At 37.0% G+C, this 72089-nt stretch overlaps 1 protein-coding gene, 1 long non-coding RNA gene and 1 pseudogene across 11 annotated transcripts in view; 2 read left to right on the top strand and 1 right to left on the bottom strand.

Moving 5' to 3' along the window:
- Nucleotides 1-2218, bottom strand: part of LOC137825559 (protein GRAVITROPIC IN THE LIGHT 1) — a 2361-nt gene extending 143 nt beyond the window's left edge. Inside the window, exon 1 of the mRNA XM_068631254.1 lies at nucleotides 1-2218. This exon is cut by the window's left edge and continues 143 nt beyond it. Within this exon, the coding sequence (XP_068487355.1) occupies nucleotides 319-1860 (1542 nt within the window). The 5' untranslated portion in view covers nucleotides 1861-2218 and the 3' untranslated portion in view covers nucleotides 1-318.
- A 31606-nt stretch (nucleotides 2219-33824) lies between these two features.
- Nucleotides 33825-59340, top strand: LOC137824919 (uncharacterized; annotated as a pseudogene).
- Nucleotides 59341-67341: 8001 nt separating this feature from the next.
- Nucleotides 67342-70657, top strand: LOC137826423 (uncharacterized). Of its 10 annotated transcripts, none has more exons than XR_011083494.1 (7): nucleotides 67342-67619; nucleotides 67801-67862; nucleotides 68016-68059; nucleotides 68178-68248; nucleotides 68635-68664; nucleotides 69288-70306; nucleotides 70433-70657. It is a non-coding gene; the product is annotated as an uncharacterized lncRNA (long non-coding RNA). The 10 variants fall into 10 exon arrangements; XR_011083498.1 differs by lacking the exon at nucleotides 68016-68059 and having other exon boundaries at nucleotides 67794-67862; nucleotides 68219-68248; nucleotides 69288-69955; nucleotides 70080-70306; XR_011083491.1 differs by having other exon boundaries at nucleotides 67343-67619; nucleotides 67794-67862.
- Nucleotides 70658-72089: the final 1432 nt, after the last annotated feature.

Genomic DNA, 72089 nt, shown 5'->3' with positions numbered 1-72089 from the left:
AAGAAGCAAAACTGGGAGGAAAGCAGAAAGAGATAAATAAATACCAACAAAATACTACTGATCCTCATTGTGTTGGCACCAAATACTGAACAACTTGAAATCATTGTTACTGCTCCTGCTTCGGCATCAAACAAAGAAGCAGACATCATCAGGAATATAGAGCAACATTAGCATCGTCTTTCCAATCCAGGCGTCTTTAGATAAATTCTGGCAAAACACTGGTGGATTCCTCTTAAGGGGATAAACAAACCCCTGAACTATCAACAGGATTCATTTAACTCCTACACATAGTAGTCTCATAAAACACTGCCCGCAACTTCAAGACTTCTCTGTACATCTGAAACTACCTATATAAACCTGCGATTGAATAACTACCCTGCCAATTTTAAAACCAGGAAGCACAGTGAATCCCACCTTGGCCCTCCCCTTGTTTGGCCAGGTCAACCTCTTTGTCACATCTTCCATGTATATCATAGAAAACTCCACACCTCTTTCCACTTGAAAAATCTCAACTGCGGGTTCAAACGTGTAGGACAACTTATGCAGTGTCCAAATGGCACTCGCCATTCCAACAAACGCCTCATAAAACATACTCAAGGACCGCCACGAGTTCAACACAGCCTCCTTCTCCTCCAAATTGACAAAAATGGACGACTCCATCGATGGATGAATGAGCTTCTCATACTTGTGTTCGCAAAACCGCGAAAACTCACAACCAGGGTGAATACCCAACAAATCCATGGGATTGCTAGACACATGCTCAAGCAGATGCTTCAAACAACTATCTCTTTTGTCCACATCCGAACAAACTTGTTCGTTGGACACTGTTTCTTCCATTCCAAAATTTAAGGAGTCAAAACCATGAAACATCCCTAAACAAACGTAGGACAGAAGCGCGTACTGGTTGTGACCTTTCTTGGAATAATCAACATTGGGATGAACCGCGTTGGCCGCTAAGCCCAAATCCCACCCTGCTTTCCTCATCAAACCGATTAAAATCTTGGTAAACCTATGTGTCGCTCTAGAAGCATCGTGCAACAATAAATCGAACACCTTAACAGTTAACAAGACATCAGAAGAGGGGCTCAAAGCGCTAGTACAAAGCTTCTTAGACAAAGTCACGTTACCCCTGTGAATCTCGTCGAGTTTGACTCTCAGGGCTACCACCTCGTCATGCTTCTGCTCCAGCTCCCATTGCAAGCGGTTCGAGACGGTGCCGAGGGTTCTCAATTTGCTCTGATTCTCCTCCACTTCGGCTTCCAAACACGAACCGAATGGAAAACCACGATGTTCGGGAGCGAGGTAAAATTTCTTCAGTTCCGAGAGCCTCTGCAGATGCGAAACCAACACCTTGTCCGCACTCATCACGTGCTCCTCCACGAACGGCACGTGCGCGCTCTGGAGCTGGAAGTAGGAAGCTTCGAAGGCGGAGACGGCAGCAAAGACCGAAGAGGTCAGGGCGTGTGCCGTTTCTTTGATCTGAGCTTCGGTTAACGGCGGCGCCTTTTCGGGCTCGGGAGACTCGATGGCCGGAGGAGGGATCTGCGGCGGCGGATTTCGAGATTCTGGCGGGGATTGCGGAGGCGGGGATTGCGGTGGCGGGGATTGCGGAGGCGGAGAGTGCGGAGGCGGATCGAAATTGTGGGAGGGATCGGGGTCGGGTTTGATGACGACGACTTTTTGGTCGGGAATGATCTCTTCGGTGGAGTCGAGGAGAGAGAAACCGTCGATGTCGTCAAGGGGAGAAACGTTTTCGTCGGAGAAGAATTCGAAGGTTTTGGTCTTGAAAGCGAGGGCGAATTTCTGGAACATTTCTGAGATTTGGGGGGGTTTGGCGGAGGAACCATCCATTTCAGGCATCTTGGTTGGGAAGTAGAAAGGGAGAGGGATTTTGAGAGAAAGGCTTAATTAAATTCTGCTATGGTGTTTGTTGGTGCGTAATCTTAGTGCCAGCTACTGAATGATGGTGGTGGGAATGTGCTTTGGATGTCTTGGAAGGAAGGGCACATGGGGTTAGTTCGGTGCTTTCTTTTTCTTTCAGACATTTCTTTTTTTTATTTTCTTAACGTGCTCTTTTGGGCATCTTCTCTTCTGTTCTCTTCTGTGTGTACTGTTCTCTCTAGGTTATCACTTTTGAAAGGGGAATTCTATAATTCTCATTCTCGTTAACGGTAAAGTCAAATAAAAGAATGCCGTGGCGGAGGTGCCAATTCGTCTCATTCTCACCGTTAATCTTTACTTTTTGTGGAAACAAAATTACCACTGCTACTCATTTCACTCATTTTAAGCAAGAGGATGAATTGGTTTTGAATATATGCTAAAAAGATTAATTACTTCTTAAATTAAATCTAATTAAAATAAATAAATGCAAATGAATGTGTAATAAGAATGATAAAGATAATATATAAAAAAATCAATACACAAGAATAATATGTAAAAATTAGAAAAAGGATTAGAAAAATTAAACAAAATATATACCGATCTAGATCACAATGGATTCTACATTTAGTCTTAAATATTCAACCTTAAAACAACTAAAATCAAGTATATTTATGTGTCTATGACAAACACTCGACATATATAAGATAAGAAATTGTACTAGTCGGACGTGTTTGGGGTCCGACCCAAACACCTAAACTTGTTATCCTCATTAGTCAGGTCTATAAGGACAAAATACTTAACTCGACCCAAGATAATAATACGTCAAGAAGTGGGCCCAAACAACTGACAGTCTATATTAAAAAGATAATTAAAATAAAAACAACAGAAGGAATAACATATGAGCTAGGCACAAATATTACTTTGAGGTTCAATGAAAATAAACAGTTAGAAATAATGTTCTACTTGCACCCCTAAAATAAAGGGAACATATTGACAAAATATCTTTATGTTTATGAACTCCTGAAGTGAGATCTACGAAGGCTATAAAAGGGCCTCGAAACCCTAAACAAAGGTAAGTTTCAATCTAATGATACTACACCCATACAGATACTCTATATTTAGATACTCATAGTTATATGCTCTCACTAACTTGATCGTCAGAGTCTTGTCAACAAGTGGAGCTCTCCTCACTGTGAATTATTAGCATCCCAAAGCAACAACAACAAAAGAGAAAAGTCAACCCGAAGTCCACCATCAAGGTCCGATCCAGGTCAGCCGGCGAGAACATAAACAAAAGTAGATCAACTCCTCAATACACTCAGGGAGGATATGTCCAACTCTTGGACCACACCAATAGAAAATCAACAAACCACCCTCGAAAAACTTTCGAGATGACATAATCTCGAATTAATCCACTAACACAATAATAAAACTATATTACCATATGCACAAAAAAAAAAACAAATACTATAAGAATTTTAGTACCAATACGCAACCTTAAAAACTCTTTGACAAACTAAAAGAGAGTTTAAACATTTCTTTAAAATTCTTGGATACACTATTGAAGCAAATGAAAATAACTCAGATTAATCTCTCTAAATGTTCCTAATCATTCTTTGTAAAGTATAATATATGTTATCTCAGATTGAACCAAAGATTCAATTTATAGAAGTTTCGAAAAGTTGTTTAAAAATTGATTTAGATACATTTAATCAATTGTTTTATGTTGTTAATGGATTATTCTTATAAGAAAATGAGTTTCAGACAAACATGCTCTTTATTTAAATTGATTATGATCTCAATAATCAGTTATTTTTTTCTTCAATGTTTTTGGAAAAACTTAAGAACATATTGACTTATTATTAAACATGTTACTCAATTATTCTAAAAGACTAGTCAAAACTCATTTGTTGATTTTTTGTTTTAATTCATTATCAAAATTGATAATCAATTATCCTATTCTGGAAATATATCAAGAATAAATTAATTGAATACATAAAACCTTAATATATTAAAACAAACTTAAAACATTTTCTAATGGAAAAATATCTTCCATGCGCATGACATGTTCTCCTTCTTCAATGTTTTGGTTTGAATTTCTTCTATAAATGATGAATGACAATGAAGCATGTTGATGGCATTTTCATGAAGTTCTTCTTGAATCAATGTAGAGTATGGGGCGGAAGCAATGAATGAGAGTGAGCAAGATCCTCCTAAGAGTGGTGTTGATCTTGTAGGTGCATGATAGGTATGGGTATTGAGTGGTTCGGCCAGCTCAAGGGAAAAGATGAAGGAATTGAAGTTTAGAGCCTAGGATTCTAGGGAGAAGCAAAGTTGAGCACAAATGGGCAGCATAACTTTACTCACAATAAACTTGAAAATACAAGGTGTAGGCTCCTCCTTTTATAGGCTAAGGAGGACCATAATGCAACCCTAATGCTAGCCAAATGAAATGTAAATGTGAAGCACATGGGTGCACATGGCACATGGGTGCACAAATGAGCACATGGAAAGCTTCTAGAAAGTTTCACTCAAATATGCTTTCTACACTACTCTATTTACTAAGTACCCCTAATGGGCCTTTATGCAACAAAGCCTTCTCTTCACAAAACCGTAGCTTGGCCCATGTATATGTGAAGCTAGACGGTCTAGGACTCTTCATAGATGCTCCTTATGTAGCCGCTCCACTTCATGGCCTAGACGCTCCTCATCATGGCTAGACGCTCATTTTTTAGGCTAGACGCTCTCATCATGGCTAGACGGTCTTAGTCTTGGAAGCTTGGCTTTCATAGTGTGGTGAGCTTGGGCCTTCCTCCATCATCCCCTCCCTCTTGAAAAGGATTTGTCCTCAAATCCAAGGCTTTTGCTAAGGGAATGGTTGTGGTTGAATGGTGTCCATCATCTCCTCCGTCTTGAGAAGATCTATCCTCAGATTTGCTTTCTTGATCTCGGATAGCAGCCTCTTGCTTCGTCAAGATGTGTCCTCCAGGATCAAATATCAACCTATGTGAATCTTGAAACAAAGCAAAGGAGTTAGGGTGAGCCTTTGGAGAACAAAGAAGTGTGTGAAGTTGCCATTTTTGTTTTTCTCTTGTTTTGGCCAACTTCTCACAATACCTCTCTTTTGAGGGTTGTAGGTGCTCTCTAATCCTCTTATATTTTCTAAAATTTCCAAAAGTAGTTACTTTTCCTTTAGGCATAAGCCTTTTAAGAGATGGTAACAACTTTAAAATGGTAAGAGGACATTGGCCACATACAACTTCAAATGGAGAAATATGAGTAATCTTGTGGACTACTCCATTGTATGCATGTTTATAAGGAAAAGGATTCTTATCCCAAGATTTGTGAGTGTCTTTCATGATTTCGTGAAGCATAAAAAGAAGAGCTATGTTTGCAAATGTTGTAGCTCTTTCATTTGAGAATAAATCATGGAAGCTTGTCACGTTTCTTAGGATGAGTTTATCCACATCCATGAAAAATGAAATAAGATCTTTTGTCGTCCTAGGAAGATCTAATTTGAAATGTGTGTCTTCCCAAGGATTTTTTACAAAAGGTGAAGGAGGATAGAGTTCTTGGGACTTTGCTTTAGGTGTAGTTTGAAAACAAGAGGTATACCTAAAGTAATGTCTTTGAACTTCTTTTCTCATGGGTGACAAAAGTTTTCCTCTTAAAAGCTCTAGAGTTTTATCAACTCTCATTTGTCCCATGAGTTCTCCTTCTTGTAGACTTTTTCTCTTATGTGCAAAGAGAGTCTCGTTGGTACAACCATGGTTTATGAAAATTTGTACATTTTGCAATGGTTGTCTCAATAAGACATGGCAAGTTGTTCTAGGCACTACTTCATACAAAAATTGGTAGGTGCTTATAGATAACTTGTCATTCCCTTGGGGATATCTTAACACATTTGAGAAATAGTCTTGATCTATGCAAGCTTCTTTTAAAGACTTTTCTTTTGTGCTTATGCTTGCAAGTGTTCCTTTACAAAAGGAAAGGCTAGGTTGTTCAACAAGAAGCATGTTTGTAAAGGTATTTTCTATGTACTTGACTTGTTGAATGACATTGTGGGAAGGAACATTATTCTCCCACGCCTTTTGTTTCCCAAAATTTTTCTCTTTTTTCTATTTTTTCCTCATCCCTTTTGTGTTTCATTTGTATTTGGTCTTTTACCACTTGGGAATGTGGTAAAGGACTAAGTACAAACCTTTTGTGCTTGTGGATGAAAGAAATCTCGTTAGTTAGACCATTATGCGAGGTTTTCTTATCAAATTGCCATGGTCTACCTAATAAGATGTGGCAAGCTTCCATAGGTACTACATCACATAAAACATTGTCTTTGTAGTTACCTATAGAAAACTCGATTTCCACTTGTTTGTCTACACGTAGTTCTCCATCCTCATTGATCCATTGTAAATTGTACGGTTTTGGATGAGGAACTACTTGTAGTTTTAGTTTTTCAATCAATCTAGTGCTACAGCAATTGCAGCATGATCCACCATCCACAATAAGAGAGCATATATTTTCTAAAATATTGCATCTAGTATGAAAAATGTTCTCTCGTTGTGTCTTAATGGATGCACTAGGTTGATTGTGGAGGATTCTTTGAATCATCAATAAGTCCCCCTCCAAAGGATTTATCCTCTCTCCTTCCCCTTTTCCTTGTGTACTAGGTTCATCCTCACCACTTGTGTACTCATCTCTTCCCTTTAAAAACAAAACCCTTTGGTTTGGACATTGTGCTTGCACATGCCCTCTTCCAAAACATTTAAAACACTTGGTGTCCCTAGCACGGATGTATGGGGTGGAGGCATCTTTTACTAAGGGTTTGGTAGTTTCTTTGGATTCCTCTCTAGGTGTACTACCCTCCCTTTTAAAGTCTTTCTTGGGATAAGAATTGGAGTAAGAACCCACCCTTTGACTTGAAGTTTTGCGCAAATTTTGTTGTTCAACTTTAATGCAAAGTTGAACCAAATCATTCAAGTCTTGGTAGGGTAATAGTTCTACTCTATCCCTTATCTCAAGATTGAGCCCACTTAGAAACCTAGATATGGTGGTGGTTTCTTCCTCTCTAATGGATGCTCTCATCATGTAGAGCTCCATTTTCTGCCTATACTCTTCCACACTTAAGTTCTTTTGTTGGAGTCTTTGGAGCTTGTCCATCAACTCCCTATGGTAGTAGGAAGGTATGTGGCGACGTCTTAGGGCTCCCCTAAGGTCATTCCAATATTCTATGGAAGGCTCCCTATGAAGACGTCGGTCTCTCTCTAGAGAGGTCCACCAATACATGGCATTGCTTTGGAAACTAAGGGTTGCTAAGGGTACCTTCCTCTCTTCACTCACCCTATGGCAAGCAAAGAGTTGCTCTACTTTCATCTCCCAATCTAGGTAGGCCTCTACATCTTCCTTACCATAGAAATGGGGTAGGTCTACCCTTACTTCCTTTGGGCTCTCTTGCTCCCTTTGTCTAGTTCTTCTAGGGGGTGGTTGGTAATAGTCATTAATTCTAAGGCTTCCCTCCCCTAGAGTCTCATTACTTTTAGAATGGGATGCATGAGTTTTTTTTTATTTTTGTGAGTTTTGTGATTTCTCTTCTTGAGCTTTAGCCAACTCATTGATTTTATTCTCATTCTCCAATTGTCTAAAAGAAATTAATTGGACCGCTTGTGATACTTCTTTCAAAAGAGTTTTCAAAGATTTTACTTCACTTTCTATAGACTTCGGAGAGTGAGGAGAAGAAGACATGGCTAAAACTTTGTGTATATAGGTGTTTTACTTTGAGAAAGTTTAGGAAAGTTAAAGAAGGTAGTTTTCCAGGTAAGGGAGGTGAGTCACAAAGGACTACTTAAGTACCAAGCCTTTTCCTTGCCAAAAACTATCCCCCAATATCTTCACACAAGACTTTCTCTTAGTGAAACACTTAGAACACAAATAAGTTGAGAAATAAATGCAAGAAAACAATGCAAGCTAACTATGCAACAAAACTAGTCGGTTTAGCACAAAATTTAAACAAAATTAAACATGCAAGCGTAGCTATGAAAGCAAAAGAAAAGCAATTACAAACAAGTAACAATTACTAATCACGAAGGCTATACTATTCGGCCCTAGGTGAGGCTTCTTGGACACTTTGAGCCCTTGAAGACACACTCACCGTCTAAAACGTAATTAACAAGGTAATTAACAATAAACCAAGTTGCAAAGGAAAAAGAGAACTCCCTTTGTTGATCCTCTTTTTGGTTAGTGCACTTCCTTGTTGTCTTTGCTTGTTGATCTTCCAAGTGTTTGTAGTGTTTTCTCAAGAATGCTTGTTTCGGCTTTGGCCTTGTCTTCTCCTTAGAATGATGGCCTTTAATCCTCCAATTTCCAGCACCTAGCAAAGGGCTAAACCTTAACCAAATCAAGTTCCCATTCACATAGGCACCAAAGAAGAATTAAATTCCAGTACCCAAATTAGAGGTCAAAGAACAAAAGCAAGAAACAAATTTAATTGAATAAAACAGTACCACCAAAAGGATTTAGATTATGACAACTAGAAAGAGAGTCAAGTAATTAAAGCAAACAAATAAAGGTACTCAATTAAAGGTTGGCACACAAAAGAATTCCTAAAGAAAAGCACTAGATTAGATGACCAAATAAAAAAAACAGCACCACTGGAAAATGTTGTGGGCCAGAAACGTGTTTGTTCCCCGATTTATGCTGAGCTGTATTTTTAAAATTTGACTCTGAAATTTGTTATGCAAGATATTCAGGATCTTATCTAAAATCTGGCTTTGGAATCACTCAAAACGCATGCACCATTTTTTTTTAATAAATTTTTCAATTTTGGTGTTCGGTTAGGCCAGCTGGAGCGCTTCAGATTTGCACTCTGATTTTAAAAGATTTATCATTTTTTTTCTGTTGCTTCTTTTGACCTAATTCTTTTTTTTGTCCTTTCTATAACACTTTAAACTTGCATTTTCCAGAGAATCAAAATTTTCCTATGAGTGGAAATATTTTTCTGGGTTAAAACAGCCAAAACAGAGAAGGTGAAAACAGGGGAATCTGAAAACTGGAAACAAAAACAGCAAGATACCAAAGTTTAGACACAAAGGAAATTTGTGAAATAGAATTGTGTAGAATCTAAACACAATATGAACTCAAACTAAAAATTAAAAAGGCACCAAAGGAGCAAAGAACAGCATATTCAAGCAAAATAAAGAGACCCAAAATCAAGAAACAATCAAGCCAAATAAAAGGACTACTATGAATTGTTGACAATATGGATGAACATGACTTGACAAAACATGTATAGATTCAGAAAATTAAAGACTCAAAGCATAATATGAACCAAAATAATGAAAGCAATAAAGACTCAAAGCCTAAAAGAAAATAGCAACACAAAGGTGTATGGAATCCTATCACAAATTGCACAAGAACTTGTTCAAGATCAAATGAACAAGAGTGCTTCGGTTGTGATGGCATTTTCATGTGTTCTTCTTGAATCAAAGTAGTAAAAAGTGATGCGGAAGCAATGGGTGAGTGAAACAAAGCCCTCCTAGGAGTTGTGTTGGCTTTGAAGGTGCATGATGAGTGTGGTGTTTGAGTGGTTCGGCCAGCTCAAGGGAGAAAGGTGAAAGGATTGAAGTTTATAGTCTAGATTTCTAGGAGAAGTAAAGCTAGTGCACAAAAAATGGCAGCATAACATTACTCAATTAAACTTGTCAAATACAAGGAGATAGTCTTCCTATTTATAGGCTATGTGGACGTAAATGTTAAGCCCCATTTCTAAAGAAAATAAAACCAAAATTAAATCTAAATTCTAAGGTGCAATGACCGGCCATACACAACCCTAGATTCTAGAAGGTTTCCATCCAAAATGCTTCCTACACTATCCTTTCTACTAAGTACCCCTAATGGGCCTTTATGCAAACATATACAAAGCCTTCTCTCTTCCATCCGTGGCTTCATTGGCTTGTGTGTGAACATGTTTGGCCATGGATCTTGTAAGGGGGCCTAGACGGTCTAGCTCCATGGATAGCCTCCCTCCTTCACGTCCTAGACGCTCACCTTCACGTCCTAGACGCTCACCTTCACGTCCTAGACGCTCACTTTCACGTCCTAGACGCTCTCCTTGGTCGTGGTCTTGGTCTAGACGCTCTCCCTGGCTTGTGCCTTGGCTTCCTTGGGTAGGTGTGCTTGGCCCTCCTCCATCATCCCCTCCCCCTTGGAAAGGATTTGTCCTCAAATCCAGCTCGTCATCGTCATTGGTACCTACAAATGGAGAAAGATCAATTACATTAAAAGTGTCATGTACTCCATATTCAATAGGTAGGTCCAACTTATATGCATTGTTGTTGACTCGCTTGAGAACTTGGAAAGGTCCATCACCTCGGGGACTTAGTTTGGACTTCCTTTGATTTGGAAATCTATCTTTGCGAAGGTGAAGCCAAACTAAGTCTCCTTCCTCAAAAATTATTTCTCTCTTCCCTTTGTTGTTGTATTTTGTGTACTTCTCATTTTGTTGTTGTATTTGAATTTTAATCTTCTCATGCATTTTCTTGACAAAATCAGCTTTGAGTACTCCTTCCTTATGCACAAAATCTTGTGGATTAGGAAGGGGTATCAAATCCATGGGCGTGAGAGGATTAAAATCATATACTACCTCAAAAGGAGAAGCATTAGTAGTCTTGTGAACTACTCTATTGTAAGCAAATTCAATATGGGGAAGGTACTCATCCCAAGATTTGTGGCTGCCCTTCATGATAGCCCTAAGCATAGTTCCAAGAGATCTATTGACTACTTCGGTTTGTCCATCCGTTTGAGGATGACAAGAAGTTGAAAATTGTAGTCTTGTTCCAAGTTTACCCCAAAGAGTTTTCCAAAAGTGGCTTATAAACTTGGGATCTCTATCGGACACTATACTTCTAGGGAGACCATGGAGTCTCACCACTTCTCTAAAGAAGAGTTTAGAAATATTTTGAGCATCATCTACTTTGTGGCATGGAATAAAGTGGGACATTTTGCTAAAACGGTCCACTACCACAAAAATAGAGTCGTGGCCTCTTGCAGTCCTAGGAAGTCCTAAAATGAAATCCATGCTAATGTCTTCCCAAGGAGCATTTGCAATCGGCAAAGGGGTGTAGAGTCCATGCGGCATTGTTCTAGACTTTGCTTTTAAACATGAGATACATCTAGAACAATGTCGTTGGACATCTTTCCTCATGTGTGGCCAACAAAATTTTGCTTTTAAAAGATCTAGAGTCTTATCAACTCCAAAATGGCCCATGAGTCCCCCTTCATGTGATTCTTTGACAAGGAGTTTCCTATGTGTTCCTTGGGGAATGCAAAGTTTTCCTTCTTTAAAAAGATATCCCTCGGACACATAGTAACCTCCTTGTGCTCTATGTAGACATTGAGCATAGATGGATGAGAGTTCTTGGTCTTCTTGGTAAAGCTCTCTTATGTGGTCAAATCCAAGAATTTGGGCACCTAGTTTTGAAAAGAGTGTGTGCCGTCTTGAAAGAGCATCGGCCACTATATTGGTGCTCCCTTTCTTGTATTTGATTACATAAGGAAATTGTTCAAGAAATTCCATCCATTTAGCATGTCTCTTGTTGAGCTTGTGTTGGCCCTTTAAATATTTTAAAGACTCGTGATCACTATGGATAACAAATTCTTTGGACACAAGGTAGTGTTCCCAAGTCTTTAGGGCTCGCACAAGAGCATAGAGCTCTTTGTCATAGGTGGGGTAGTTGAGGGTGGCACCATGGAGTTTTTCACTAAAATAAGCAATGGGGTGTCCACCTTGCAACAAAACCGCACCTATGCCTACTCCCGATGCATCACACTCTATCTCAAAAGTTTTGGAAAAATTTGGAAGAGATAGAATGGGTGCATTGGTGAGTTGAGCTTTGAGCCTTTGAAAGGCTTGCTCATGCTTTTCATTCCAACAAAATGCAACATCTTTTTTCACAAGTTCATTCAAAGGAGAAGCTAGACTAGAAAAATTAGGTACAAACCTTCTATAGAAGCTAGCTAACCCATGAAAACTTCTTACATCACTTACATTTTGTGGAGTTGGCCACTCGCGGATGGCTTTGATTTTCTCGGGATCTACATGCACCCCCTTTTTGTTAACTATGAAACCTAAGAAAACTACACTATCTACACAAAAGGTACACTTATCCCTATTGGCAAAAAGACTATTTTTCCTAAGAACTAGAAGAACTTCCCTAAGGTGACTTAGATGGTCTTCTAGGCTTTTACTATAGACTAAGATATCATCAAAGTAAACTACTACATATTTACCTATACAATCTCTCAAGGTGTGATTCATAAGCCTCATGAATGTGCTTGGAGCATTAGTAAGCCCAAAGGGCATCACCAACCACTCGTATAATCCAAATTTGGTCTTAAAAGCGGTTTTCCACTCATCACCCTCCTTGATTCGAATTTGGTGATATCCACTTTTAAGGTCAATCTTGGAGAATAGAGTTGACCCATGCAATTCATCAAGCATATCATCAAGCCTCGGGATTGGATGCCTATACTTGATGGTGATGTTGTTGATTGCTCTACAATCACAACACATACGCCATTTTCCATCTTCTTTTGGCACCAACAAGACAGGTACAGCACAAGGGCTTAGGCTCTTTTGAACCCAACCCTTCTCCAACAAGTCTTGAACTTGTGATTCTATCTCCTTTGTTTCCTCGGGGTTGGTTCTATAAGCAGGCCTATTTGGTAGGCTTGCCCCCGGTATAAAGTCAATTTGATGTTCTATCCCCCTAAGAGGAGGAAGCCCAATGGGTCCTTCTTGGGAGAATAGATCTTCAAATTCACTCAAAAGGTTTTCTACTTGAGGAGGTAAAACCATGAGTTCACTACTTGTGGCAGTGCATGTAAGTGCTCCTTTACAAAAGATAAGGCTTGGTTGTTCAACAAGAAGCAAGTTTTCAAAAACATTTTCAAGAGGTTTTTCTTGTTGACCAACCTTGTGGGAAGGAACACTCTTCTCCCACGCCTTTCTATCCCTAAGGATTTTCTCTTTTTCTAGCTCTTTTTTTTTTGTTTTCCTCATCCCTCTTTTGTTTCATTTGTATTTGGTCTTTCACCACTTGAGAATGTGGTAAAGGACTAAGTACAAACTTCTTATATTTATGGGTGAAGGAAATCTCGTTAGTGAGACCATCATGCAAGGTTTTCTTATCAAATTGCCATGGCCTCCCTAATAAGATATGGCAAGCTTCCATAGGCACTACATCACATAAAACTTTGTCTTTGTAGTTCCCTATGGAAAACTTGATTTCCACTTGCTTGTCTACATGTAGTTCCCCATTTTCATTAAGCCATTGAAGTTTGTAAGGTTTTGGGTGAGGAACTACTTGTAGCTTAAGCTTTTCAACCATCCTAGCACTACAACAATTACAACTAGATCCACTATCCACAATGAGGGAACATATATTTTCTAAAACATTGCATCTTGTATGAAAGATGTTCTCCCTTTGTGTTTCCATGGATGTGCTAGGGTGATTGTTAAGGGTTCTCCTAATCATAAGCAATTCTCCCTCTAGTGGAGCTACCCTCTCATCCTCTCCCCCTTCCTCTTTCTCACTAGGCTCATCCTCGCCACTAGTGTACTCGTCTATACCTTTTAAAAACAAAGTCCTTTGGTTTGGACATTGTGCTTGCACATGCCCCCTACCATAGCACTTAAAACACTTGACATCTCTAGCTCGGATGGGTGGGGTTGAGGTTTCTTTGGTGAAGGGCTTGGTAGGCTCTTTTGGTTTTTCCTTGGATGTACTACCCTCCCTTCTAAACTCTTTCTTGGGATAAAAGCTAGAATAGGGGCTCACCTTTTGACTTGAGGTTTTGCGCAAGTTTTGTTGCTCAACTTTAATGCAAAGTTGAACCAAATCATTCAAGTCTTGATAAGGTAAGAGCTCTACTCTATCTCTTATCTCAAGTGATAGGCCACTAAGGAACCTAGCTATGGTGGTTTCCTCTTCCTCTCTAATAGAGGCTCTCATCATATAGAGCTCCATCTTTTGTCTATACTCCTCTACGCTCATATTTCTTTGTTGGAGTCTTTGGAGCTTGTCCATCAACTCCCTATGGTAGTAAGAGGGTATATGTCGACGTCTTAGGGCTCCCCTAAGGTCATTCCAATATATAATGGAAGGTTCCCTATGAAGATGTCTATCTCTTTCGAGAGAGGTCCACCAATACATGGCATTCCCTTGGAAACTAAGGGTGGCTAAGGGTACTTTTCGTTCCTCACTTACCCTATGGCAAGCAAAAAGTTGCTCTACCTTCATCTCCCAATCTAGATATACTTCTACATTTTCCTTTCCATGAAAATGAGGTAGGTCTACTCTTGTTTCCCTTGGCACCTCTTGTTCCCTTTGCCTAGTTCTTCTAGGGGGGGGTTGGTAATAATCATTGATTCTACGGCTTCCCTCCCCTAGAGACTCAATACTTTGAGAATGGGATGCATGAGTTTTTTTTTATTTTTGTGATTTTTGTGATTTCTCATCTTGAGCTTTAGCCAACTCATTGATTTTGTTCTCATTCTCCAATTGTCTAAAAGATATCAATTGTACCGCTTGGGATACTTCTTTTAAAAGAGTTTTCAAAGATTTTACTTCACTTTCTATAGACTTTGGAGAGTGAGAAGAAGAAGACATGGCTAAAACTTTGTGTATATAGGTGTTTTACTTTGAGAAAGTTTAGGAAAGTTAGAGAAGGTAGTTTTCCAGGTAAGGGAGGTGAGTCACAAAGGACTACTTAAGTACCAAGCCTTTTCCTTGCCAAAAACTATCCCCCAATATCTTCACACAAGACTTTCTCTTAGTGAAACACTTAGAACACAAATAAGTTGAGAAATAAATGCAAGAAAACAATGCAAGCTAACTATGCAATCAAAGCTAGTCGGTATAGCACAAAATTAAACAATACTAAGCATGCAAAACGTTTCTACCAAATCAAAAGAAACACAAGTTCAAACAAGCAATAAATTACTAAGCAAAAGTACTATGCTATTCGGCCCTAGGTGAGGCTTCTTGGACACTTTGAGCCCTTGAAGACACACTCACCGTCTAAAACGTAATTTAAAAGAGGTAAATAACAATAAACCAAGTTGTAAAGGAGATAAGAAAACCCCCTTTGTTGTTCCATTTTTTTTTGGTTAGTGCACTTTCTTTGTTGTCTTGATTGTTGATCTTCTAGGTGTTTGTAGTGTTTGTTTCAAGAAGCTTGTTTCGCCTTAGCTTTGACTCCTCCTTAGAAAGTTGGCTTTAATTCTCCAATTTCCAGCACCTATTCACAAGGGCTTAACCTTAAACCAAGTCAATTTCCATGCACATAAGCACCAAGAGAGAATTAAATTCCAGCACCCAAAATGAGAGGTCAAGAAACAAAAGCAAGAAACAAATTTAATTGAAAGAAAACAGTACTACCAAAAGGATTTATAATATGACAACTTAGAAAGAGATTCAAGAAATTAAAGCAAACAATTAAAGGTACTCAATAAAAGTTGGCACACAAAAGGAATTCCTAAAGAAAAGCACTAGATTAGATGACCAAATAAAAAAAAAAACAGCACCACTGGAAAATGTTGTGGGCCAGAAAACGTGTTTGTTCCCCGATTTATGCTGAGCTGTAATTGTAAAATTTGTTTCTGAAATTTGGATGCAAGAAAATTCAGGATCTTATCTAAATTTTGGCTTTGGAATCACCTAAAACGCATGCACCATTTTTTTTTAATAATTTTTGCAAATTTGGTGTGCAGTTAGGCCAGCTGGAGCGCTCAAGATTTGCACTCTGATTTTGTAAGATTTATCATTTTTTTTCTGTTGCTTCTTTTGACCTCATTCTTTTTTTGTCTTTTCTATAACACTTTAAACTTGCATTTTCCAGAAAATCAGAATTTTCGTATGGGTGGAAATATTTTTTTAAACAAAAACAGCCCAGAACAGAGAGATGATACAGGGGAAATCTGGAAAACTGGAAGAAAACAGCAAGATAACCAAAATGAACACAATGGAAAATGTAAGAATGGAAATTGTGTAAGAACTAAGACACAATTATGAACTCAAACTAAAAATAAAAAGCACCAAAGGATCAAAATAACAGCAGATTAAAGCAATATAAAGAGACCCAAAAACAAGAAACAATCAAGCCAATAATAGGACTACTAAGAATTGTTGACAAATATGGATTCACATGACTTGACACAACATTTATAGATTCAGAAAATAAAGATTCAAAGCATAAAATGAAGCAATTATAAGAAAGCAATAAGGACTCAATTTCCTAAAAGAAAAACAGCCACACAATGGTGTAAGGAATCCTATCACAAGCTGCACAGAATTTGTTCAAGATCAATTGAACAATTGTGCTTTGGTTGGATCTTCCATAAGCACACCAAGAACAATTTAAAATATAAAAACAGCAAGAAAAGTAAGGAATTGAAATGACAAAGATGAAATAAAGAAGAACTGAAATTAAAAGACCAAGCTACTCATCTTGAAGAACCAAAAGCTCATGATACCAAATGATGGCATTTTCATGTGTTCTTCTTGAATCAAAGTAGTAAAAAGTGATGCGAAAGCAATGGGTGAGTGAAACAAAGCCCTCCTAGGAGTTGTGTTGGCTTTGAAGGTGCATGATGAGTGTGGTGTTTGAGTGGTTCGGCCAGCTCAAGGGAGAAAGGTGAAAGGATTGAAGTTTATAGTCTAGATTTCTAGGAGAAGTAAAGCTAGTGCACAAAAAATGGCAGCATAACATTACTCAATTAAACTTGTCAAATACAAGGAGATAGCCTTCCTATTTATAGGCTATGTGGACGTAAATGTTAAGCCACATTTCTATAGAAAATAAAACCAAAATTAAATCTAAATTCTAAGGTGCAATGACCGGCCATACACAACCCTAGATTCTAGAAGGTTTCCATCCAAAATGCTTCCTACACTATCCTTTCTACTAAGTACCCCTAATGGGCCTTTATGCAAACATATACAAAGCCTTCTCTCTTCCATCCGTGGCTTCATTGGCTTGTGTGTGAACATGTTTGGCCATGGATCTTGTAAGGGGGCCTAGACGGTCTAGCTCCATGGATAGCCTCCCTCCTTCACGTCCTAGACGCTCACCTTCACGTCCTAGACGCTCACTTTCACGTCCTAGACGCTCTCCTTGGTCGTGGTCTTGGTCTAGACGCTCTCCCTGGCTTGTGCCTTGGCTTCCTTGGGTAGGTGTGCTTGGCCCTCCTCCATCAGGTTGGATCTTCCACAAAGCACACCAAGAACAAATTAAAATGTAAAAAAACAGCAAGACAAGTAAGGAAAGTAAATGACAATATGAAATAAAGAAGAACTAAAATTGAAAAGACAAGGAGCTACTCATCTTGAAGAACCAAAGCTCATGATACCAAATGATGGCATTTCCATGAAGTTCTTCTTGAATCAATGTAGAGTATGGGGCGGAAGCAATGAATGAGAGTGAGCAAGATCCTCCTAAGAGTGGTGTTGATCTTGTAGGTGCATGATAGGTATGGGTATTGAGTGGTTCGGCCAACTCAAGGGAAAAGATGAAGGAATTGAAGTTTAGAGCCTAGGATTCTAGGGAGAAGCAAAGTTGAGCACAAATGGGCAGCATAACTTTACTCACAATAAACTTGAAAATACAAGGTGTAGGCTCCTCCTTTTATAGGCTAAGGAGGACCATAATGCAACCCTAATGCTAGCCAAATGAAATGTAAATGTGAAGCACATGGGTGCACATGGCACATGGGTGCACAAATGAGCACATGGAAAGCTTCTAGAAAGTTTCACTCAAATATGCTTTCTACACTACTCTATTTACTAAGTACCCCTAATGGGCCTTTATGCAACAAAGCCTTCTCTTCACAAAACCGTAGCTTGGCCCATGTATATGTGAAGCTAGACGGTCTAGGACTCTTCATAGATGCTCCTTATGTAGCCGCTCCACTTCATGGCCTAGACGCTCCTCATCATGGCTAGACGCTCATTTTTTAGGCTAGACGCTCCCATCATGGCTAGACGGTCTTAGTCTTGGAAGCTTGGCTTTCATAGTGTGGTGAGCTTGGGCCTTCCTCCATCACATGTAATAAGTGCAACAATGTCGCGGTTTGGATATGAAAATTATGTGTTTAATTCTAGGTCAGGTTAGGCCAATACACTAGTTTTTAGAATGAGGTTGGACCAACACTATTAGTAGAAGTCTAGAATTTTGTATACCAAGAAGACGACTGTAAACAAAACTTTTACAAGTTGAAGTGTCTCAAAATTTGGACAACATTTTATTACTCAAATCAAAGTTAAATTTCATGTACAAGGAACTCCCTAACTTGTTGTTTATAGATGCATGTTTCTCTTTTATATTAAATTTTCTTAGGTCTAGTAGTGTGCTTAATGCTCAACGATAAGGATCGATCGTTGACTGTCCATAGAGCATGAATGAGGCTAGAAGGTGATTTCATGTTTTTGAACCCTATTCAGCCAACCATAAGACTCAATGGTCGCATAGCACAGAGTTGAGACTATGGTGAATTGTTCCATCTTAATGATAAGGTAAGATCATAACAATGGCTAACTGCTCTAGATAACCTTGCACGAGAAATCGGCTTTGTTTAGCCAAAATAGGAACAAGGATCTTGAATAAAACATTGCATCTGCGAAACAACCGATTGTTTTTCTGGTGCTATGCTTTTTGCTTTGTGTTTTGGCAAACTGATTTCTAAATCAAGTTATTCTCGAAGTAATTTCATTCTTGGCTTAAAAGTTTGCGAAAACCCTCTTTAAACCATTCACCCCCCCTCTAGTTTAAAGCCATACATTCTAACAGTTATTGGGTCGGATTAGGAAGTTGGGCCATGCTTAGGAGTCCATTACCTAGTGCTTGATCGCTGATTAGTCTTGTTAATCCTTTTTAGGCTCAATGTGTTTGATCATGTTGGTCGGTTTAGACCGAGTGTCTAGTTAGGGTCTCAATCGTACGAACCGTACCAGTACACTTGTCCCTAGGCTCGAAGATGTTTAATCCGAAGAGTCTTTATTCGAGGTCGTTGTGACGGTTGGGCTTGCTAAGGTGAGACGTGATGTTGGCGGCATCGAATGTTTGACGTGACCTGTAATGATGACTTAGGTTTTTTGGTGCCATTCGTCGTGGACCGTTGGATCAAGGGAGATCTAACGGTTGAGATGAAAATGACGCTTCATCTTCCGACCTCTTCAAAGGTTATAAATAATTGTCCCACCACTTTTCCTCACCACTGCTCTCTTGCTCTGACTTCCGAAACCAATACATAATGGCGAGGTGTGTCCCCTACGTCCCGAAAGGTTAGTCATGTATTATTCCAACTCTTTGTCTTCTTTGTTGTCCTCTTCTTCATCTTTGTCTTCCACTTCTTCATGCTCTTCCACGACTGAGCCCTTGTCGGTCAAGGCGATTTAAACGTTGCCCCCCGTGGAGGATTTTGTAAGGATTAATGACCTGGACGATGCTACTGACCAGTTAGAGCCCCTTGGAGAGGAATCTCATAGTTAGAGACTTGACTGGGTTGACCCCAAGGTGACCGAGTTTATCTTTGTCTATCGGGACTCGTCTTCCATTAACTCCTTCATGGATAGGCATTATATGCTCAAGCTGGGTGCTTCTGATGGCATCTTGACCATCGATTATTGTCGTCCGATCGACACTATTTGTATGAATCTTTCGTCCTCTGATGTCCTTTTCTTTGTTTATTTTTGCCTTTTTTTTCAGAACTCCATGTTGCCTTGCCTTTCGATGACTTTATGATGGGTATCCTATGGGCGCTCAAAATTGCCCCTTTGCAACTCTACCCAAACATATGGGCCTCCCTCCAAGCCTTTCTGCTTATGTGTGATATGCTTCGTCTTCGTCACACCCATCCGACCTAGTTAGCTGGTTGTCCCTTATCAGCCGACTGGGTAATATACTTTTCGCCCCCTTCACGTCCTCATACAAATTTTAAGAGAGATTTTTTTAAGATTTTTATCGAGCTCGAGGGTAGGGAACTCATTTTTTACGAGCTCAGGCAATCCAATTTCCTTTGTACTGGACCAAGACCCTTACTCACTTCAAGTAGTGGCCTCATCCGGTCACCAGTGGTGAGGAACGAGAACTCTATGATTTGTTTGAAAGCCTCTTGAGAAGGCTTCCTACCCGAAAGATCTTGTTTGTATATAAGTCGTCCTAGTGGTGGACTGATTTTCAAGGTATACTTGTTTTCTTTATCGCTTTTCTTCTCAGTCGGGACATGCTATTAATTGACGAGTCCTTTTTTGGTTGCAGGTATCATGACAAACGAAGCTCCTCAAGCACTTGACGTGCTCACTGCTTTCCGGAATAAGTTGACTGATATGGTCAGGAGAAGCTTGGAGACCGTTGCTGCCAGCAACCTCTCCAATACTGGGGTTGGTACCTCTATCCCCCCTAAAGAAAAGAAAAGGAAGAGGAGGGACATCACCAACAATACCCGATCACCGAACGACACTCCATAGCGACACCCCCCCCCCTCCATCCTTCTCCAATTCGGCTTAAGACCCCCTCGTCGTCGAGGACCCCTCCAGTTGGAGCTGTCGTTGACCACCTATTTGCACTCCTTGGGGGAGACTCCAAGTTCTCAAGGGGCGTCCAAATTGGCCTGACGCTGACCTAGGAGAACCTCCTCTCCTCGGTTCCTGAAGATGAACTTCTCATTACCTCCATAGAGTTGCACTGTTGAGGAGTTATTCTGGCGCTCCTAGCTGCTATTTCCTGCAACCGAAAAGTTGAGGAGATATCTCGGTTGAGGCCACCACTTCCTTGAAGTTGTCTCTAGAAGCAGTGTCGGCTTATGAGTCAAAGGCGGTTTGGGCGAAAGCTGAGCTTGAACTGAGTAATGCTCGGTGTGCTGAGGTAGTGGCTTGGGAGGACGCCAAGAGGAAGAAGGTGGTCGATCTCAAGAAGGCCATGGAGGTGTTAAGGCTGGAGAACTCTGCCTTGGAAGCCAAGAAGGTGTTCTTGAAGGACGAGCTCTTGACTCAGCAAGGGAACATCGTCTTGATGTTGGGTTAGACCTTTAACCAGGTCGTCCGACAAACCCACCTAATGTATGGGGGTCCCCCTGCCGAGGGTACTTTTGATTCGAACAAGGACATTCATGAGGGTCAAACAGTGACCATTGTTAAGTTGGTCAAGCTTTAGGCATCAACGTCGAGGGTTGCGCACAATGAAGAAGACGAAGACCATTAGGTTTTAGTCATTATTGCTTTTTTCCCTCGGGGTCGGGATGTGGCCTCCTTTTTGTTCTTTTGGGGCCGGGGTGTGGCCTCCACCTTCTTTTATCCATCAATGTATCGATTGTTCCTTTTTTAATCCTGGTTTGATATAATACAAGTTATAAGAAATTTTAATTGCCAATCAGTCGAACGGTATGACCGATTTTAATTGTAAATAAGATTTATCTTGCTTAAGTTATTGAGTGTCTGACGATATGATCGATCAGGTCGAGCATGGTTGGTTAAACTAAGTCTTTGAGGTGTTGGGAGAGTATACCGATTAAGGTTACATCCTTGTCCAAACCGAGTCTTTAAGTGTCAGAAAGGTATACTGATTGAGGTTACATCCTTGAATGAACCATGTCTTTTTAGGTGTCGGGAGGGTATACCAGTTGAGGTTACATCCTTGACTGAACCATGTCTTTTTAGGTGTCGGAAGGGTATACTGATTAAGGTTAATCGAACCATGTCTTTTAGGTGTTGGGAGGGTATACCGATTAAGGTTACATCCTTAACTGAACCATGTTTTTAGGTGTCAGGAGGGTATACTGATTAAGGTTACATCCTTAACCGAACTGTGCTATGAGAAAATTAGATACACAATCTTGTAAAGAAATTCCTCAATAAAACCTTCTTGACCGAAAACCCTCCTTAGGGAAAAATGGTCGAGTGAGGAAAGTGATGGAGGAGGGCCAAGCACAACCTCTCATGAAAGGCTAGACCCCAAGTCAAGAGCGTCTAGACCCAAGCCAAGCGTCTAAAGATCAAGCTAGGAGCGTCTAAGACCAAGCTAGGAGCGTCTAGGACAAGAAGACTTGGATCAAGCTATGAATGGGAGAATGACATATTGGTACATGTTCCGTGAAGGCCCATCAAGTGTAGCCTAGTTTTAATTGGGTGTAAATAGCATAGCCATGTGGACAAATGTTTATTTTTCTGCACATTAGAATTAAGGAGAAGTTAACCTTGATTAGCTAAAGGTTTCTAGAAGCCTTCACTAATCAAGTTCGGCCATGTGTAAGTTGGAGGGCCATGTGCACCCATGTGCCATGTGCTCCATGTGCCTCCATGTGCCACTTCTTTACATTTCATTTGGCTTACATTTGTGTAGCATTTAGGTCATCAAATCTGGTCCTCTTTAGCCTATAAAAAGAGGACCCTACACCTTGTATTTTCAAGATTAAATTGAGTAATGTTATGCTGCCCATTTAGTGCCATACTTTGCTCCTTGCCTAGTTTCTAGATTTTAATCTTCTTTCACCATCTATCAAGAGGTTGGCCGAACCTCCCCTCTTTCCACACTCTTCATGCACCTTTAAGGTCACCACAACTCCTAGGAGGACCTTGCCCATCTCCTACATTGAGCTTCCGCACCATATTACCGAACATCCAAGAAGAGCTCCTTGAGAATGCCATTAGAAAGAGTACATGATTTTATCAATCCTTAACTGTAATAAAATTTAAGGTGCGTGGCATTCCATGTCCTCGGTACAACTTTCCCCGATAACTTTTCTAGGTGGTATCCTGCTCCGGCTGCAACATCTCAGATTCTGAAGGGGCCTTACCAGTTGGACGAGAACTTGTCATCCGTCTTCCTCGCCTTGCTTCTCATTTGCCATACGAGGTCTCCCCTTTGAAAGCTCCTTGGTTGGACTTTTGCATTGTACTGCCTGGCCGCCTGTAGCTTGCATGCGGCCTCGCGAATTTTGCTTTTGTCCCGAAGCTCGTTTATCAAGTCGAGTCCGATCGATAAACTCTCCTAGTTGAGGGATAAGTCGAAAACTTGTCTTCTGAGGGATGGCTCCCCAACTTCGACCAGAATCATAGCCTCAGTGTCATAGATCAGGTTGTAGGGTGTTTCTTGGGTCGAAGTTTGGAGTGTGCAGCGATATGCCCATAAGACTTCTATCAAATCTTCGGTACACCGTCCTTTTGTCGTACCTAGCCACTTCTTTAACTCATTAAGTGATGGAAGAGGGCCCAAGCTCACCACACTATGAAAGCCAAAAGACTAAGACTAGCCTCACAAAGGAGCGTCTAGTCTCTCAAAGGAGCGTCTAGTCTTCCAAATGGAGCGTCTAGCTCACAAGGGAGCGTCTAGGCCAAGGCTACATGAGGAGCATCTATGAAGAGTCCTAGACCGTCTAGCTTCACACACACAAGGGCCAAAGCTACGGTTTGGGAGAGAAGAGGCTTTGTTGCATAAAAGGCCCATTAGGGGTACTTAGTAAGATAGGTAGTGTAAAAAGAACTTTGTGAAGGAAACCTTCTAGAACCTAGGGTTGTGTGGCCGGTCATTGCATGGCACATGGCTTAGGATTTAGATTTAATTTTGGTTTTCTTTTCCTTAGAAATGTAGCTTAACATTTAAGCCCAAATAGCCTATAAATAGGAAGGCTATCTCTTTGTATTGGACAAGTTTATTTGAGTATTGTTATGCTGCCCATTTTGTGCACTAGCTATACTTCTCCTAGAAATCTAGGCTATAAACTTCACTTCCTTCACCTTTCTTCATAGAGCTGGCCGAACCTCTCTAATTCATACTCATCATGCACCTTCAAAGCCATCACAACTCCTAGGAGGGCTTTGTTTCACTCACCCATTGCTTCCGCATCCATTTTACTACTTTGATTCAAGAAGAACACATGAAATGCCATCATTTGGTATCATGAGCTTTTGGTTCTTCAAGATGAGTAGCTTGTCTTTTTAATTTCAGTTCTTCTTTTTTTCATCTTTGTCATTTCAATTCCTTACTTGTCTTGCTGTTTTTATATTTTAATTGTTCTTGGTGTGCTTTGTGGAAGATCCAACCCAAGCACTCTTGTTCATTTGATCTTGAACAAGTTCTTGTGCAATTTGTGATAGGATTCCATACACCTTTGTGTTGCTATTTTTGTTTTAGGCTTTGAGTCTTTATTGCTTCCATTATTTTGCTTCATATTATGCTTTGAGTCTTTAAATTTCTGAATCTATACATGTTTTGTCAAGTCATGTTCATCCATATTGTCATCAATTCTTAGTAGTCCTATTTTTTGGCTTGATTGTTTCTTGTTTTGGGTCTCTTTATATTGCTTTAATCTGCTGTTATTTTGATCCTTTGGTGCTTTTTATTTTTAGTTTGAGTTCATAATTGTGTCTTAGTTCATACACAATTTCCATTCTCACATTTCCATTGTGTTAATTTTGGTTATCTTGCTGTTTTCTTCCAGTTTTCCAGATTATAAATCCTTTTGGTGGTACTGTTTTCTTTCAATTAAATTTGTTTCTTGCTTTTGTTTCTTGACCTCTCTTTTGTGGGTGCTGGAAATTAATTCTCTCTTGGTGCTTATGTGCATGGAAATTGACTTGGTTTAAGGTTAAGCCTTTGTGAATAGGTGCTGGAAATTGGAGAATTAAAGCCAACTTTCTAAGGAGGAGTCAAGCTAAGGCCGAAACAAGCTTCTTGAAACAAACACTACAAACACCTAGAAGATCAACAATCAAGACAACAAAGAAAGTGCACTAACCAAAAAGAGGAACAACAAAGGGGGTTTTCTTATCTCCTTTACAACTTGGATTATTAATTACCTCTTTTAAATTACGTTTTAGACGGTGAGTGTGTCTTCAAGGGCTCAAAGTGTCCAAGAAGCCTCACCTAGGGCCGAATAGCATAGTTATTTTGCTTAGTAATTTGTTGCTTGTTTGAACTTGTATTTCTTTTGTTTTGGTAGAAGCGTTTTGCATGTTTAGTATTGTTTAATTTGGTGCTATACCGACTAGTTTGCTGCATATCTAGCTTACATAGTTTTCTTGCTTTTTGATTTCTCAACTTCTTGTGTTCTAAGTGTTCTACTAAGAGAAAATTTTGTGTGAAGTCATTGGAGGAAAAGTTTTTGGCAAGGAAAAGGCTTGGTACTTAAGTAGTCCATTGTGACTCACCTCCCTTACCTGGAAAACTCCCTTCTCTAACTTTCCTAAACTTTCTCCAAGTAAAACACCTATATACACAAAGTTTTAGCCATGTCTTCTTCTCCTCATTCTCCAAAGTCTATGGAAAGTGAAGTAAAATCTTTGAAAACCCTTTTAAAAGAGGTATCCCAAGCGGTACAATTAATTTCCTTTAGACAATTGGAGAATGAAAACAAAATCAATGAGTTGGCTAAAGCTCAAGAAGAGAAATCCCAAAAATCTCAAAAATCAAAAAAAACAAATACTCATGCATCACAAAGTATTGCAACTCTAGGGGAGGGAAGCCTTAGAATTAATGATTACTATCAACCACCCCCTAGAAGAACTAGACAAAGGGAGCAAGAGAACCCAAAGGAAGTAAGGGTAGACCTACCCCATTTCTATGGTAAGGAAGACGTAGAGGCCTACCTAGATTGGGAGATGAAAGTAGAGCAACTCTTTGCTTGCCATAGGGTGAGTGAAGAGAGGAAGGTACCCTTAGCAACCCTTAGTTTCCAAAGCAATGCCATGTATTGGTGGACCTCTCTAGAGAGAGACCGACGTCTTCATAGGGAGCCTTCCATAGAATATTGGAATGACCTTAGGGGAGCCCTAAGACGTCGCCACATACCTTCCTACTACCATAGGGAGTTGATGGACAAGCTCCAAAGACTCCAACAAAAGAACTTAAGTGTGGAAGAGTATAGGCAGAAAATGGAGCTCTACATGATGAGAGCATCCATTAGAGAGGAAGAAACCACCACCATATCTAGGTTTGTAAGTGGGCTCAATCTTGAAATAAGGGATAGAGTAGAACTATTACCCTACCAAGACTTGAATGATTTGGTTCAACTTTGCATTAAAGTTGAACAACAAAATTTGCGCAAAACTTCAAGTCAAAGGGTGGGTTCTTACTCCAACTCTTATCCCAAGAAAGACTTTAAAAGGGAGGGTAGCACATCTAGAGATGAATCCAAAGAGACTACCAAACCCTTAGTGAAAGATGCCTCCACCCCATACATCCGTGCTAGGGACACCAAATGTTTTAAATGTTTTGGAAGAGGGCATGTGCAAGCACAATGTCCAAACCAAAGAATTTTGTTTTTAAAAGGAAAAGATGAATACACAAGTGGTGAAGATGAACCTAGTACCCAAGAAAAAGGGGAAAGAGAAAGGATAAATCCTTTGGAGGGGGACTTATTGATGATTCAAAGAATCATCCACAATCAACCTAGTGCACCCATTGAGACACAACGAGAGAACATTTTTCATACTAGATGCAATGTTTTAGAAAATATATGCTCTCTTATTGTGGATGGTGGGTCATGCTGCAATTGCTGTAGCACTAGATTGATTGAAAAATTAAAACTACAAGTAGTTCCTCATCCACAACCTTACAATTTACAATGGATCAATGAGGATGGAGAACTACGTGTAGACAAACAAGTGGAAATCGAGTTTTCTATAGGCAACTACAAAGACAATGTTTTATGTGATGTAGTACCTATGGAAGCTTGCCACATCTTATTAGGTAGACCATGGCAATTTGATAAGAAAACCTCACATAATGGTCTAACTAACGAGATTTCTTTTATCCACAAGCATAAAAGGTTTGTACTTAGCCCTTTACCACATTCCCAAGTGGTAAAAACCAAATACAAATGAAACACAAAAGGGATGAAGAAAAAATAGAAAAAGAAAAAAAAAAAATTTGGAAACAAAAGGCGTGGGAGAATAGTGTTCCTTCCCACAAGGTCATTCAACAAGTCAAGCATATTGAAAATACCTTTACAAACATGCTTCTTATTGAACAACCTAGCCTTTCCTTTTGTAAAGGAACACTTGCAAGCATGAGCACAAAAGAAAAGTCCTTACAAGAAGCTTGCATAGATCAAGAAGGAGAACTCATGGGACAAAAGGAAGTTGATCAAACGCTAGAGCTTTTAAGAGGAAAACTTTTGTCACCCATGACAAAAGAGGTTCAAAGACATTACTTTAAGTACAACTCATGTTTTCAAACTACACCTAAAGTAAAGTCTCATGAACTCTATACTCCTTCACCTTTTGCAAATGATCCTTGGGAAGATACAAATTTCATTTTAAAACTCCCTAGGACAACAAAAGGTTTTAATTCAATCTTCATGGTTATGGATAAACTCTTCTCTAGAGAAGTGATACATCTTCATGGTTTATTTTCAAGCATAGTATTGAATAGAGCTTCAACTTTCGCAAACCATGATTTGAGGATTTCCTTTGGAAACCTTGCAACTAAGTTGCATACTTTAAATGCTCATCATCCTCAAACGCATGGTCAAAATATTTTTGAAAATATAGCTCTTTCTATTATGCCTAGAAAAATCATGAAGTGCACACACAATTTTAGAGATGAGCAAACATACCATCAAGTAGTTCACAAAACTACTTCTACTTTTAAAGTTATGTGTGTGCTCAATCATCTTTCTTCTTTTAAGTTGTTACCATCTCCTATAGGATTTATGCCTCAAGAGAAGGTAACCACAAATGACCATTTTAAAATAAAAAAGATGATTAGAGGCCACACACAACCCTTAAAAGAGAAATCTTGTCCAAGGTTGCCAACACCAAAAGACAAACAACAATGGCAACCTAGTAAAATTAATTTGCAAACTAACACCTATGCTTTCTTTGATTATTTCTATAGGTGGACGTTTGATCCAGGAGGACAAGCTTTGAAGAAACAAGATGCTGCTATCCGAGGTCAAGCCTGAAGATCTGAGGATAGATCTTCTCAAAAGAAGGAGGAGATGATGGACACCATCCAGCCACAACCATTCCCCTAAGCAAAAGCATTGGATTTGAGGACAAATCCTTTTTCAAGAGGGAGGGGATGATGGAAGAGGGCCCAAGCTCACCACACTATGAAAGCCAAAAGACTAAGACTAGCCTCACAAAGGAGCGTCTAGTCTCTCAAAGGAGCGTCTAGTCTTCCAAATGGAGCGTCTAGCTCACAAGGGAGCGTCTAGGCCAAGGCTACATGAGGAGCATCTATGAAGAGTCCTAGACCGTCTAGCTTCACACACACAAGGGCCAAAGCTACGGTTTGGGAGAGAAGAGGCTTTGTTGCATAAAAGGCCCATTAGGGGTACTTAGTAAGATAGGTAGTGTAAAAAGAACTTTGTGAAGGAAACCTTCTAGAACCTAGGGTTGTGTGGTCGGTCATTGCATGGCACATGGCTTAGGATTTAGATTTAATTTTGGTTTTCTTTTCCTTAGAAATGTAGCTTAACATTTAAGCCCAAATAGCCTATAAATAGGAAGGCTATCTCTTTGTATTGGACAAGTTTATTTGAGTATTGTTATGCTGCCCATTTTGTGCACTAGCTATACTTCTCCTAGAAATCTAGGCTATAAACTTCACTTCCTTCACCTTTCTTCATAGAGCTGGCCGAACCTCTCTAATTCATACTCATCATGCACCTTCAAAGCCATCACAACTCCTAGGAGGGCTTTGTTTCACTCACCCATTGCTTCCGCATCCATTTTACTACTTTGATTCAAGAAGAACACATGAAATGCCATCATTAAGGATCACCTGGTTTGCGGCCTCAACTTGCCTGTTAGTTTGGGGGTGCTCGACCGAGCTGGTTATTGACTTTATGCTGAGATCCTCGTAAAAAGACTACAGATCTCGGTCGATGAATTGCCAACCATTGTTAGTAATTATGGTGTGGGGGACCCTGAACCGGCATACAATATTGCTCCATACAAAGTCTTTGATATTCCAGGCAAGAGGCTCAGCCTCGATCCACTAGGTGAAGTAATCTACCCCGACCAAGAGGAACTTTGTTTGCCCTTTGCTCGGACCGAAAGGACCGATGACGTCCATTCCCCAAATGGCGAACGACCATGGGGACATCAGGTTGTGTTGTGCCTCTGGCTAAAGGTGGGACAAGGGACCATAATCCTGATACTTGGTGCATTTCTTCACGTATTTTGTGTAATTTCTCTGGACGGTCGGCCAATAGTAGCCGACCCTGAGGACCTTGGCGGCCATCATTTGTGCGCCCGAGTGATTTCCACATGCCCCCTCATGGATCTATCTAAGAATATACTTTGCTTTCTCCTTCATGACGCATTTTAAACGGCCTAGAGTACTTTCTTCTGTAGAGGTCCAGGCCGATCATGGTATACCTGGCACACTGCTGCTTCATCGTCTTTTCCTCCTCTGGCTTGCATATGCCGAGCTCCATGTACTGAATGATTGAAGTCATCCAACTGACATTCTCAATTACAACCAGGCATTCAACCTCTCCCATGTTGGGATTCTTCAGGAATATTTGTACCACAGATCTGTGGTGGCTCTTCTTCTTAGTCGTGGCGAGCCAAGATAACGCATCGACCCTCGTGTTATCTTCCCGGCGAATATGTTCCACAATTACCCTCTTGAATCAGGCGATGAGGTTGGAGACTGTGTGGTAGTATCTTTGCAACAACGACTTCTTCACTTCGAACTCCCCCTTTATCTGGCCAACCATAAATTGGGAGTCACTTTTACATGTTACCTCGTGAGCTCCTATGTCGTACGCTAAATTTAGACCGACCAGGATGACCTCGTATTCGACCTGGTTATTGGTGGCCTTGAAATCGAATTTAAGCGCCTGCTCTAGAATCAGGTCACCCGAACCCTCTAGGACGACTCCAACCCCACACGCAACTTTGTTGGACGAATCATCCGCATACACCGTTCACTTGGGCGAAAGATCTTGTTGGAGAGTTAGTTCGGTAGAGAAATCAGCTAAGCATTGGGACTTTATTGCTCCCGTCGGCTCATATTGGATGTCGAATTTTGACAGCTCTATTGACCACCCTATCATGCGCCCTACAAGATCTGATTTAGATAAAATTTTAAAAATTAGATAGTCAGTACATACTGTGATTATATGGTTCTGGAAGTGTGGTCTTGTTCGTTTGGCCGTTAGGATGAGTGTGAACGCAACCTTCTCTATCATTTGGTATCTTGTCTCGACCGTGTGGAGCGTCCGACTAACGAAGTAGATTGGGCGCTCTTCCTTCTCAACCTCTTGTACCAGAATCGCGTTAACCGCCTCCTCCGAGACCGACAAATAAACTATTATCGGTTGGTCGGGTCTGATAGCTGTCGTTTTGCTGTCAAATTAATATGATTCTAGCGTAGACTTGTCTAACACTAGAGAGATGATAGTATAATTGTGGACAAATGTCCCCAAGTCGTCTCCCAACGAATCCAATAGTAAAATCAGTTGATCAGGGTTTAAAATCTATCTGCATGCAATAAAAGTTAGCAAAAACAGTAATAATAAAAAGGGGGTTTGAGATAGTTGTGCAAAAAATATAAAAGAGATTAAAATAACAAATAAAAAGCGGTTGATCCCAAGTTCTTCCACCATTGAATTCTTCACAGGTTCTCTAAAGATTAATCTTTTCTCAATCCTCCAACAGAGCTAAACCAGATTGAACATGCGTCGATCTGATTCAACTGAAACTCACCAATAAAGCATGCGTCTACTAGTTTAATCAATACCCACTTTGTTCCATGCGTATACTCCATGGGAATGCTTACCTCCTCTCCCTTGAATCATGCGCCCAAGAAATTAATTAGAACAATGCGAACTAACTAAGAAACCAAAGTTTAAGATAAGGAAGACTCTCAATCATGCGTTCAAGTACAACCTCTCACAAAAACCAGTTTTCCAGGAGATTAGACAATAAAAACAACTGCTATAGAGAATTAAAAATCGAAACTTTTATAGAACAAAACCTCAGAACTCAATGGGAAATTACAAAGGAATCAACCAAAAAGGTTTAGCCTTCCATGCGGAGGCAAAACAAAAGAATTATAAAGAAGAAAAGAAACTAAGAAAACCTTATGAAGCTCTCCCCTTTCTCCTTGATGCTTGTGTCCTTTTATAGGCTTTTCTGCTCCAAGGATCTTGGGAAAATATTGCAGTTTAGATTTTGTAAACAGTTTCCACTTTCCATAATTCTTTTTATTTTGCAGAAGATTTGCTTCCAATTCTGTTTCTGGAATCTTGTAGCTTTTATTTTCTCTTTCTTCTCCTCAGAATTTGTTTTCTGTTTTGATTCAAAGAAGCAACTTGGACTTTTGCATATTTGGCCCATTCACAAGGATAGATGCTTCAGATCATTTACCCTATAAACACAAAATTAACAATAATAATATATAAGGCCCAAATAAACCCAATTATAAGAATATTAATTAAAACAATGGGTTTATTTATTATTATAGTCCAATAATCTATGATTAAGGCTATTGAATGTGAATAAATATATGCTCATCAGGGTCTCATCTTCTGAATGACCATCGGTGAAGATAAAAACGTTTTTAGCTGTTGGAATATTTCTTCACACTTTTCATCCCAGCTGAACTTCGCTGCTTTGCAAAGCAATTGCACCATTGAATGCATTTGGTCGACTAAGTGAGGGACAAACCTGTAGAGGGCAGTAAGACGCTCGATGAGTTGTTGCATCTCCTTCACATTTTGAGGGCTTCTCATCTCGGTTATCGCTCGGCATTTGTCCGAATTTGCCTCAATTCCTCGACGGGTTAGAATGAATCCCAAAAACTTACCTCCCTCGACGTCAAACGCACACTTCTCGAGGTTGAGCCACATGTTCGTCCTTCTTAGAACTTCAAATACTTCTTCCAAGTCTTTGACATGTTGGTCACATGAGTCCGACTTTTTGACTATATCGTCCATGTAGATCTCCACGTTCCAGCTGATCATCCCCTTAAAGACCTTGTCCATGAGCCTCTGATACGTAGCGCCAACATTTTTCAGGACGAATGACATCACCTCGTAGTAATAGTTCACATTGTTTGTCATTAAGGTGGTCTTGTCCTTTTCCCTTGGATGCATGCTTATCTTGTTATAGCTAGAATATGCGTCTAAAAAACTTTGAATTTTATGGTCGATTGCGCCATCTACCAGTCGGTCAATGCTAGGAAGTGGATATAAATCCTTTGAGCATGCCTTGTTGAGATTTGTGTAGTCAACACACATCCTTCATTTGCCAACCAAGTGGTGTATCGTGCCTCTCGTATGAACCCAACCGCCAGGTGATTTTCGGCCTCTTTCTTTGCTACCAACCTCTTCTCCTCCCCCAGCTTGTGCTTCTTCTAGGCTACCAGACGCGCCTCCCTGTAGATTGAGAGCTTGTGGGTAATGATATCTGGGCTCACTCCCGTCATATTGAATGTCGTCCAAGCGAAGAGATCAATGTTCCTCTTCAACGCCTGGTGTACCAGCTTGGCCTCGGCCGCCACTATGGTCATGCCTACACAGATGTTATGTTCCTCATCAAGGAGAGGAACCCAACGTAAATCTTCATTAGCTTCGAGCCTTGGGTCGGCCTTTCGGGATCTAGGTCGACTAAAGTGACCGTATGCTCTTGCGCATCGGTTGAGCTTCTCTTCGAGGGGACTTTCGTCCTCGAGAGGATTTTCGTCTAGGGAATCAGTCATCTCGTTGTGTAGGTCCTACCTTTAGGCTTGTTGCATAACATTACCGTGCTACTTTCTGATCTACATGCACTGTGAGAATGTCTCCCGACGGGAATTTGATGGCCAAATGAGGTGTGGAGACAACCACCCTCAACTTGTTGATGGACGGTCGTCCCAACAAGATGTTGTAGGAGGTGTTGGCATCTATCACTAGATACCGAATTTTGATGGTCTTGGTCGCGTCACCCTCGACGAAGGTGGTATAAAGCTCAATATAGCCTCTGGTTCCTACTCTCTCACCCGAGAAGCCGACCACCTGATCATCATATGGCTTCATCTCCTCCTCAGTTATTCTCATTTATTTGAATGTCTTCCAGTAGAGGATATCCACTGAGCTCCCCTGATCTACCAACGTTTTCATAATGGTGAAGTTTTCGATATCAACTGATATCATCATAAGGTCGTCCTGCAAAGGGTCGACACCCTTGAAATCTTCGTCGGTGAAGGTGATGTGTGGCATTCTCGGCTGGAAAGATATGATATTCACCTGTTGCACTGCCCTCAGGTGTTTCTTCCTAGTCGTGTTGGAGCTACTTCCCCCGGCAAAGCCTCCAACAATAGTGTTGATGACCTCTTAGCCACCCCTTCCTCCTTCCCTTCTTGGAGGGTCCTCCCTTCTCGGTCGACGCTCTGGTCGGTGGTCGTCCTCTCTTGCCCTTTGAGGGGAGTAATCCCTCCGCTACGTTGCCTCTTCTCTTCGTGGGGACCGTTTCGAACCTCGGTCCCCCTGCAAATCGACGGAGATGTCCGACTTGGCTAAACTCTTCAACCTTATCCTTGAGCGGCTGCATTCCTCAGTGAAATGTCCACTTTTTCTATGATACCCACATCGACAAGTTCAGTCGCCATTCACAATGCTTACAACCATCCTCGGTGGTGGAATTAAATCGGCACTCAAGGCTTCATCCAAATTTTTTCCTCTGTCAACACTTAAGGGGGTGTATCTTGTGAACCGAGGGCCCCGATTGTCCCTGTGCCTATCCCCTCGATCGATAGTCGGTCGGTTCAGACGCTCCTTCTCTTTCTCTTTCCCTTTATCGTCGCCTACCTCAGCCCAGGCCTGATTCCTGAATTTTCTCAACTCTTCCAGGTGCATGAACCTAGCGGCTCTCCACCTAAGCTCATCCAGGTTTGCGGTTGGCTCCTTGCATAAGCTGTCAGCAAACACTCTCAGTTGTAGGGCCATGACCATGTGATGCATGGCCACGTTTCTGGATGTTCAGGCCTACCTTATTAAACTTGTCCATGAACGTCCTCAGAGATTCACCCTTGTTCTGGCGAATATTGACCAAGGCAATGGAAGTTCGGTGATGGGATCGGCTGGTAGCGAACTGTGTTTCAAACTTGGACACCAGCGTCTCAAAGCGAACTCCTTTCAACGAGGTTGGGAACACTCGTCACAAGATTGCGTTGTCCGAGGTGTACAAGCTCATGTTCATGGTGTACATGTCCATGTGTTCGTCAGGGTTGGTCGTGCTGTCATATTGGTCCCTGTTAAAGTATTTCCGCCTAGCCGGTAGCGGTACTCCAATTATAGAGTCGGTGAATTGGTGTCGGGGGGTCAAGTCCAGGGTACCAGTTGTAGGGATCGACCTATTCAGATAGGACGTCCTCGGTGTGGACCTTATCCTTTGGCTCCTCAACAATTCTAGGGCCAGTGGGGGTGGTGAAGGACCTCGCGATGAGGTTGGTCAGCCCGACAGACGGACCCCTTTCCACAAACTTTCTCTTCATTTCTTCATTCTCTTTTCTAAAAGCCAGAATCTCATCCTCATTCCTTCATTTAGTCTCCTCATTCCTTCTCATCATCTCAACCATCTCTCTCAGTAGGGACGTCAAGAGTGCCATCTGCTCAGCATCAGACATCTTCTCATTCACCATGCTTCTGGTTGACACCATTTGTTTTCTTCTTCACGCTAATTCTCTTGGCCCCACGGTGGGCACCAATTGTTATCGAACAGGGTTGGAACCAAGAGAACAATTTGAACACTCCTTACTTAATGCTTGAGTCATGATTAGGAGTACATTACTTAGTGCTTGATCACTGATTAGTCTTGTTAATCTTATTTAGGTGCAATGGATTTAATCACGTCGGTTGGTTTAGCCTAAGTGTCGAGTCAGAATCTCGATCGTAGAACCATACCAATATAAAAGAAATCAAAGATATTTATCTAGTTAACTTTGAGCATAGTTGATGAGAGAAAAAGAAAGAGGAGACAGAGAGTTAAACTCTTTTTTAATCTTAATAAACTTTAATATGCAATTACGTAGTCATTATCTTTTTCATATTTTTTTCATTTACTATTGCTTTGTATTTAAATTTTCTTTTATTGAGTTTTCTTCAAAAACAACTTAATCTATTTCAAACATTTTTCTTCATTATTTCATTTTACAAACACAGGATTAAGCTTTTCTCTTTCGTCTTTTTTATTCTTGCCATTTTAATACAGTATATTACTTTTATGTTTTAATATGTTTTATAGATCAAACATATTTTATAAAAATAGTTATAACAATATTTTTATTAGAATAATGTTATAAATTTAGTTTTCTTTAATGTTAAATTACTGTAGTGCTAAATAAAAAGTCTTTTATACATTGTTAGTATAAATAAAAAGAATCAATAATTTTTTTTATTATAGTGTATTAATTTTATTATTATTACCAAACACACAACTAGAAAATATATCTTAGAAGTGGATCACGGCGTTTTATTATCCTAGTTTTGTGATAAAAAAATAGTCCAGAATACATGTGGAAAAAATACTGGTTGATAATTTTTAGTAAGATTTTCTTAATTATACTTTTTTTTATTCAAAATTTAGAATCTAGAATTGATCGAGTAATTTAGGAGGAGATGTAAATTTTTCAAAAGGTATATATTTCTAAAACAATCAAAACAATATTTTGCATATCTAATTAATAAATAGTTAAATATATTTTTCAACGCTAATTTCCTGGACATTTGTTGTAAGGCAATTATTAAAATGAATCTTATCAATACTTTTTTAACATAAAAAAATGAATTTTCAGTATCAACTTTATTATAATATTATAATATTAAAAGATAAATTGATATGAAATATGTTAATATTTATTTGTTATATAAAAAAAATTGACAATAACTTGCTTCAATATTTTGTTATCATAATTATAAAAAAAGTTGAACTAAAAATCAAAATAAATTTAAAAAACATATTTAATTCTTAAAATGACTTATATATTAGAAAGTTTATATATTTTCAAAACAAGATAGATTCCCTCACTTTCTCTTTAGTTAATGAATTGTCTTTTAATAAAAATAGAGACAAAGGTATGATACGTGATTTTGGTGCATTTGGTTGCCTGACCGATATTACCCTAATCATTGGGTGGGGTGCCAAGTGTCCGCCAATGCCTTTTAAAATGTCCATTTTGTCATTTCTATTTTATAGCCACATATTCAATCTTCTTTTTATGATTATGAAACTTGGTAAAGATTGTTTTTTGGGGGTGAAAGTATGGTGAGTATTGAATTTAATTGTATTGGGTAAGCTTTATATTTTATTGCAAAATATATGAACTACAAGAAATGTTTGATATTAGTTTCAAAAGTTTTTTTTTTAATCTCTCGATTTTTTTTATTAAACAATTTGAAATAATAATTTAAAGTTTTTACGATTGTGTTTTTTCGAAGACTAGCTACATCATAAAATTTACAATTAAAATGGGATAAGTCCTCCATTGCACAATCCAACCTAATATCTCATTCAAAAAAATTGAAATTGTGCAATTCAAAATAATATTTTCTTAAGCTTTATTAGAAAATATATTAGATATTTTTAAAACTCCTAATTTAAAAGTGTAATCACATATGCCGAATTTGAAAATTTATGATACATTTTTTTTCATATACAGATTTATAAAAGTGTGAAGAATGTTAGCCAATTTCAATGATCAGCAAATCTTTGTAAATTAAAATTTCATTCTACTTTTGCCAACATATGAAATGGGTATATGCATTTCATATTTTTCTCTTCGTGATTCAATTCATGATCAAATATCATGCAGATTATTTGATACGTGATTCTCGCATTATTACAAAATGGTCAAAATTCTATACGGGTAGAGTTTTATAAAATGGGCACATATGCTTTACTGAGTCTACTCTCATATTAATCATACAACATTATTGTGTATATAGACAACATTATTGTGTATGCAGAGTAAGGCTTTGGAAACTAAGGTTTGTTTGCTATGTGGATATACTTTTCATAAGTAAAGAAATGAATCATTTGGATCAGTATTTGATGAAAAAGATAGTGAGAGAATATACATATGAATAATAAATATCTTCTTCCTACAAAATAAAGACATATAGAGAAAAAATCAAGCTATTATATATTATTTTTTAATTTATCCTCACTTTGTTATTTTTTTATTTTTCACAGTAAGATTTTTTAATATTAAAAAATAATATTTTTTTATTTATATATAGTGATTTATTTTATAGTATATGTTTAATATTTAAAAAAATTATTTTATGTTCCATTTTTATTTAATTTGTTGTTGTTTTGATATTAATATATTTTTGTGTATAATTATTATGTTTATGAGTAATAATTTATTTGATAATAATTTGTTATGAAATTATTTTTAATTGTTAATTATATTATACTTTTGTTATTGTAGTATTTTTTTTATTTTCATTTTTCATTATTTTATGGTTTTTAATATTAAAAAGTAATATTTTATTTATTTATATAAGATCTAATTTATTTTTTGATTTATTTTTTAATTTTATAGTATATGTTTAATATTTTAATAAATTACTTGAAGTTATGTTTTTATTTAATTTATTGAATACATATTTTTTAAATCACATTGAAGAGTATAAATAAAAAAAAACTTAATCACGTTAAAATCCAATATATCATTCTTCATTGAAGCTTTAGACGAAATTTTCCCTAGACAAGTTAAATCTTTAATTACCAAAATAGTCTTAAAAACATCAATCTTATCTTGAAATATAGCATAATTCCTCATACGTCATATCATCTAAATAGAAAAAATTATCACAACAAGCTTAATCAATTTAACAAATGACTATCATCACTCTTAATTAAAAAAAGAAGATCAATTAAAAAAATAAGAAGTAAGAAAAATATGTCGAACCCAACTCTAAATATACAAAATATTAAAATATTTAAAAAATAAATATTGAATAGATTTACAGTGTTTTTCCCAAAAAGATACGCATAATACATATTTATTCTAAATATGATACGTAGGAAGCGGCGAAAAACTTTCTAAAGTCCTAGAGCATGTAATTTATGATGATTTTAAATGTTGTAATTGTTTAACTAGTCAAAAACGATGTCAGTACAAATAACAATGCATCTAAACGTTATTATTAACTTTATAGTACGATATTTATAACTATTATTATAATAAATTTTGAAATGTTATGTTAGTTCCAACTCTTGTAATTTAAATATTAAATATTATAATTTTTAATATTTAACTGAACATGTTCTCATAATAAATTGAACTTGTTTTCATGCTATAATTAAATATGTTTTTATAATTTAATCTCATAATTTAATTAAAACTTATATTCATAAATACTAATAAAATAATTCAAAAACATATACAGATTTATAATAAAAAAAAATTATTCATTCAAATATTAAAATATGAATACATAAAATGATAATTTAAGATTTTCAAAATACCCATTCTTCTTAACGTTTGATACAATATTATAATACACATCTTAATTTAAATTTATATTGTTCCTCATTTTACAATATTTTAATTTAATAATGAAGTACTACATTAAATATTTGGTGTCTGAAATAAAAAAAAAATAATTATTTTTAATTTTTATAAAATAAAGACAATATTATAGTAAAAGTTAAAATATACTAAATTATACCTCGTTAACTGATACCTGTCCCAAATCATTCTGCACTTCGGAAAACTTTATTTAAGTGGAGATTTTTTATAAAAGATTAGACAGAAAAAGTGTGGAAAAGATATATATAATTAATGTTATAGAAAGAGATATAAAAAAATAAAATTCTATTATGAATAATGTACTATATATGAGTATATATAATGTAATGCAAATGTTTGAATAGTTGAGAAGTAAAATAAAGGTAATAAAATAATAGCAATATGTATAAGTTGGCCTGACCGCAACATACATCAGCCACGTGATTACTATAATTTGAATAGATTCACATACATCAAAATGAAAATGTAGTCCTTAATTTTGCATAAGAAAAATGATTACATTTGATTTGATGACGAATAATAATAAGGTCAGGTGATGGATTGATGGCAGAGCAAAAGCAGTAGTATGTCATGTCTCCATCCTTTTGTTTTGTTTTTTCCAGTTGAAAATATATATAAAATATAATTTTTGTTTACTTTTTTTAATTTATAAATTTATAAATAATTTTACTGTAAAAAATTAGCAATGGACAATTTTAAATAATTTAAATAATGCTTTGAAAATATTTTGTGTACTTTTGAATGGAAGAAATATCCAAGTTGTGTGTGTAGAGCTTGGATTATCACTTCAGAGAAGCATGACCAATAATATAAGTTCAACAAAATTTCTTCGAGCATTCTTATTTTGTTCACTTTCCCAACCAAAGCTCATAATTTTTTGGGATTTTGTAACTTAAAACTTACCTGCACTGTGAAGCATAAACGAATCATTTATGATTGTCTGCAAGTAATCCAAAGATCTATTAAAAAAAATTTCAGAATAACATGGCATATGTGTGCATGTTTTGATCATTTATCACTTAGATTCCTACTTAGCTTTCCATATCCTTTCACGGTCCAGACTATCAATAACATATATCTAAATAAATAAACATATATTTATCAATTTGGTAACTATAGATTTGTATAATGATTTTTCAATTTAATAGATTACTACAAAAGGTTGTCTAATAATTACTACAAAAGGTTTTCTATATATAGTGACGATTTTAATATAACGGTTATTAATAATTTTTATAAGGATTCATAAAATATGATATCTTAATAACTGTTATAGTTATCTTTCAAAACGTGTTATTTTGAATTGTCACAATTATTCTTCGAAATGTATACTCTTTCGCATTTTCATTCCTTCCATATCATTTCTCATTTCCATTTTTTTGAAAACTTCATCATTTTGACTCTTTGGAAACTGAATTTGAGTTGGAACTCTCTTCACTGAGAGACCTCTCACTCTCCCCATACCCTCTTCACTCTTCAGAAACCCTCAAACCCTTCACTCACCACTCTTCTCTGCTCAAAACCCTCAAACCCTTCCCTTCACTCTTCACTCTACTCGAAACTCTCACTCTCACTACAAACACTTCACCCTTAATGAAAACACTCTTGCGCCCTCTCACCGAGTCTCCACAAAACCTAATCCTTCCCTTCACTCTGCTCACGAAACCATCGTCGTCGTTTCTTTTGTTCACCGTTGTCACTGGCTTGAAGGAGGCCTCCTTACAATGATTTCAATCATTCGTCGTTGCAACAACTGTCGGCTTCACGGTATCATTTCAAGATAACCTTGTCTTTGAAATCTATTGTTGGATTGCCATTATAATTGTGAACATATACCTAGTTAATGTGTAAATTTGAAGTGTAGGGCTATGTTGTGGAGAAGAAATGCCTCCTAATAACTTCTGTAAATTGTATTGTACCTCTAATTGTAACTGATTTCCTCATTAAGTTATTTTATTGCTCCAATATTTTTTATTAGTTAGACAATTTTAGTCTAATTGACAGGTTCTCCACCACTCTAAGTTTAAAGGGAAATTAGAGATATTAGTTCAATTTACATTTCACACATTATTGAAATGTCTTCAAGTTCCCTCTCATTCTATTTTGTAAACACTGTCTAGTTTAGATAATGCATTTTAATAATGTGGAATAAGCAAGTGTTGTTATTAACCCTTGAGTTTGATAAAAATTTATTTTATGTCAAATGCATTATGCTACTAAACAAGTTGGTTTCCCCTCACGTAAACTGTCAAATGAAACTTCTTTCAACACTACTACTATATATTGAACAAGATCTTAGCAATGATCATTCTTTTATATTACTGAGAGAAATGTGTTTCTTTTCTTTTCTTTTAGTACAAGGACTTATGAACTTATTTGTTGGTTGCTTGTGACAATTGTTTTGTGTTGTATGGAGGCAAGAAAACATCAGAGGCAATTTGTGTATTAAATAAAACCTTAAATAATGTTACCTTTAATCAATCTGTGCCACATCAGTGTTAAGATAAATAATATGAATATGGAATCACTAATGAAGGGTTTCTTAGCATGTGAATTTGGCCTTTTGAGTAATTCAACTATGGTTGATGATGAGCTAGGGTTTTTGTTGTGACTATTGTCATTTGTGCAAATTATCCATGCAACTTCTATGAACTTTTCCTTTCAGTGTGTTGCTTCAACATCTATGATCTTTTCCTTACACTTTTGTGTTGCTTGTTATCTTGTCATCTATTGTGAAGCTACTCACTACATGTGTTGTGTGCATAATACCAAAAAAAATGCCAAGTCTTATCTAGGTAGGTATGATGTGACTTGATTTTAGATTGACACATTTTAGAGGTTTCACTTCTGATTAAGCTTTTTGAGATTAACAATTTAAGGTGAGAACCTAAAGAAGATCCCCTTGGACACGAACTTAACCAAGTGGTTAAGTAAGTGTGAAGGTTCACTTCTAGAGGGTAAAGAGAAAAACACAAATAAGGTGATTATGATGATGAAGGTAACTTGCGGAAATAAAAAGAACATAAGATGAAGAATGACAAGTGAAAACCAAAATAAAGACAAGCATAATAACATAAAGGGAAAAGGGAATGATGGCTTAAAAAGAAGATAAAAAGAGGAAGGAATGAAGGAAGTTTATGGAAGAAGAGAGGTTGTCACGCCACTTGGAGAAAAAGGTACTCCAAGATGAGTGATAAAAGAGTCACCACTTGAGGTGATGCACACTCAAGATAAGACCCAAGATGAACATTAGTCTCACTAAACACTCCTGCAGAGTTTCTTTACTATATTCAAATTCAATGTGTGAAATACTTAAGGCAAGGCACTCTATTTATAAGAGAGAGTGTCTTGGAGAGCAAGATAGAAGGGTATGGTTGTCATTTGTGAGAAACCTTCTAGAAGGTAGGTCAAAGAAACCTAGGTGAACATGTCATGAAAGGTGGGCTTGGTACAAACCCAAATTAATAAGCACACCTCAAATACTAAGCACACCCTACTCAAATTACTAAGCACACCCTACTCTAGGTTATTCTTCTATTTTTCACCCTTAAAGTGAGCCCAATTTATTTTACAGAAACTTATCTTGTGAAAAGACTAGAAGGAAAAACAACTAATATTCTGGTCCATGTTTGGTTCTTCTTATGTTGAGGCTATTCTGAGGCCTGATGGGGTCTGGTCCTGTATGTTGAGATGACTGACCTAGTTGTGAAGTGTTTGTTGTGTCCTCGGTTATCTGCTTGTCGAGTTGGGTTGTATCAAGGTAGGTGTTGATAACTATGAGTTTCATTCAATCCCTGTGTCTTTGGCCTTAGTTTTAACTGATGGACCGTTGACAATGGTATGTTTAGGGTTTCAAATCCTTTTCAAAAACGTCTAAGTGTAAAACAACCGGTTGAAATGACAATTCAACAGGTTGATTTTCCACTTCTCTTTGATTATCCTTTCACGCCTTCCGGTCAGCCTGGGTCCAATACCAAGCCTAGTCAACTCGAACCCATATTAAGCCGAGTCGGGCCAATGTCGAGCAGAGTCGACTCAAGCCGATGTCGAGACGAGCCGGTCCAAGCCCATGTCGAGCTAAGTCTTTCGGGTCCAATATCGAGTTGAGCGGACTCATGCCAATATCGAGACGACTGGGCTAGGGCTGATATCGAGCCGAGCGGGCCCAGGTCAATGTTGAGCAGAGCAGGCCCGAGCCAATGTCGAGCCGAGCGGGCCAAGGTTGATATCGAGCCAAGCGAGCCCAGGCCGATGTCGAGCCGAGAGGGTCTGGGTCGATGTCAAGCCAAGTAGGTCCGGGCCGATGTCAAGCTGAACGGGCCCGAGCCGATATCAAGCCGAACGGATTTCGATCGATGTTGAGCCGAGAGAGCTCAAGTGGATATCGAGCCAAGCGGGCCTGAGCAGATGTCAAGCCGGGCGAGCCCGGGCGGATGTAAAGCCGAGTATGCCCAATAGATGTCGAGCCGAATGGGCCCAGGCTGATATCGAGGCGAGAGGGCTCGAGCCAATGTCGAGGCGAGCGTGCTTGGACCGATGTTGAGCCGAGCGGGCCCAGGCTGATGTCGAGCCGAGTGGGCCCGGGCCGATGTCGAGTTGAGCGAGCTCAGGTCAATGTCGAGCTTGGTGGGCCTGGGTGGATGTAGGGACGAATGAGCCTGGGCCGATGTCGAGATGAGCGAGCTTGAGCCAAATTTGTCTATGTCGATATCAAGCAGAATCAGCCTGAGCCCATGTCCAGGCCCATGTGCAACTGAGTTGATTCGGGCCAATGTCGAGCCGAATCGGTGTCGAGGCGAGTAGGTATGAGCCCTTGTCAAGCCGTGTTAGTCCAGATCGATGTCGAGCCGAGTCGGCCCCAGCCCATCTCATTCCAAATAAGTCTGGGCTGATGTTCAGCTGAGTCAGTTTGAGCCGATGTGGTGTCGAGTCGGCCCAGGCTGATGTCAAGTGAAGTCGGCCCAAGCCCATGTTGAGCAGAGTTGGTCCTGGTCCATGTAGAGCCGAGTCGGTTTGGGTCATTATTGTGCCGAGTCGGCCTGGGTAAATGTCGAGCTGAGTCGGTCAAGGTCGATGTCGAGCAGAGTCGGCCCAGGCCCATGTCGAACAGATTTGGTCTTGGACAATGTCGAACCGAGTCGGTTTGCGCCGATGTCAAGCGGAGCCGGCCCGGGCTGATGTCAAGCAGAGTCGGCTGGGCCATGTTGAGTCGAGTCGGCCTGGGACCATGTCAAACTAAGTCGGTCTGATGTCGAGCCGAGTTGGTTCGCGTCCAGGTTGAATCGACTTAGGCCCAGTTCGAACTAAGTTAGTCTGTGTCCATATCCAAATGGATTTAATGTACTTGACAAAGTGGATTTAATCTAATTAACAAAGTGGATTTAATCTAGATTTAATCCACTTTAAATGGATTTAATAAAATTCAAATTAATTTGATCTAGTTAAAATGGATATAAATTTTAAATCCAATCCATTTGTTTGGATTTGGATTGGAACTTGATTGGATTTTGAAAAATCCAATCCATGACCACCCTTAATTATTTTGATGATGATTATAATTTCTTAAAATGTCCATGATATATTGGCTGGTCTAAAATGTTTTTGGTTTCCATTATGTTTTGATTGTAAGTATTAGACAATGAATTGGTATTATAGATAACAATTTTGTTGGTTTGATATTGGAGGTTCATTATTATTCTGGAATTGGTTGATTGCTGGTTTGATAAGGTTTATTGCTGGTCCAGAATGTTTGATGTTTTGATAGTGATATATTGATCATGATATACTATTTTGATTGTAAGTATTAGACAATGAATTGGTATTATAGATAACATTTTTGTTGGTCTGATATTGAAGGTTGATTGCTGGTATGAAATTGGTTGATTGTTGGTATGATAAGGTTCATTGCTGGTCTGAAATGTTTGATGTTTTGATCATGATATATTGATCATGATATATTGTTTTGGTTGTAAGCATTAAACAATGAATTGGTATTACTGATAGCAATTTTGTTGGTCTGATATTGGAGGTTCATTGCTAGTCTGAAGTGGGTTGATTGTTGGTCAGATAAGGTTCATTAGTAGTCTAACATATTGACAATGATATATTGTAGATGATATCTTGTATGCTTGATGATGTTGATTCATAACAGTTTTTTAGAATTTCTGTCATAATATGTCCAAGTCTTACAAGTATGCTGTTTTGACAATAATGATCATTACTTTCAATTTTATCAAGGAAAAATTGATGAGCTAATGTTGACAAATCCAAAAACCGCTTCAGATATATCTCCAGATGATCCAATTGGTGTCATATTTGGTAAGGAGCATCCAGGTCAAGTTAGAGGGCTATCATATGAAGGTTGTCCCAAACTTGCATTTGAAAGATCCACAACAAGGTTAAGTGGTATGAACTATGCTTCCTCTAGTTCAACTTCATCAAATGTGGAGGAAAAGGTAGTTCAAATGGAAAGTCACTACAAAAAACGCTGTATATAGTGACAATTATTTTCGTATAAATTGGCGTTTATAAATGCCACAATATACGCGTGTGGCGGTTACCCGAAACGACATAGAATTGGCCGCCACAGAGTTTAATGTGGTGGTTATAAGCTACCCTTCGCAGCACCCGTCACTTTAACACTTTGTTTAAAGTGGCGGTTTTTATCTGTAAATAGTGTCAGTCATAACTATTGCAATTTAATTCATTGAAAATGATTTCAGTGCCATTATATATGTATAATGTGACGTTTTTAATTGTAAGTATAATAATAAAATTGTAAAAATAATACATTGGTTTCAACGACATAATTTTAATTTTAAATAAATGGAATTTAGCAACCCCTTTTTTATAATCTGGTTTATACAATTAAACTAAACATAATATATTTTCATAATAAAAAAATACTAATTAAATAAAATAATATATTAAATTATAAGCATCCATTCATTGCATTAAAAATTAAAACACACATAATATTATTCAAAAGTTGATACATAATTGAAAATTAAAACATAAATAATTTTTTAAAAGTTGATACATAATTTAAAATTAAAACACGCATAATTATTCAATAGTTGATACATAATTTAAAATTAAAACACACATTGTTCATCCCTAATCAGTTTTGCTTCTAACACTTGATCATATTACTTGATTAGGTGAAGAAACACCATTTCTAATATCTGATGCCTGAAATAAATAATTTTAAGTTGATGATTTTCAATATTTATAATCTATACATAATACAAATGGACAGGACTCTCAGGGTAAGTTTAAACACGTGTCCTCTCCAGAAAATTTTGAAAAAATAAATAAAAAGATTTAATACTAAAAGTAGTAAAACTTCCACCAATCAACACAACACACCAGGGCAAACCAAAACGTGACATGTGCCATGTTTTAAAACTCACTTTCCCGTTTGGTTTCCCCATTCTCCCTCATTTCGCTTTCTCTGTTCTCTTTCTTTAACATTCTTTTTCTCTCTCATCCTAATTTTCTCTGAAACCCTAAACTCCTCTCAATCTTTTGCCCCCTTCTCTCCTTTTTCCCCTTTACTCTTTTCACCATTTCGGCAACTGCAGAGCTGCTCTATTGGAAAGTAGTTTTGCCTAAAAACACCATTACCCATCTTTAGAAATGGCGCCTTCTTTTGAAATTTGAAATGGTAATGACGATTTTTTTCACTATATATTGTGTTGTATCCAACGCTTTTTCATTTCTGTTCCATTTTCTTCTGTTCATTCTCCATGGACCAGGTAATGCTTTATATCTTTTTGTTCGTCTCATTATCACATCTATGTTCTGTTTTACGGTTAATTTTTATTTTGCTGCAAATCCACCGTATATTCATTCACCTATTGAAGATTTTTTTCCTTTTTTGCATTCTAGGGTTTTCGATGGTTTAATCGTTAATGGCGTTGTTGTTTTTTCAGTACATGGTTTTATGGTTGAAAACGTCAAGATTAACAAAGCACGTAAAAGGTAATGATTTTGACCTCCTCTTTTGGTTATTTTTTATAATTGTTTGTTGCGTCCTCTTCTGATTCCATGGTTCATTAAAAGATATCTCCTTTTTACGGTTATATTCAGTCACCGATTGAAGATTTTTGTGCTTTTTTGCATTCTAGGGTTTTCGAGGGTTTAATCCTAAAAGGTACTGAGTTTTTACCTCCTCTTTGGATGCATTTGATAATTGTTTGTTGCGTCCTCTTCTGATACATAGGTTCTATAAGGAGTGACCATGGAAGAGAATTTCAGAATGAGAAGTTTGTCAAGTTCTGTGAGAAGTTTGGGATTCTGCACAATTTCTCTGCACCAAGAACACCACAGCAAAATGGAGTTGTAAAGAGGAAGAACAGGTCTCTTGAAGAGCTTGCAAGAACAATGCTTAGTGAATCATCACTTCCTAAGTATTTTTGGGCAGATGTAGTGAGTACCTCTTGTTATGTGATGAATAGGGTACTTATAAGGCCCATTTTGAAGAAAACTCCATATGAACTTTTCAATGGAAGGAAGCCCAACATCAGTCACCTTAAAGTCTTTGGCTGTAGCTGTTTTGTTCTCAACAATGGAAAGGAAAGCTTGGGAAAGTTTGATGAAAAAGCTGACCTTGGTATTTTCATTGGTTATTCACTCACAAGCCATGCATATAGAATATACAACAAAAGGTTGATGACTGTAGAAGAATTTGTTCATGTTGTCTTTGATGAGGTAGATCGCAAAATCAGTCAAATCCCAAAGATCAGTGCTGAGGAAGATGAACAGAGAATCAGTTTGGAGAAGCTGGAAATCTGTGCAGAAAAACAACCGGTTGATTCGCAGAAACAATCGATTGAAATTCTGCAACAGAGTGAGCTGCCCAAAGAATGGAGGATTCCTAGAGATCTGTCAGTGGATAACATCATAGGGCAGATAAAGGAAGGTGTCTCCACACGTAGCTCCATCTCAAACTACTGCAGGCACACAACTTTTGTCTCTCAAATTGAACCAAAGTCAATTGAGGAAGCTCTCAAGGATGAGAAGTGGGTTGAAGCTATGCATGAAGAGCTAAATCAGTTTGAAAGGAATGAGGTATGGTTTCTTGTCCCTAAAACTAATGAAATGAATATTATTGGTTCGAAATGGGTTTTCAGGAACAAGCTAGATGAGGATGGAGTGATCACAAGGAACAATGCAAGGCTAGTTGCCAAAGGCTACAATCAAGAAGAGGGCATAGATTATGGTGAAACCTTTGCTCCTGTGGCTAGATTGGAGGCTGTGAGGCTGCTGTTGGCCTTTGCTTGTACGAGTGGTTTTAAACTCTTCCAAATGGATGTAAAGAGTGCATTCTTGAATGGCTACATCAATGAGGAAGTCTATGTAGATCAACCACCGGGTTTTGAAGATCACAAGTATCCTAACCATGTCTTCAAGTTGAAGAAAGCTTTGTATGGACTAAAACAAGCTCCAAGGCAGTGGTATGAGAGGCTTAGCAACTTTCTGCTATCTCATGGTTATGAAAGAGGAATGGTAGACAAAACTCTCTTCATCAAGAAGTCAAATGCAGAAATAATTCTTGTGCAAATCTATGTTGATGACATCATCTTTGGTGCTACACAAGATAGATTGTGTGAAGAATTTGTGGCTGCAATGAAAGGTGAGTTTGAAATGTCTATGATGGGAGAACTATCTTTCTTTCTTGGATTGCAGGTTAAACAAACAAAGGATGGAAGTTTCTTAAGTCAATCAAAGTATTGCAAGGAGATTCTTAAGAAGTTTGAAATGGAGAATTGCAAAGAAGCAAGCACTCCAATGCCATCAAGCTGCTACATGGATGCGGATGCTGCTGGAAAGAGTATAGATCAAACAAAATACAGAGGTTTGATTGGATCTTTGCTTTATCTAACAGCTAGTAGGTCGGACATCATGTTTGCGGTGTGTTTATGTGCAAGATATCAAGCAAATCCTAAAGAGTCACACTTCAAAGATGCAAAAAGAATTCTGAAATATCTCAAAGGAACATCATCTGTAGGACTATGGTATCCTTCTCACTTTCCAATACATTTAATTGGTTATTCAGATTCTGACTTTGCAGGTTGCAAGCTAGATAGAAAAAGCACAAGTGACACTTGTCACCTTCTTGGCTCAAGCCTAATCTCTTGGCATAGCAAGAAGCAAGCATGTGTTGCTCTTTCTACTGCTGAAGCTGAATATATAGCTGCTGGTAGTTGCTGTGCACCTATGGCTCAAGCAACAACTTGCAGATTTTGGTTTACAAATCAGCAAGGTTCCCTTGATGTGTGATAACACAAGTGCAATCAATCTTACCAAAAATCAGATTCAGCACTCAAGGACCAAACATATTGAAATAAGACATCATTTCATCAGAGATCATGTGCAAAATGGAAATTGTGAAGTGAAGTTTGTGGAGACCAAACTGCAGCTAGCTGACATCTTCACAAAACCATTACCAAAAGAAAGATTTTTCTTCTTAAGAAATGAGTTAGGTATTCTTGATCTTAATAATCTCTCTTAAATCTGTTTTTGATACATGTTAAAGTCTATTTGTGAAGACAAATAGGGGGAGAATTATTGGTTCTTGTATATCTTTGTCTGGTATTGCATAAAATGTTAAAATCTCTGATATAAAAAGTGTTATCTGCTGCTGCTGATAGAAACAATCGATTGTTTCGTGTAAACAACCGATTGTTTATCATGTTTTATACCTTGAATGTGCAATAAACTGCTTTGCTGCTGTAAGAAACTTTTGATAGTATAAATACTATTTTCTGCAGGAACTGCTTCAGATTTAATCAGGTACAACACAAGCACCAGGAATTTGTCTTCATCAAATAGGGGGAGATTGTTGAACCTTGTGATGTTCAATGTTTTGAAGAATCCAAATCCTTTGAAGGATGTTGAAGCCTCTACTTTGCTTGATGTTGCTGTGCTTGTTTAAGCTTTGTTATGGGGTAGTTTATATGTTGTAATCCACCATTGTATTAAATCTCAAGCAATTAGCATCTCAATCTTTATAAAAGTAAAATGTTTTTCAAACTAAGTTGAAACAACCGATTGTTTTTTCGAAACAACCGATTGTTTATACTTAGGTGTTTTGAGAAAGATTGAAAACTGTTTTCAAATAGTTGAAACTGTTAAGTACCAAAACAACCGATTTATTCGAGGAAACAACCAATTGTTTATTTTGGGACCATAACAGAAAAACCGTTTTCTTTGACTGAGCTTTAAATGCATTAACTGTATACGCTCCAGTCATTAAATGCTTTGACCAATCTTTTAATGCAATTGAAGAGTTTTTTAAGATTTGATAACAAACTATATCTTTGAATATATTCAGAAAAACAGATTTAAGAATTAAGAATCTTTTGACAAAGTTTTTCTAAGAGAGTTTTCAAAGTGCTGAGATTGCTTAAGAGTTTTTGTGATTGATCAAGGTGCTGGAATAGGATTCTACTTGTATTGTGATCCGGTCGGTCATCGGTTTAGAGTGACATCAGCTACTGATGGCCACGTGGGCCGTTCTTAACGGGACGTGTGGGCCAGGGAAGCTGATGTGTCTTGAAGAGGGTGATCAGGCGGAGATCAGTGATCAGGCGGAGATCGGTGATCAGAGGGGATGCGCGATCTTCGTCTAGATGAGCCACGAGGCTGATCGGTCGTCGTGTCACACGCAGTTAAGCCAGGAATGAGAGGGGATTCCCGGTGAGAGCGTTGCATGCGAGCCTCGTGTGGCAGAGTATCAGAGATCAGAGAGATTATGCGCTTTGCGGTACCATGCATGAGAGTGGTCTAAGGGAGCTAGCAGTCGGTCGGTGATTGAGGCTCTCTTAGCCCATAACATGCATGGTGATGGAAGAGGCCCAAGCACAAGCCCACATGCAAGCCCACCAAAGGGTAGATTTGGGCCAACCATAGAGTTATGGCCAAGAGGATCCAAGAAGACGTTCTTTTACATGTTCAAATGCCATAAACTCTAGTGTAGAGTAGACTTTAATTTCTTGTCAAAATTAGCATAGGAACTTTATTTGTAATTTTCTTAGAATTAATTTTGGCACCTAAAACACCAACCTAGGTAAACTTAGAGTTTCTTAAAAAAACCTCTAAATTTACCAAGGCCGGTCTAGAAAGCCCATGGAGGGGGTGAGCATAAAAACTAGACACACCCCTCCCCATGTGCTCATTTGTGCACCCATGTGCCATGTGCACCCATGTGCTTCACATTTACATTTCATTTGGCTAGCATTAGGGTTGCATTATGGTCCTCCTTAGCCTATAAAAGGAGGAGCCTACACCTTGTATTTTCAAGTTTATTTGAGTATTGTTATGCTGCCCATTTTGTGCACTAGCTATACTTCTCCTAGAAATCTAGGCTATAAACTTCACTTCTTTCACCTTTCTTCATAGAGCTGGCCGAACCTCTCTAATTCATACTCATCATGCACCTTCAAAGCCATCACAACTCCTAGGAGGGCTTTGTTTCACTCACCCATTGCTTCCGCATCCATTTTACTACTTTGATTCAAGAAGAACACATGAAATGCCATCACATGGGACAGAACAGAGGTGATCGTTCACGCGATAGGTAATGCCTGGTATGCGCGCTTGTCCAAGTCGCACCTGGTACTCACGCTGAGGCTGCACGAGACACCCAATGAAAGAAACACGCTAAGTTACATCGTACGCGAATAACTTGGGCGCGCGGCAGGGTATATAAAGGCATTCCACGCTCATTGCGAAGGTACGTTTTCATACTGGCAAGTGACTAGTTTACACAGAGAGAGAAAAGGGAGAATCACAGAGTGCACGAGTCTCACTGAGATTCTGAGTACACGATTCTTTGGTGGTCTTGTTTGACTGACTTGAGCGTCGGAGTGCAATCGGCCGCTAGAGGCCCCGTTTGTGGTCTTTTCGCAGGTTCGCTCGGAGCTGGTTGGAACGTGCTTGCGGAAGACGAAGCTTGACATGGCGAGACCTTCAACGATCAAGTCACCTGCAAGATCATATTGATTTTAGATATTCATATGTAACAAGTGCAATCTTTGTAATCTGTTGAACAATTCGTTTCTGTGTTTGCTGAGATTGGCTGTGTGTTCTTGAGGTGTTCAAGATCAACAATCTTAGTGTTGGCCAAGGAGAGTGTGTTTCTTGAGGTGTTTCAAGGTCATTCTCTTGGTTGTGGTGTAAGTGATCAAGTGGTGATTGCTTAGTGGATATCCTCAGGGTTTCTGAGAAAACTGGATGTAGCTCTAGTTTGGAGTGAACCAGTATAAACAACTCTCTATCTCTAACTCTTTAAATTCAGTTTTGATATTGAAACTGGTATAAACAACCGATTGTTTCGCTAAAACAACCGATTGTTTTTCCAGCTTTGTGCTTTTGCTGTTTTGATTTGAAAAACTGAATTCTTAATCAAAGTTCTTTTGAAGAATTTTCATTCTAAGCTTAAAAGTTTACTAAAATCTTTCTTAAACAATTCACCCCCCTCTCGTTTAAGGCCATATATTCTAACATATATTTTGCACAGTAACAAATCAAATAAGTATTTTTATTAAATGTATTATGGCAGAAGTAATGAGACATAAGGAACTAATGTTCCTCCAAATCTCTAAAAAATTTGGCGGCAAAAGAAAGATAGTGTAGACACTAAGTAATTATAACAATAGGATTTGTATACCTGAAAATAGTTATTTCTGAGTACAAAACTCTCTGAAGTTATGGAGGAACTAAGGCCAAAGTTTACTACAACAAATGGAGTTGGTTCCATTCTCAAGCAAATGGTAATGAATCATGATATACAACTACATTTATATTTACGTTTCTTGAGTCATATATGTTCTTCATTGTTTTTCTGAACATGCACATCAGTGTAGTTTGAATTCGTAAATATTATTTGTTAGCCAAAATAATGAGAAAACATTCTTATATGTTTTTTTTCTGTTTCAGCCAAATAAATCCAGCTTTTTTTTTAATTATAGCATCAGAAATTGTAAATGGAATAACATTAACTCAGATAAGGATTTCAACTTGAATTAAATCTATGCTATTTTATTTCATATTCACATATATGTATATAATATAATTTATTTTTATTTGCAGAACAAGTCATTCTCAACAGAGAACCATTAATTGAGATAAGTAATGGTAAGTTGATTTTATTTTTTGTTTTGCTTTAAATGAGAAATCTTAGTGTAAATTTTTTTACTTTATTTTCTAATTTATTTTGTTTAGTTTGTCATCCTGAAAATGCAAGAAATGGAAGAACAACAAAATCTGATCATCAAAGTCAGAAAACAATATCCTTATCTGGGAGAAGCCATGATAAACTTAATTTTATCTATTTTTTTACTTCAAACTACTGTACGTTATGTATATATATATATATATATATATATATATATATATTACTAATTACTTTTGTTTTAGTTTTGGATCCTGATGATGCAAACTCTGCCACAAGAAAAAGAAAAAATATATAGTCAGAATTGTGCAATACAAATATCAAAAGAACAGGTACTCTACCTCTCTCTATATTTTATATTCCAATTACAGTTAAAATTATTTGTTCTACTAAATTGAATTTTGTAAAAGAACAATTAATTTAAACCATAGAATCAATTCATTTGTAACAATGACATTTCGTTTTTTGTTTAACTAACACACTATGTCATTGAATGTAATTAGCTCCTAAGTTTGTTAATTACATTATCTTCTTACAATGAATTGCGTACTAATTATATTATTACAGTACTGAAGATAATTCAAATAACTGATTTGAAATTATTTTTTGAAGGTCAAAATACTGTCAAGTCAATTCATTATGTTTCTTCTCAATCATCGGTTATTACGGGAAGAGATTATGCAGTTTCTGAAAACATGACTGCAAACAAAGAAGTCAACACCATGCATTCAACTACAAAAGTAGTGTCATCAATGGGAACAATTACTAATGGACAAAATAGCCTTACATAATACCTTGATGGTGAGTTCACAACTCCTCATGTAATTAGGTTCATTAAAATTGATACTGATAATACAGAGTAAAACATATACTAATACAGATAAATGTTATTTTGTTTCTATTAATCCAGATGTGGCCAAAAATACAGGAGGAAATAGCAAAAACTTAATTGCTAGATTGCGAAAAAAATATCATCCAGGAAGAGGTACTACAATTATAAATTTAAAAAATTACTATTTTTGATACATTTATGACAAAAAGTAATTACAAATTGATATTGACTTTGTAACTTACCAAATGTTTTAATACTTATTAAATGCACTTTTCTACAGGTAATTACAATCGTGGAAATGTAGTTAATAAAACAATAAGCTTAGATAACATGTCCAGGGCAGACAGTGTTGAAATCCTGCAATCAGTGACTAAGAGATTGAATTTTGAAGATGTGCAAAATGAAGCAAATAATGGTAATAACACAATGTTGTTAGATAAAAGCTCCAGTACATACAGTGCTCAAATCCTGCAATCAGTTACTAAAACCTTGAATTTTGAAGAAGATGAGGAAAATGAAACAAATAATGGTGATAAAAAAAAGTTTAAATGTTATTTTTAATTTAGTTAATTGCTTCAAAAGCACTTTGATTTACTGTGTTTCGTGTTCAGATGAGAGCATAGAAGTTTACACTTCTGAATTGTATTCAAAAGCTGAAAAGGAAGGTGCATGTCTCTAACTTTAACTTCTGTATTCAAATTAAATTCATTAATGTAAAGGTAATATATAACCTTATTTAATATTTCAATATAGATAGTTTCATTTGGACAACCTAATATACAATGTGAATATTGTTTGGTCGAGGTGTGGTATGAAGAAAGATCCTTGAAAGCAAAGACTTGCCTAAAGGTTGATTTTTCTATATGTTGCCAAAAAGGAAAAGTACAGCTACCTTTCCTACAACAACCTCCTAAATTGATGCTAGAGTTATTAAATGGTCAAGATCGACGAAGCCAACACTATTTACAACATATCAGAAGTTACAATAGTATGTTTTCATTTACTTCAATTGGAGGAAAAGTTCACTCTTCCGTAAATGATGGGTTTGGGCCTCCTCAATTTATTCTGCATGGACAAAACTATCATAGGATTGGAAGCTTACTCCCTGACAGTGGAGAAACGCCCAAGTTCGCACAACTTTACATATATGATACACAAAATGAAGTCTGAAACAGAGTATCTCACTTTGGGTATGTGTTACATTAGGTTAGTTTATTTTAAGTAGATTCATTTATAAGATTATTTTGAATTAATTATTTATTTAAATTTTATTTAGGTCCAATTTGAAAGAGTTGAAGTTTGATAAATCATTGATTCAAGATCTTACCAAGATGATTGATGATAACAATGTTCTGGCAAAAAGTTTTAGAAGGGTCAACGATTTTGTAAATTCTTATGTACATTCAGAATTTGGATTGAGGTTATTTAGACATCGTTTCAAAGATCCAAGAGTGTAAAATACCCCTACAACTGATGAGATAGTAGCGTTAATTGTGGGTGATATGAGCAACATGGATGTAGGACGAGATATCATAGTGAAAAAAAATTCTGGACAATTGTTTAGGTTGCATGAGACACATACAACCTTCATCCCATTACAGTATCCTTTAATATTCCCCTTTGGAGAAGATGGTTATCAAGAAGATATTCCAATATGTAATTCTCGAAGTAATAGCAAAGAACGTAAAAGAAGTCGTATATCGTTAAGAGAATTCATTGCATTTACAATTCAAGAAAGAAGTGTTGTGATGGCAAATTTCATGAAGGTCTTCTTGAATCATGTAAGAAAATGGTGCGGAAGCTATGGAGGTGTGTGAGCAAGATCCTCCTAAGAGTGATGTTGATCTTGAAGGTGCATGATAGGTATGAATATAGGGAGGTTCGGCCAGCCCAAGGAAAGGTGAAGGATGTGAAGTTTAGAGCCTAGAGTTCTAGGGAGAAGCAAAGCTTGGCACAAAATGGCAGCATAACTTTACTCACAATAAACTTGAAAATACAAGGTGTAGGCTCCTCTTTTTATAGGCTAAAGAGGACCATAATGCAACCCTAATGCTAGCCAAATGAAATGTAAATGTGAAGCACATGGGTGCATAAATGAGCACATGGGGAGGGGTGTGTCTAGTTTTTATGCTCACCCCCTCCATGGGCTTTCTAGACCGGCCTTGGTAAATTTAGAGGTTTTTTTAGAAACTCTAAGTTTACCTAGGTTGGTGTTTTAGGTGCCAAAATTAATTCTAAGAAAATTACAAATAAAGTTCCTATGCTAATTTTGACAAGAAATTAAAAGTCTACTCTACACTAGAGTTTATGGCATTTGAACATGTAAAAGAACGTCTTCTTGGATCCTCTTGGTCATAACTCTATGGTTGGCCCAAATCTACCCTTTGGTGGGCTTGCATGTGGGCTTGTGCTTGGGCCTCTTCCATCATGTTGAGTTTTGAAATATAGTCCATTCACGTCGTATGTTTCAACAATTCTTGGTTGATGCATATACTATGGTTGAAGCTCAAAGATTTTCGTTCATAAGAGGAAACCAAAAAACAATACGTTGTGATATTCTTAACGATGTACAAGAGGCAATGAATATAGGAGAAACAAATTCTTCTGCAGTTGGGAAGCGTATAGTTTTACCTGCATCATTTACAGGAGGAATGAGGTATATGTTCAACAATTGCCAAGAAGCAATGGCAATTTGTAAAAGGTTTGGATATCCTGATTTATTTATCACTATTACCTGCAACGTAAATTGGTCTGAAATACGTGAGTTTGTTACATCAAGAGGATTAACTGCTGCTGATAGGCCAGACATAGTTTGCAGAGTATTCAAGATGAAATTAGATCAAATGATGGTTGACTTCAAAAAAGATGAATATTTTGGAAAAGTTAATGCAGGTAATGACATTAATCCATATTTTAAAATTATGTTCAAATTTTCTGCATTATAATTCAATCAATTTCTATCTTATTATAGGTATGTACACTGTCGAATTTCAAAAAAGGGGTTTGCCTCATGCCCACATATTATTGTGGTTGGATGGAGAGAAAAAGTTAAGAACTCTAACAGACATTGATGGAGTAATTTCAAAATAATTACCGTAGGCAGATTTATATCCTAAATTGTCAAAGGCAGTTGCAACGTACATGATACATGGTCCATGCGGAGCCGCTCGGTTTTCCTCACCTTGCATGACTAACGGTAAATGTTCAAAATTTTACCCAAAGAAATTTAAATTGTTGACTACTATTGATGAGGATGGATATCCATGTTACAGACATCAAGATAAAGGAATATTCATTCTTAAAAATGGAATTAAGTTAGAAATAGGAATGTTGTCCCATATAGCCCATTACTACTACTGAGGTACCAGGCTCATGTTAACACAGAATATTGCAACAAATCAAATTCAATCAAGTATTTGATTAAATATATCAACAAAGGTCCAGATAGAGCAAATTTGAAAATTACTAATCCTCATAAAGACTCTACTGAGATACCAGTTATAGATGAAATTAAACAATATTATGATTGTAGATATATATCTCCCTATGAAGCTGTGTGGAGAATATTTGCCTTTGACATTCATCATAGATGGCCTCCAGTTCCAAGGTTGACTTTTCATTTATTATACGAGCAACCCATTCTATTTAAAGACAATGAAGATATTGATGAAATATTTCATACAAATGAACATAAAAGAACAATGTTTTTAGCTTGGTTTGAGGCTAATAAAATCTATCCAGAGGGGAAAAATTTGAGTTATTTTGAATACCCTAACCATTTTGTGTGGATGGCAGAACAAATAGAATGGAAACCAAGGAAGAGGGGAGTTAGTATTGGAAGGCTAACATATATTCCTCCTGGCTTAGGGGAATTATATTATCTCATGTTATTGTTGAATTTTAAAAAGGTTTGTTGTAATTATGCTAACATCAGGACTATTAATGGTGTAATTTACAAAACTTATAAAGAGGCTTGCTATGCCATGGGGCTGTTGGCAGAGGATAAAGAATTTATTGATGCCATTATAGTGGTCAGCACCCTTGCTTCAGAAACTCAGTTGAGATGATTGTTTGTTACACTGCTACTCATGAATACTATGTCTAGACCTGAGGAAGTTTGGAACAAAACTTGGAAATTGTTATCTGATGACATTGTATACCAAAAAAGAAAAGAGTTTAACCTACCAGGTATAACTTTCTGTTTTCCTCAAACTTTATAACATATTATTTTGTTCAAAATATGAAATGTTGTTGTTTTGCTAGGTCTTACAATTGAAGATGATCAAATACAAAACCTTTGTCTTCAACAACTAGAAGAATTATTTATTTCTAATGGTAAATCTTTAAAAGACTTTAACAGTCTTCCACAACCTATTCATTCAGATTCTTTTATTTATGAGAATAGATTCATTATTGATGAATTAAATTATGACAAGATACAAATCTCTGAAATTCATTCTTCTCTTTTTCAATCTCTAACTGCGAAGCAACTGGTTGTGTATGAGAATATAATGACAACAGTACTTTCACAAGTTTAAGGTTATTTTTTCCTATACGGGTATGGTGGCACAGGAAAAACCTTTATATGGAAAACTTTGTTTACTGCAATTAGATCAAAAGGGTTGATTTTGTTAAATGTAGCTTCTAGCGGTATAGCTTCTTTGTTACTACCTGGAGGAAAAACAACTCATTCTACGTTTTGCATTCCTTTGTTAATAAATGAACATTCAACCTGCAACATACCTCAAGGAAGTTTTCAGGCCAAATTGATGATTGAAATTAATTTAATTATATGGGATGAAGCTTCAATGATCAATAGGTTCTGTTTTGAAGCTCTGGATAGAACTCTAAGGGATATCATGAGGGTTGTAAGTGAAGAAAATGCTCTTAAACCTTTTGGTGGCAAAGTCATTGTCTTGGGAGGTGATTTTAGGCAGATATTGCCTGTTGTAAAAAAGGGATCAAGATATGACATTGTGAAGGCAACAATGAACTACTCAAAATTGTGGAAACATTGCAAAGTCTTCAAACTTACAAAAAATATGAGATTAAACAGTGAAAAATCAAAGCAAACTGCATCAGAAATAAAAGATTTTGTAGATTGGATACTTCACATTGGAGATGGAGATATGGACTTAAATGAGTTGGGAAGGGCAACTATTGAAATACCACAAGACATTCTAATTCTAAATGTTGAACAACCTTTATTGCACTTGGTTGAATTTGTTTATCCAGGGTACATACAGAATCTGAACTCTGATGGATTTTTTGATGATGGTGCAATATTGTGTCCTACTACAGAATGTGTGGACCAAGTGCATGACTTCATTCTAATCTTAATCCCCGGAGAAGAAGTTACTTATTTAAGTTCAGACTCCCCTTGTCAATCTGATCAACAAGAAAATGCTCAAGCTGAGTGCTTTACAACTGAATTTTTGAACGATATCAAATGTTCCGGAATTCCTAATCACATTGTTAAATTAAAAGTTGGAGTTCCAATAATGCTTTTAAGGAACATTGATCAAGCCAATGGACTTTGCAATGAAACCAGATTAAAAGTAATTCACTTAGGGAAAAATGTGATTGCTGCCAAAGTTATTACCGGAAAAAAAATATTGGTGATAACATATTAATTCCGAGAATGAATTTGACTCCTTCTAAATCAGGCTTGCCTTTTAAGTTCCATAGAAGACAATTCCCAATATCTTTGTGCTTTGCTACGACAATAAACAAAAGCCAAGGACTAACACTTAATAAAGTTGGTTTATATTTACCACGTCCAGTGTTTACACATGGACAGTTATATGTTGTTGTTTCCAGAGTAAAATCCAAGAAAGGGTTGAAAATATTGATTTTGGATGATGATGGAAATACTACTAATTCAACTACTAATGTGGTTTACAGAGAAATATTTGAAAATGTTTGAAAATATTATTACAGCAATACTTATCAGGTATGAAAATTCTTTAATACAAAACTATTTATATTTCTCATATTTTTCTTCTAATATAGCAAAAGTAAACCAATATTTTTTTTTGTATTTACAGGTTTCCTCTTAATTTCCATAGTAAATCTTTCATGACTATAATGCATTACAAAGAAAGGTATTCATCTATATCTTCTTAATAAATTTCATAATTTAAATTGTGTATAATTTTGTTTTGATGAATTTGTTTCTTGGGAGGTTTTTAATACAGGAACTCCATTGTACTTAGTGAGAAAGAAGGGGATATTTAGTACAGAAAATAGGAAGCTATTATACTTTACACATGTTCTATATTATAATATTTTACACATGTGTTGTTACATAATTCTTCCTAAATAAAGTGATCAAACTTCAGCTGTATTCAGACAGGTATATAGTTCTTTGTTTACAAAAACAAGCAGCATAATCACCAAAAGTCAATAGAACTTTTGCTAATTAAATTTATTGTATCATATTATTCTATCTTATTTGTTTCATAACTATTAACTTCGGCAGTACATTTCTTTAAACTACTGAGACAAAGACCTATGACAGGTACAAAATCATTCTTATTCATTTTCAATATTTACATAATTCTATTAATTGTCAATTCTTATATTGACATTTCTCTTTTATTTATTATTTTTTTGCAATGATGCAATTAACATAAGATGCGAAATGAGATGTGTTGACATTAAATACAATATTGATCAACCCTCATATTATAGCACCTAAAGAAAAACAACTATATAGTCCATTTTGTATTATTTTTAGTATGTTTTGTTCTTTTACTGAGTATATTTTCTGTTATAAAGCTTTGAATTTAACAATACATCTTACTTCTTTTGTTATGGAATTTATTTTACATTTCCCATGAAATTGTTGAAAAATTGTTGTCTGAATTGAGCCTTACATAGACTTGGCCACAAGTAATGAAGTTCATATTTATTCTATAATAGTATTTCCTATAATTAATGAGATATTGCGTTATGTTACAATTTACTATGTCAAAAGTCTTTATTTAATAATATGAAAACAGAATACAGTGAGTTACAATATTATGCATACATGTAGGTGTATACATTTAAGTTCTGGCTTGTTGTTTTTGGAACAATGTGTTTATCTCATTTTCTATGTGGTTAATATCTATAAGACAGCTACATGAATATATATGACTACCTCATGGATATTGTATCTAAAAGATTCTGTATGCTTTATATTTTGCAGCTACAAAACACCCATTGCTAATTTGATGAACAAGAAAATGCTCAAGCTACAAAATACCCCTTGCCAATTTGATCAAGAAAAAGCTGAAGCACAGTATTTCACAACAAAACTTTACTATTTACGGATCAAGTATGCCTTGCCTTTTAAATTTGAGAAAAGATCTATCTAAATATATTTATACATTGCTATGACAATAAATATAATACACAATGTTATTTGTAATTTGGGTCATAAATTTTTATTTTTGTTTTTTATGTATTCTTAATTGTTTACTAATAATTGAATAATTGATCTATTTGATTTTTTTTAATTCTTTAGTAATAATTCAATAATTGATGTAATTTTGATTTATAATTTTAATTGACTCTACAATAATTTTTAATTTTGATATATAGATTTATTATTATAATATATTTAAATTATAAATATTTAATTTCGTGTGTTGCCCGGATCAACATACTAGTTATAAAATAAAAGACACCAAATTAACTGTCATGGCAGCAAAATGTTCTAGAACATATTTTGTTAGAACATCTAGAGTGACTTTTATTGACTATCATCTTATTCTATATTGTTTGATCGGCTCCTTTCTAAAAATAATAGAATACCTATAAATTTCAACCACAAGGAAAGAAAAAACGGACCTGAATATATTGCATTGGACTTGAACCAAGTAGAACAAATTGTCCTCCTAACTTATTGCATGTCTAATAAGATGACACACTTTTGTGAAACGAATCTTGTTATACAATCAACCTATAAAAGAAGAGAATAGAAAATTTGAATTAATAAAGCATTTTCAATTATAATAATAATACATGAATTATTAATAAGTTGAAATTGTTAGTATTAATATATATGTTAGTCTGTTATAGCCTTTGGGTAGTTAATCTGTTAATACAGTTTGGGTAGTTTCTTTTTATTAGCTCTGTTGCGTCTGTAATTGGTGACCTTATATATCTTGGGTTGTACACTCTGCATGAAGATTGCAATCATATAATCAATAATATTTCTGTTCTTCTCTCATCTTCTTATTCTAAAATGGTATCAGAGCCATCTGTTAATACAGTTTGGGTAGTTTCTTTTTATTAGCTCTGTTGCGTCTGTAATTGGTGACCTTATATATCTTGGGTTGTACACTCTGCATGAAGATTGCAATCATATAATCAATAATATTTCTGACCACTGCATGATGACCACCTCGACTGCCGTTCATCACTTCCACACTCCCATCTCTCTCAAGCTTACAAATGACAACTTCCTTGTGTGGAAAAAACAGGTTAGTGCCACACTACGTGGTCTCCAACTGATGCACTTCTTGGATGGAACCAAGGTCCCCTCTGAACTCCTAACTCAAGAAAATAAATCTGTGCCAAATCCTGAGTTCTGCACCTATCAGCAACAAGATCAACTCCTGGTGGCATGGCTTCTTGCTTCCATGTCCTCTTCCCTATTAACTAAGATGGTTGGTCTGGATTCCTCTGCTGAAATATGGTGTTCTCTTCTCACCCACTTTGCCTCTCACACCCGAGCCATGGTTAAAAAGTTTCGGCTTCTCCTCAAAACCCCAAAGAATGACAAATCTATCACAACATATGTCACGGACATCAAGAAAATTGCTGACTCCCTTGCTGCGGTTGGATCTCCAATAACTACTGCTGATCATGTGGATGCAATTCTCGATGGGCTTTCTGCAGAATATGATGGCTTCGTTACCGCCATTCTTTCTCGTCAAGATCCATATACGGTGGATGATCTTGAAGCCCTTCTCCTCGCACAAGAAGAACGCTTTGAAAGGCACAAACTGGCCCAAGACTCCATTCTTCAGGTAAATACCGTCTCCTCCTCTTGGAACCCTAAAAACCAATACAAAAAGAAACCGTTCCACTATAACTTTCGTGGAGGTCGATCACCACATCCTACTGGGTTTCGCCCAACCAATCCGCGCCCTCATGTTCGTCCTCCTCTCAACCCTGATGCTTCTTGGAATTCTACAAAACCAATCTGTCAGATCTGCCACAAACCTGGTCATACGGCAGATGCATGCTGGCGCAGGTATGATTCCCCGGCTACTGAGTCTTATAATGCAAATCTATCTCACTATACTTCTCCAATCGACTACGATGCTACTCCGTCTATTCTTGGGGCACCATCTACTATAGAAGACCCCCTCTGGTACCCTGATACTGGTGCCACACATCACATAACCAAAAACTCCAAGGTCTTTACTAAAAAACAACCTTATCAGGGCCATGATGATCTCAAGCTCGGCAACGGACAAGGTACCCATATAGCTCACACAGGTTCTGCTGTATATATTGACCCTAATTCTCACACCATGTTCAACCTTCACCATATGTTGCATGTTCCTGCTATAACTAAAAATCTGATTAGCGTATCTCAGTTTGCCAAAGATAATAAAGTTTATTTTGAATTTCATGCTAACGTGTGCTATGTCAAACATCAGGAAACCCATCAGATTTTACTTCAAGGAGTAATTAAAGAAGGACTTTATGTCTTTCCGCCATCTCTCTCCATGCACACCCACTTTGTTCAATATGCTGCTTATACACCTAAGATACCCATTCTACAACTTTGGCATAACAGATTGGGACACTGTAATTTTACTGTTGTTCGGAATGTTTTAAATGCATGTAAAATTTCTTACACTTCTCAAAAACAGTTTTGTGCTCCATGCATACGTGGAAAGCTTCATCAGCTTCCCTTCCACTCTTCTCTTACTCAATATACTGAACCTTTGCAATTAATTTTCATTGATATATGGGGTCCTGCTCCTGTTTGTGCTTCCAATGGTGCTCGTTACTATATTTCATTTTTAGATGCTCACACTAAATATACTTGGCTTTTCCTTCTGCATAATAAGTCTCAAGCTTTAGACTCTCTTATTCGCTTCAAAATTCTTGCTGAAAATCAAACTGGGTTTAAGTTACGTGCTATTCAAACTGACAATGCTAAGGAATTTTTATGCTTTAAATCCTTTACTCAACTGCATGGTATTCTTCATCGCCTCACCTGCCCTCACACACACGAACAAAATGGATCTATTGAACGCAAGCACAGACACATTTCTGATATGGGTCTAACCCTGCTTGCTGCTACTTCCCTTCCCATAAAATTCTGGGGCGAAGCTTTTACCACTGCAACATATTTAATTAATATTTTACCTTCCCCTGTTCTTCAAAACAAATCTCCCCATATTTTACTTTTTCACACTGCACCAAATTACACTCTGCTAAAAACCTTTGGCTGTGCCTGCTACCCGCTTCTTCGGCCTTACAACAAACACAAATTAGACTTCAAATCTGCATGCTGCTTGTTTCTTGGTTACAGACTACACAATAGGGGCTACATATGTCTCTCTCCTACGGGTAAGATCTATATGTCTAGACATGTTGTTTTTAATGAAAATGTGTTTCCTTACAATCTACCTGAATATAACTTCATCCCCAACCCCACCACTCAATCTGAATCTGGTTGCTCTAATCATCATCTCACTGTTCTCCGTCACCCTGCTACCATGCCTGTGCTTGCATCACATAACAACTCGGATCTGTCTTCCTCTGTTCCTCGTGAGCCTCTTCCTTCTCCTCCGCTACCTCCCATACAAACTGATACGGGTTCTACAAATCAACACTCCATGACAACTCGCTCCAAGGCTGGTATATTCAAACCCAAAAGTTTCATGTCTCACATTAGCACCACTCCACCCATTCCCACCTCCATTAAAGAAGCTTTGGCTTCTCCTCCTTGGTTGCAAGCTATGACTGATGAATATACGGCTCTCATCCACAATCACACTTGGTCCTTAACTTCTCTCCCTGCTGGTGCCAAAGCTGTTGGATGCAAGTGGTTATTTAAAAACAAATACAATGCAGATGGTTCATTCCAACGACACAAGGCCAGGTTAGTTGCAAAGGGGTTCAGCCAAACCGCTGGGACTGACTTCACGGATACTTACAGCCCTGTTGTTAAACCTGCAACTATCCGTCTTGTCTTATCTCATGCCGTCTCCGCCAACTGGCACATTCATCAAATTGATGTCAACAATGCCTTCTTGAATGGAGACCTCAAGGAGGACGTCTACATGGTTCAGCCACCAGGATTTGTGTCCTCTTCCCCACAATTAGTGTGTAAACTACACAAAGCGTTGTATGGGCTCAAACAAGCCCCACGATCCTGGTTCCACAAGCTGAGTACAACTCTTCAATCCCTTGGTTTTCATTCCACCAAAAGTGATATCTCCTTATTTGTTAAATTTCACTCCGCATACACAATATTCATTTTAATATATGTGGATGACATTATAATTACAGGATCTTCCATGACAGCAATCCAGCAACTAATCTCGAATCTCAGTGCCTACTTTGCTCTAAAAGATCTCGGACCTCTTCACTTCTTCCTCGGTGTGCAAGTCACGCACCTCAGAAATGGTGGTCTCCATCTATCGCAACAAAAATACATCAATGAACTTCTTCATCGCACAAAAATGGATGCAGCTAAACCTCTTCCCACACCCATGCAAACTAACCTTCATCTTCAAAAAGACGCGTCCTCCGCCATGCATGATCCCTCTCTGTTTCGGTCTGTCGTTGGTGCCCTCCAATACGTGCTTATCACTCGTCCGGAACTGTCTTATGCTGTAAACAAGGTTTGCCAATACATGCATAGTCCACAAGATCATCATTGGAAAGCGGTCAAACGCATCCTTCGTTACCTTGCTGGTACTCGCACCCATGGCTTGATTATTCAGTCGTGCTCTTCTCCTTCCATTCGTGCCTTCAGTGATGCTGACTGGGGTGGTGACGTTGATGATCGTAAATCCACCACGGGTTACTGTGTTTTTTATGGTCGCAACATCATTGCGTGGTCTTCCCACAAGCAGCGAGTTGTATCGCGTAGCAGCACAGAAGCTGAATATCGAAGCATTGCAGCAGCTCTCACTGAAGTTCTTTGGCTGAAATCTATCTTACATGAACTGCACCTACCCATCCCTCAACCCCAACTATTTTCTAACAACTTAGGAGTTGTTCTTCTTAGTGCCAATCCTATAATGCACTCACGTACCAAACATTTCGAACTGGATCTTCATTTTGTCAAAGACTATGTCCAACAACACAAAATCAGTTTAGTTCATCTCCCTGCAAGGTTTCAAATCGCCGACATTCTCACCAAGCCTATCTCAGGCCCTGCTTTCTTGGACTTTCGGTGTAAACTTATGGTTGGTGTTCCAACCACATAAGTTTAACGAGGGGATGTTAGTATTAATATATATGTTAGTCTGTTATAGCCTTTGGGTAGTTAATCTGTTAATACAGTTTGGGTAGTTTCTTTTTATTAGCTCTGTTGCGTCTGTAATTGGTGACCTTATATATCTTGGATTGTACACTCTGCATGAAGATTGCAATCATATAATCAATAATATTTCTGTTCTTCTCTCATCTTCTTATTCTAAAAGAAATATCAAGAAAAAAAAAACATTGATTCTCCATATGCATGAAAGATGCCTATCAAGAGGGGATAAAGTGACATCATAAAGCAATGTCATAATAAAGGGCATTATATTACAAGTCAACCACTTCCAAACGTTAATTGAATATGTTATAATACGTTAATTGAATATGTTATAATTATAGTTCATGTTCATTATTATTACAAGCAAAGCCCTTTTGATGCTAGATGCAATAAAAAGTGACCAGACCAAACATATATTTTTGTTCAAAAGCAATATATTATATATCTGGCAAATAGTATACTTGCTGGCAAGTATTTACACAAGCTTATTAGGGAAAAACTAGGCGAAAAAAGGTTTCACCAGACATTGACCAATGTTGTCATTTCAGCATTTGACATCAAAAGTCTTCAACCTACCATCTTTTCCAGCTTCCAGGTTCATCCCTTTTCCATTAATGTATTATATTAAATAAATTTATTGTAGAAAGAAAATTTGAGTTTATTTGAAAATTAAAAATAGAATAAGAAAGTGCCAACATAAAGTTTTGTTTTAATAGTTGAAGAGGCCAAATTTGAATGGGTTGTTGTTGGATATATGCATTTCAACTTCAGCAGCTCCAACCTATCTTCCAGCTCATTCCTTTGAAACCAAAACCCACCATGGTGATGTCTTGGGCAACTTTGACCTAATAGATGGTGGTTTCGCAGCAAATAACCTGATACATGCACAATCTTATATTTTAAATGAATTTTAAAGTAAAATCTCAACAATATGATTCAAATGAATCACTAAGATGAAAAAATGTAAATTTGGTGATGCAGACACTGGTGGCCATGACAGAAATGACAAACAAAATTTCTCATGAAGGGCCATGTGCCAGCTTGAATGTGGAAACAATGCAATACGATAGGTTTTTGGTGATATCATTGGTAACAAGTTCTCAGAAACAAGAAACCAAATACAGTGCTAAAGAAGCAGTTGAATGGGGTACCTTGAGTTGGGTTTCCCCTTTAATTGATGCCTTTGGTCAAGCCAGTTCTTACATGTCACATCTCTTCAGTTTTTTTGAGCACTCAATTCTGAACACAACTACCTCTGAATCCAAGTTCTCATCATTCCACATAATTTTAACTCAATAATTCGCTCAAAATATACTAATAATGTTTCTTATATTTACAAATGAATTCTTGTATTCAAATTTTGTAGGACGATACATTAACTGGGAACTTATCTTCTATGGACTTGGCCACGGAGGAGAATTTCACTACAAAAATTCTTAATTTTAGTAGAGGTTTGTTAGGAGGGGTTAGAATAACCTCTACTAAAACTAGTATGACATGATACATACTGGCGATTTTTATAACCCCTGTTAAGTTTCTGCGGTTTCTTAATAAACCGCATGCAAAGTTTTTATTTTTTATTTTTTATTTTAACTTTTCTATCTCTTAAGAAAGCTACTACCTGGAATTTTTTTTACAGAACAACACACTTACGGAGATGGTGTAGGGCTATCACAGCGGGAGCTTAGAGATTTTTCAGTGTATATCATATTCTCCAACTCTTCTGATTTCTGCATTTCTCAATCGATGTTCTCTCATCTTGTGCCCTAGTTTGTTTTTCAAAATTGATTTGTATTTTCCCCCATTTCACACGACCTAGATCATTTTTGTTTGTTTTTGTGAACAAATTATTCTCTGATGCATTTTCGTTCCAGATTGCAGTACTTCTCGTTCCAAGAACTACAATGCATTTTGCTAGTTCGGTGACTCGGGTCTCCGCTCCGGTTCGTCTCTCGTTTCGTTTTGTTTACTTTGTGTATTCTTAGAACTCGACATTTTATCTTATTGGATTTGTTCCTTTATTTTAGGATTTTTTTCATTGTGAGAAACTTTGTATTTATGTTTTGCTTTATTTTTGGATGATTTGTTCCTGATAGTTTGTAGAGCATGTTTTGGAACACTGAATAGGCTCAAAGATTGGGTAAAGTAACTGAAAAATTAGTAACTTTTTTTTGTTTTCAATTTTATTTTATTTTTGAATTTGAAACTTGTTCGGCGAGTGGCAGTGTGTGGTGATGATGTGATTATGTTGTTTCCAGACTTATAAATTGAGTTAGAGTCTTTGATTACAATTTTCCAGGAAGAGAATGCTCGTTTGTGAAAGGAAGAGGTTTGATTCCTCACACTCATCTTCTTTTTTTATTAATTTATTATTATTATTATTATTATTATTATTATTATTATTATTATTATTATTATTATTATTATTATTATTATGAGGAATTATCCCCCCTCTCTCTTGTTACTTTTTCTAACCCAAACGAATATGTTTAAATTTATTTATATTGTCAAAATTCACTCCAAGTTTCTTTTCAGCATTTTCTATAATTCAAGTGTAAAGTTTAAAGTTTAACTCCAGTAGAGGTTGGTAAGGAAAAGTCATATTTTTCGGGTCGCGTCTGGTGTAAAAATCTGGCCTTTCCTGGTTGATTCTTTTTGGAGATTTATGTTTTTTTGGTTTAGAGTTTATGAAATATTGGGTATTGCTATATGCAGGCTTATAGGAGAAGGCAAAGGTTCAATGAGGTATGTACATTGTCCACTTCCCTTTTTTGTAACTGGATTGACATAATTCTTGAATATCTTTAGAAAATAAGTCAATTTTCATTTATTTGCTTTTATAACTTTGAATTCAATGTTGTTGAGCTTTTTTCTGAAGGCAACTTTGGGAATCTGTTATCTTTAGTTGGTTTTTCTGAAGCTTGGGTAGACAACGTACTGTATTGATTGTAATTATAATCATAGATTTATCCAGATGCTACTGTTTGTACTACACTTAAGAGTGCTCTCTACTCTTCAGCTGGTAACAAGGTTGTCTTAAATCGACAACTAATGGTATTTTTTTCAATCATTGACAGCTTAAGCCAGCAAATATACTGATGTTTCTTGAACTATTTATGCCTGTTTATGGTTATAAAAGTTCTTGTTCAATGAAGTTTATTTCAAAAGATAAGTCACATGTTTTCCCCTGTATTTTCTCTGAATCTTTAAATAGGTATCTATATGATTTAAAATGTGTAATGAGCCCCTATAATTTTGAAATCTCTTTCAATTAGATCCTGAAATTCCTATTTGTTGTTCAGTCCCTTAATTTTTGCTTAAAACTATTGCTACATGTTTGCTTAAAACCATTGCTTTATGATTTTCAGGAAATTAAAAGTAAATGCTTGTCACAACCCAACACAATATGCATTTATATCATACAAGTCACAAGCAACAGACACCAAGTAACAAGAACATGTAGCTGATGTGGTAATTGCCTACTTATCCTTATAATGTGACATAAACATATTTATTATTAGGAGAAACTTTATTGGCAATTGCATTTTCTCGTGAAATAACATTTAAGGAACTATTTCTTACATTGAAGAACAAGGAAGTTGCACTTTCTTGAGTTTCACTTGTTGTTTATACGTTCAAACTTTATTGTCAAGGTAGGAGATGATATTAGGCATGCCAAAAAAGAGGGGCAAGAGACAATAACGTTACATAAATTGAGAAAAATAGTTGCTTAAATTGTATATAATTAAAGCAAAATGATCTGTCATGATTCAACAGATAAAAAATTACAAATTATTAGATACAAATTTTGATATGATTTCACAAAGAGATATGATTTTTTTTTTCATGAGAAATGCTTTATTAATGGGGAAGTCCTATGTAAGCAATTAGGTGGAATTCCAGTGGAGCAGAAAAAGATTAGACTTCTGACCACTTGGTGACAAAGGCTATCAAGACAAGTTAGAACCAACTCTTCTCCAAAAACATATCTAATGTTGAGTAGAGTAAGAAATCTATATTTTTACATGTCTCTTGAGTAAGTTAAACTTTCAATTGGAATTTCTTCATTCTCTAATTATCATTTACAGTTTCAAAAGATATTATGCTTGCCATACAATTTGGTGTATAATTTGCTATTGTTATTGGTTTGATTTGGTTAGAAAATTTCTACACTGTTACTTTTGAGGCATGCATATCAGAGTCTTGGTGTAGTCTATGGAGATTTGGGCACTTCCCCTTTCTATGTTTTCTATAAAACATTTCCTCATGGAATTGACAACCAGAAAGATGTGATTGGAGCTCTTTCTTTGATTATATACTCTCTTACTCTGTTGCCGCTGCTCCGAATATGTTCTTATTGTACTACAAGGGAAGGATAATGGTCAAGGTATTTGTTTGATTTTGGTAATTAGTATATTTTTGGTTGGACTAAGGAAATCAAGCATACTAGTATTTCACATATGACATATTGAATGTGTATATTTGTTGATACTGTTGAACATCTATGGAGCAGGTGGAACGGTGGAACGTTGGCTGTTTATTTCTTGCTATGTCAACATGCAAATCCTAGAATCATTCCCAACTAGCATTGTACGGATGAATAGATAATAAGATAATGCATAAAAATCTATTTATTTATAGGTTATTGTTATTTAACATCTTACTCAGTTTTTTATTTTATTTTACAAAACATATGCTATTATTGTTTTATATTAATTTAGAATTTAATTTCTTCTGAGGTTGTATTTAAATATTACCTGTAAAATTAAGAAATCATAAATGGGTATTAATTTTTAAATATTATTCCCAGTGGTCTTATTAGAACATTTCTCTTTTTATAATTTTACTAATAAGATAGTTTAAAAAGATGTACAAAAGGTGTTTCAGAAAAGAAAAATAAGAATGACCACGTTGAGTTGACAACAACACTTGGAATGATAATCATATATATCATTGACATGCCGGAACACTATTATACCATTTCACGTAAAACTATAAGCTAACTTCAAAAAGGCTTGGTATTGATTTGTATTTACAGGAGCCACACCAAAGTTGGTTTTACAACTCATGAATGCAAAGGGGTTTACCATATCTCATGTGAAAAGCCACCTTCAGGTTACTCTTTTCTCCACCACAACCACAAATAATGTTATGGGGGAAAAGGCGTAATCTACTTCCTGTTTTCTCTTTCTTTATTTAATTTATTATTTTTAAAAGATAAAAAAAAAATCTGATAAAGAATCAACTCCTTCATAATTAATTGTTAGTCTTAAAGTTAGAAAATCCTAGTGTATTGATGACAGATGTGCAAGACCAAGAAGCACGAGAAGTGAGTCAAGGTATATAATTGTACTGTGTATCAGTTACTTATGTGCAAAAGGAAGAAATAGCTAGGTGTAGACTACATAGACATTTTGTTTGGTTAATTAGAATCTGTAAACGCTGAAAAGAAGTAGTGGATCCGTTTCCAATGAAAGTAACGTTAAATATTCTTCAGGATTTTGTTCCAGGACAATTAACTTTTAATGTTGGCTACTGTTACACATTTATACATTTATATATAATGAATTTATTTTTTTTATAATAAGAATCAAAAATAAATCTTTATGTTTATTATTCTAACACCGGTTACTAAATAAATCTTAATAAATAAGATGAATTAACTAGTAAGTAATATATGTTTTTTATATCAATATAATTATTTGGTATTAATACGAAATTGTGTTAATCACATCTTAAACAAATTACATTAATGATTTAGTGTCTATATTTTCATTATGAAAAAATGATACCTATATAGTATTACAAAACCCTGAAAGGTAAATAAAAAAAAGTTGAAAGGTAGTAGTATATTAGTGTTAGGTGGTAGAAGAAGAACACATGGTTTGAAAAACCGTTTGGTAATTTTGGTTTGACATTTTTATTATTTGTCACCTACTTTTTTTTATATATGCACCTCCTAGAAGTAATAGGGGTTTCAAAACCGTCGGTAATAACGGGGGTTTCCAAAACCGCCGATAATAACAGAGGTTTCAAAACCGCCGGTAATAACGGAGGTTTCAAAACCGCCGGTAATAACGAGGGTTTCAAAACCGTCGGGAAGTAATTATTTTCCAGGGGTTCATAAAAACCGTTGGTAACCATTAGCGACGCTGGATCTACCAGGGGAA

The sequence above is a fragment of the Phaseolus vulgaris genome, chromosome 8 (genome assembly GCF_000499845.2).
Source record: "Phaseolus vulgaris cultivar G19833 chromosome 8, P. vulgaris v2.0, whole genome shotgun sequence".
NCBI lineage: Eukaryota > Viridiplantae > Streptophyta > Magnoliopsida > Fabales > Fabaceae > Phaseolus > Phaseolus vulgaris.
The sequence above is the reverse complement of the archived record's forward strand: the minus strand, read 5'-3'. Positions and strand labels throughout refer to the sequence as shown.